The sequence below is a fragment of the Ruditapes philippinarum genome, unplaced genomic scaffold (genome assembly GCF_026571515.1).
Source record: "Ruditapes philippinarum isolate M1 unplaced genomic scaffold, ASM2657151v2 ctg1744_1_1_1_1, whole genome shotgun sequence".
Lineage (NCBI taxonomy): Eukaryota > Metazoa > Mollusca > Bivalvia > Venerida > Veneridae > Ruditapes > Ruditapes philippinarum.
In genome coordinates, this window is record NW_026859489.1 from 1,617 (window position 1) to 73,705 (window position 72,089).

The 72,089-nt window shown below is 33.1% G+C and overlaps 4 protein-coding genes across 7 annotated transcripts; all 4 read right to left on the reverse strand.

The window, feature by feature from the left end:
- Positions 1 to 7,737: 7,737 nt before the first annotated feature.
- LOC132756687 (CD82 antigen-like) lies at positions 7,738 to 30,313 on the reverse strand. 4 transcript variants are annotated; one of them, XM_060747815.1, is made up of 9 exons: positions 30,205 to 30,313; positions 29,539 to 29,847; positions 23,068 to 23,280; positions 20,530 to 20,604; positions 15,709 to 15,792; positions 14,417 to 14,488; positions 12,967 to 13,083; positions 12,397 to 12,480; positions 7,738 to 9,226 (listed from the first exon to the last, which is right to left on the reverse strand). In XM_060747815.1, exons 2-9 carry the CDS (start codon positions 29,602 to 29,604, stop codon positions 9,158 to 9,160), a joined length of 780 nt encoding a protein of 259 aa, XP_060603798.1. In that variant the 5' UTR covers positions 29,605 to 29,847; positions 30,205 to 30,313; the 3' UTR covers positions 7,738 to 9,157. The 4 variants fall into 4 exon arrangements, with proteins under 4 accessions (XP_060603798.1, XP_060603797.1, XP_060603799.1 ...); XM_060747814.1 differs by lacking the exon at positions 30,205 to 30,313 and adding an exon at positions 30,102 to 30,200; XM_060747816.1 differs by lacking the exon at positions 30,205 to 30,313 and adding an exon at positions 30,102 to 30,187 and having other exon boundaries at positions 29,539 to 29,687.
- A 3,368-nt stretch (positions 30,314 to 33,681) lies between these two features.
- On the reverse strand, positions 33,682 to 34,988 carry LOC132756688 (C1q-related factor-like). Its single transcript, XM_060747817.1, has 3 exons — positions 34,804 to 34,988; positions 34,466 to 34,600; positions 33,682 to 34,184 (listed from the first exon to the last, which is right to left on the reverse strand). Exons 1-3 carry the CDS (start codon positions 34,859 to 34,861, stop codon positions 33,769 to 33,771), a joined length of 609 nt encoding a protein of 202 aa, XP_060603800.1. The 5' UTR covers positions 34,862 to 34,988; the 3' UTR covers positions 33,682 to 33,768.
- A 2,881-nt stretch (positions 34,989 to 37,869) lies between these two features.
- Positions 37,870 to 38,412, reverse strand: LOC132756689 (RNA-binding protein 39-like; the record flags this gene model as incomplete). Its single annotated transcript, XM_060747818.1, has 1 exon — positions 37,870 to 38,412. A coding segment is annotated over one exon (258 nt), but the record flags the coding sequence as incomplete, so codon positions are not given.
- A 2,705-nt stretch (positions 38,413 to 41,117) lies between these two features.
- On the reverse strand, positions 41,118 to 43,199 carry LOC132756686 (uncharacterized). The gene has a single exon (XM_060747812.1). It carries the CDS (start codon positions 43,197 to 43,199, stop codon positions 41,118 to 41,120), a length of 2,082 nt encoding a protein of 693 aa, XP_060603795.1.
- Between the last annotated feature and the right edge of the window lie 28,890 nt (positions 43,200 to 72,089).

Genomic DNA, 72,089 nt, shown 5'->3' on the forward strand with positions numbered 1-72,089 from the left:
CGCGTATCCAAACAATCAAATTGGTTTTGATTAGGTAGTTAAAATCAGTTACTAACTCCATATTTCCCTTTACTAAACTTTAAGATCACTCAATAATCCTAAAACGTTACTTTTATAGATGATTATGTCACTAAAGTATATCCAAATTCACAGTTTACACAAAATTACAAGCCAAAATTTACAGAGGACAAAAATACGCGACTGCACTGTCCGCCATCTTACTTTTTACATATTATACGATGTGTACACCATGCACATTGTGTCTCTTTTCTTATATATTACCTGTTTTATTCTCTTTAAGTAAATGACCTGTGTCGCGATAGCTCAGTTGGTTAGACCACTGACTGTCACTCCTGAGGTTCCAGATTTGATCCTGGGTAACACCTTTGGGATTTTTCAGAGACACTTTCAGTGTTTCCCACCTACCTAGAGGTGTACTGGTAAGAAACCCAGGTAATCCTCGCATGTATCAGTGCTATACACTGGGCATGTAAAAGAACCAAGGGATCTATTCAATAAGAGCTAGGGACTGGTTCCCGGACTCCCTTGTATCTCAGAGCTGTCTCTAGAGTCTGCTGAGGTAAGGACCCTACTGGAAATAAGTGTTAGCACTTTCGTAGGTTATCCTTGACCGCCCGGTCTAAAGAAAATCAATCAATCAGACCTGAAAGTATGCTAACAGGAAAATATAGACTGTGGATTAGTTTTAGACTAGTTATCTATATACTTAATCCTTTTCGCAGACGACAGTGTATTGCTGAGCGAAACCCCTGAAGCTCTTCAAACCAATCTTAACCAATTAGAGGCGTATTGTAAAAGATGGCACCTAACAGTTAACATTGAAAAGACTAAATTATGGTATTCTGAAAGGGTGGTCAATTACCAAGAAATCAGACTTGGACATATAACGGCCAGACCATAGACATTGTTGAAAACTTTAATTACCTAGACTTTGTAATGAGCAGTGATGCATTGGCAGATAAAGCTCTTAAATCAATGATTTCTCTCAAAAACATCACTCGATGGATGCAGATACAACTACATATAAACTTTAACCTTTTTGATTCTTATGTAACATCTATAATGTCACATTGTTCTGAACTGTGGGGATTTAGCCAAGCAGAAAGACTAGAGCGACTTCATAGAAAATATCTAAACTGGACATTGGATGTAAAAATGAGTACGAACAGTTATGCACTTTATGGTGAAACGGGACGGTTTCCTTTAATTTTAAACAGAAAAGTAAAAATAATGAAATATTTATTTCAAACTATTAATTTCACATGATAAGAATTGTATTTTATATTCTGTTTATAATTTTCTATTTGAGTCACACGATTTACAAAACAATTGGTTATCAAATGTCAAGACTATGTTGCAAGAGACGGGGTTTAATGATGTCTGGTGTTTTTCTGCATCTGTTGTTAACATAGAGTGCTTTATTACACAGTTTAAGCTTAGGCTAAATACATTTACATGTATATAGGACAGTGGAGAGAGGCAGTTAACATTTCAACGGCATTGACTCTATATAAAGAAATTAAACAAACTTTTGAAATATCTGAATACTTGACAATACTTAATAATAACAAATTCAGAAATGTCTTGGCTAAATTTAGACTTTCTTCGCACTGTTTAGCCATAGAGTAGGGTCGCCATAGAAACCAGATAAGAAGTGAACGAAGGTGTGTTATCTGTACCAAAGACGATATTGAGGACGAATTTCAGTTTGTGTGTATATGTGAGAAGTATAAAGACTTGAGAAAATTATATATTCCGTCCTACTTCAGAAATCGTCCTAGCATGTTTACGTTTATTGAACTGTTAGATAAACAAATCATTATATATTGAGAAAAGCATATTAATATATTTATTTTTTGACATTTGAATTATCTAAAAGAAACTGTGTGTCTTTGTTATACGTACGTAATATAAGTCTCTCTCTTTCATAAATATGTTGAAATTATACAACATGTAATCACCTTTGTTGAAATTTGAAAAGTAAAATATCTTAAGTTATTTACCACACTTCTGTTTTGACATTTGAAATCTTACGGAACGTCGGTGGTTCTACTCAGGTGCCCGTTCGTGCCTGAAATAATGCACGGAAGGGCACCTGAGGTCTTCCTCCACCAGTAAAGCTGGAACGTCGCGATATGACCTATACTGTGTCGATGTGACGTAAAACCCAAAACAAACAAACAAACAAACATTTGAAATAATATGTATTCTCGGCTATATGTACTTATATATAATTTCACACTATTACAATAAGTATGAAATTACGATCTTTATGCTATAAGTACGTTGCGCACATTTAAAATATAAGATTCAAATATGAAACTTTTTGTTGTATAATGAGCAATTGATACTGGAATGAATGTTAATTTGTTAGAACCTGTATCTAACCTAGATATCTTTCGTTTTTTTTTTCGATATGCTTTTTTAGTTTCGCTTTGTTCAGGTTATTATGAAAGGTGTAAACATTTTTTTTGGATCTATTAATCATACTAAATATGCTAACTTAATATATATTTCTTCTCACCAAATTGTAACTACATATATTACTATTATCCCAAGAATGTGATATAGCCGTTTTCCATTATGTATTTGTATATGTTTATGCATGTATACTGTTGATGTTTCCCGCTATTGTGGGACTTGTGCATGTTGTAAATAAATTAAACTTGAATTGAAAGATTGTAATAATCACAAAATATTGTGTAGACTGTCTATAATTATTTCAAGAGCTCTGAAAGTAAGAAACAATCACATTAATCTTTAAGTTTAATAATATCAAATGCTGACTTGTGTGTAATATATATTTGCCAATTTTATTTGATGCTTACTGATTACATTGTTTTTCTTCTTCTATGCAACTAACAACTTGTTTTGCATGCTATTGAATGTACATGTATTATATTTTCATGATTGATGATAAGCTGTATTTGCTTAAGTCAAAATCAATATTCTGTTCTGTTCTTTAAATGAAACATTGCGTTAAAAAAATGCTTTTTTTTTCTTTTTTCCCATTGTGTATTGAAACGGAATTTAGAATTTCTTCGCCTGAAACTTAGATGAGCAATGCATTACTTATATTATTTATTTAATTATTTAAAGCAGCAGACACCTAGAAGATAACAGAAAAACTACCGTCTAACTTATATTTCAAATTCCTTTCTCAAAAACATAATATAATTGAAAGAATTCGAAATGACACTTTAAAAACGAAATAAAGAAAAAAGTATTGCAGAATCTTAAAGTGTCTGTTTTGTTTTAAAGAAAATCAGATAATGACACATTAATTAATCCTTTAGTATATACTCAATGCTTATTTGTATGATAAATTCTTCTTGTCTGATCAGGATCCATGCTGTTCTACTTGTAATAGGGTTTGTAAGCGAACATCATGGATCCTGATCAGACTGCGCGGATGCGCAGGCTTGTCTGGATCCATGCTGGTCGCAAACCCATTATGTTGGTTTTGTCGTGACACGGCTCAAATGCATTTTGTTTAGATTTTATAATGTCTGTTTTAACAAAACTTTCCTGAAGTGTTTTATACTTGTACAGCAAATGATAGATGTCACACATCTTACAAGAAAAAATCATATAAGTCTAAACAATTTCAAAATGTAAAAGTCTACGACACAAAACTTTAAACCTATTGCTGTGATAATAAAAATTCGTCCAAATATCTCGATATTGTTAATTTAAAAATCACTAAAACTTTACTCTTGCTTTTTTGTGACTAAGCTTCAAACCTTCGAGAAACTAAGTTTGATCAAAACATGCAGTAATCAATCCAATACTACATTTTAAAAGATAATATCGTGTAACTAGGTGTTTTTCTAGTAAAAGCTTATGGTAAATATTTCACTATCAAGGAAATCGAAAGTTTTGGATATGTATGGGAAAGTCAATCAGTTACATCAGAAAAATACTTTATAGCACAATTTGTAAATAGGTTAAAAGATATATACAAACAAGAATGGCATTCATCTGTAACTTCTAATGTAAACTTGTCATTATTATGGTACGTTTCAGGAACATTTTACATAATGTAATTAAGATATATATCACGCCCGTTTAACTCACAACGAGTGAAAAATGTCCATCGGTAAAAATGTTGTGAGAAACTTCCGTTCCTCGTTGTGAGCACCCATCTTTGACGTATGACACGATAAACAAGGTGAGTTTTTCATAATTTTTAAAGATTACAGACATTCATGTAAAAGTATCGAAATGCAGTTAGCTAGCGATGTGTTTTCCGAGTATGCACATGTAAAGATATTGCGTGTTGGTGGACAATTTGATGGAAATACCGTGCGACGCAGTCACTCGGGGTAGCAGGAAAACTGGAGACAACTTCTCTTTGGACCTAATTCAACATTTAAAACGTCGATTCTGGTGACGTTTTGTGCATTCTAACCTTAAACAGATGCCCACAAGTCTTCAGCGTAAATTATTATCTGAAAGTCTTCATAGAAACGAGGATATACCCTTTTTTGCTTTAATCCTCGTTGTGAGCACCATAACCTCGTTGTGAGCGAGACAAGCGCAGTGCGTGTATGGTTTTAATATGTAATTCAGATGGTGAAAATATAATTTTCAATCTACCACAGCAATTAAAACGTTTTTGCACAGCAGCATTTCTTTGCAAGACGTTGTGCATACACCAAAGGAAGGCATATTAGTTTTGAACTGTCCGTCTGTCAGTCCGTCAATTTGTCCGAAAACTAAACATTGGCCATAACTTCCGTATTAGTAAACGAATTTGATTCATATTTGAACACAACATCCCGAAGAACAGGACCTTCCTACGGACCTGTTTTTTTCACCTTGGCCCCTGAATGGCCTTTACCTTGAAGGTCAAATTGTCCAAAAACAATTAAGATTTGGCATATTGTTTAGGCACAAACACATCTTTGGACAAGGCCTTTCAGCTATCCTATATTCTTTTGACCTTGACCCTGAATGACCTTCACCTTGAAGGTCAAATTGTCCAAAACTAAAAAATTGGTCAAAACTTCCTTATTAGCATACGGATTCTACTCATATTTTGAAACAACAAACAGACAAGACCTTCAAACTGATCTGTATTTTTTTACTTTGTACCCTGAATGACCTAGAACATCCAAAACTTTAACATTGGTCATACTTCTTTATAAGTAAGTGGAATTAATTCATATTTGGACACAATGCCCCTTTGGACAAGACCTTCCAACTGACCTATATTTATTTCACCTTGACCTTGAATGACCTTCACATTGAAGATCTTATTGTCCAAAATCAAATAATCTATCTGGTCCATAAATCAAAGGACAAAACGCCACTTCGGGGGCATTGTCAACTTACCGTGATAGTTCTTGTTTTTCATAACTTGGTCAGTCTTCAGCTCAGGATAAACATATGTATGTGTGTATCCCACAGATTGTGAAATTGTTGAAATATTCATAAACTCCCTGTGATGTTCACTCGTGCCACACTAGAGTATACGAAATAAAATAGCTAATTTACCTCCACTGATTAGTTCTTCTGTTAATCTGATGACTTGTGAATATGAAAAATATTATTTTCAAAAAAGAAAAAGAAGAACTATTGCAAAGAAAAACTATTGTACAAAAACGTTTTGATTGCTTTTGGTAGATTGAAAATTGTATTCTTGCCATTTGAATTTCATATTAAAACCAGACAAGGACTGCGCTTGTCTTGCTCACAACGAGGTTATGGTGCTCACAACGAGGATTGAAGCAAAACAGGGTATATCCTCGTTTCTATGAAGACTTTCAGATTATAATTTACGCTGAAGACTTGTGGGCATCTGTTTTAGGTTAGAATGCACAAAACGTCACCAGAATCGACGTTTTCAATGTTAAATTAGGTCCAAAGAGAAGTTGCCTCCAGTTTTCCTGCTACCCCGAGTGACTGCGTCGCACGGTATTTCCATCAAATTGTCAACCAACAGGCAATATCTTTACATGTGCATACTCGGAAAACACATCGCTAGCTAACTGCATTTCGATATTTTTACATAAATGTCTGTAATCTTTAAAAATTATGAAAAACTCACCTTGTTTATCGTGTCACACGTCAAAGATGGGTGCTCACAACGAGGAACGGAAGTTTCTCACAACATTTTAACCGATGGACATTTTTCACTCGTTGTGAGTTAAACGGGCGTGTATATACTCTAATTTTAGAATAAGGTCACATCATCTTGAAATTGAGGTTGGTCGACATAAAAAGATATCGAGGGAAAACAGATTATGCACAAAATGTTCTAAGAATGTAATAGAAGATGAGTTTCATTTTTTACTATGTTGTGATTTTTATTCAGAACTAAGAAATTTATATCTACCCATTAAGTACCTAAATGCACCAATCCGAAACAAATTTAATATATTAATGTCTACAAAAATTGATGATATTATAAAGGGTACAGCAACATTTTTGTATTGCGCTTTTGAAAAAAGGAAGTTTAACAATCAATATGTCCTTGATACACAAAGATAATTAAGAAAATCCCAAATTTTTTTTTATGCTTTACAGTCATTTTCAGTTAAATATATATAGTATATGTTTAAACATTGTGCACATGCTATAAATTTTGTGTTTTTTTGTATATATGTTTTTGCATGGGCTAAATAAAGTATTTGTACCTTTGTACCTTAATCAGTATCTTCTTAAATATGCTGCTTGTTTTTACCAGTCAAATAAGAGATTGTATATTTCTAAGATACTAAACGTTATTTCCTTCTCAACTTTTTATATTTTGGTAAAACTATCCAGGTGCGTGTTAATGGGTGTTTTAATATATAATTTGTCAGAAAACCTTGAAATTTAACATTGCCTTATTCTTAACATTCAGTTCAGGAAGTAAAAAAAACAAGTCAACTCGAAATGTCTTGTTTTTTTAAATATTTCATTCCGCATTACTTCATTTCGACACAGTACAATCTTTGCGAGAGAATTAATGCAACATTTAAACAAGCAAAATGGAAATATCTCCTCTCATTTGCTCACCATGCTAAATACACTATATTAATTAAAGATTCCCTCAAATATACATTCAGACCAAGGTACAACACTATGACACAAATATGAAAATCACAACTCTCTTACAATAATATGATATACAACAATACAGCAATATCTTTTTAAATTTCTTTTAAACAATAGTCTTATTTATGCAAAACAAAAGGAAAAAAACCCACATAATACAAATTTTGGTAACATTTGTAACTGCTCCCGATTTCTTACTGGCAAGGCTTAAATATTACGGGGATACTTAAGCCTCATTGCCATACATAGATCCCTGTCAAATTCGAATTATCAGATTAGTAGATACAAGAATTTCACCACAAGATTTTTGCTAACAAAAGAGCACATGTCAATGTTTGTGGTTAAATACATTGTTATTCAAATTAAAGGCCAGAGTAGGCATCTATCAATTGCCTTTGGCCTTTCCATACCTACCATAAGTATAAGATATATGAAAGGCATGTACCAAGATAGCATCGGAGATACAAGACAAGTAATAAAGTTGGAGAATCGGTAAGTTAGTTTGACGGCATGACTGACGAAAGACGAGGAAGGACAAACAAGCAAAATAATGCTGAATAATTCGGGAAGATTATATAACGTAACTGTCAAAAACGTATCCTTATATCATTGTAACTTTACATAATCATCCAGAATTTTAGCATGTGAAGTGAGCTTCTAGAGAATATAATGAAAATAAATCAATAAATTATAGTTGACTGACAAAATCTACATTACAGTATACAATAAATCTCCATATTGTAGCAAACAATACAAACTTAAGGAAATGTAAAGGCGATAAACTATTAACGGTTTTTGAGTTCAGAATATCTCAGGGTGTCCTGTATGCAGCAATATTTATTGTGCCTTCATCTATTTATCAAATGCATGAATGAGACTAATAAGATGTGCTAATGAACGTTTCTAGAGGTTTGTCTTTCATTTAGGCAGTATATACAGCGCTGTATCGTTATATGAGCCGCGTCAAGACAAAACCAACGTAATGGGTTTGCGACCAGCATGGATCCAGACCAGCCTGCGCATCCGTGCAGTCTGATCAGGATCCATGCTGTTCGCTTACCAACCCTATTACAAGTAGAGAAACGGACAGCGAACAGCATGGATCCTGATCAGACTGCGCGGATGCGCAGGCTGGTCTGGATCCATGCTGGTCGCAAACCCATTATGTTGGTTTTGTCGTGACGCGGCTCAATAATGCCCATTTTAAGCAGATTTTAGGGCTGTTTTTTTTTTATCTTCCCATGCACAAAAGGTAAATGATTTTTTTTTGTCTTAAAAAGACTTACGGAAACGAGTATGTTAAATGTTTTATATATCATAAGTAATTTAATCTCATTTATTTATTTAATTACTATTTGAATGATTAGTTACTGAGAGGCAAGAAATAAATGGCACATACATGTAATGTATCCTTATTCTCTTTTAAATGAATTATAAGTGTAAAACAAGTATGTAACATTCGAACAAAATTACTTTCGTTAATTACTTTACAATCTAGTAGACTCGAACCTCTTTTATATTAGTAAAAAATATTAGATAAATGTAAACAGCATAATTGCAATAAAAATAGAAATACAAATATTTTGTTGTTACGGCAACATGAAACAGACGAAAAACTCAAAAAAATTATACTGAATGGACCAACCTTCAATGATAAAAGCTATGATTTGACAATTCTTCTTTCATGTCTATGGATTGATAAAGCTTTGGTCACAATTGATTTCATTCCTATAAGGCACTTAATGTGGACAGAAACGCACATTTTTGCAATGTTAAAACATATTGGTCAAACTCCAATAATTAAAGTCACAATTATAATGAGTGTTTATAATGTAGATGATCTGGTTTGTTTGAGATATATTACATCAAACCGAGTAATCTGTTCATTAACTGCTTTCAGGCAAACATAAATCATTTAAATTTGTCATAAGATGTAATCATTAATCCTGACGAAGATATCAACCTTGCAGTTAAAAATCTATCTCGAAATATACAGAAAATCAATTTTAATGCAACTTTTAAACAAAACCCTCAAAAAGGTGGATATGAATCTTAATCTCTTTCTTTTAAAGAAAAGTAGTTCCTCTATCTTTTAATCGTCATAGTAGTCGTAGTCAGTTCTGTTCCTACATAAAAATACTGCAAACACGATACCAAGTAACTGAAATATAAAAAAAGAAATACTGTAAACACGATACCTAGTAACTGAAATATTAATACAGAAATACTGTAAACACGATACCAAGTAACTGAAACAGAAATACTGTAAACACGATACCAAGTAACTGAAATATAAATACAGAAATACTGCAAACACGATACCAAGTAACTCAAATATAAATACAGAAATACTGTAAACACGATACCTAGTAACTGAAATATAAATACAGAAATACTGTAAACACGATACCAAGTAACTGAAATATAAAAACAGAAATACTGCAAACACGCTACCAAGTAACTTAAAATATAAATATTGAAATACTGTAAACACGATACCAAGTAACTGAAATATAAATATTGAAATACTGCAAACACGATACCAAGTAACTGAAATATTAATACAGAAATACTGTAAACACGATACCAAGTAACTGAAATATAGATATAGAAATACTGTAAACACGATACCAAGTAACTGAAATATTAATACAGAAATACTGTAAACACGATACCAAGTAACTGAAATATTAATACAGAAATACTGTAAACACGATACCAAGTAACCGAAAAATAAATACAGAAATACCGCAAACACGGTACCAAGTTACTGATATATTAATACAGAAATACTGCAAACACGATACCAAGTAACTGAAATATTAATACAGAAATACTGTAAACATGATACCAAGTAACTGAAATATTGATACAGAAATACTGCAAACATGATACCAAGTAACTGAAACATAAATACAGAAATACTGTAAACATGATACCAAGTAACTGAAATATTAATAGAGAAATACTGTTAACACGATACCAAGTAACTGAAATATTAATACAGAAATACTGTAAACACGATACCAAGTAACTGAAATATTAATACAGAAATACTGTAAACACGATACCAAGTAACTGAAATATTAATACAGAAATACTGTAAACACGATACCAAGTAACTGAAACAGAAATACTGTAAACACGATACCAAGTAACTGAAATATAAATATAGAAATACTGTAAACACGGTACCAAGTAACTGAAATATAAATATAGAAATACTGCAAACACGATACCAAGTAACTGAAGTATAAATATAAAAGTACTGCAAACACGATACCAAGTAACTGAAATATAATTATAGAAATACCGCAAACAAGGTACCAATTAAGTAACTGAAATATAAATATAGAAATACTGCAAACACGATACCAAGTAACTGAAATATAATTATAGAAATACCGCAAACAAGGTACCAAGTAACTGAAATATAAATATAGAAATACTGCAAACATGATACCAAGTAACTGAAATATAATTATAGAAATACCACAAACACGGTACCAAGTAACTGAAATATAAATATAGAAATACTGCAAACACGGAACCAAGTAACTGAAACAGAAATACTGTAAACACGATACCAAATAACTGAAATATAAATACAGAAATACTGCAAACACGGTACGAAGTAACTGAAACAAAAATACTGTAAACACGATACCAAGTAACTGAAATATAAATACAGAAATACTGTAAACACGGTACCAAGTAACTGAAATATAAATACAGAAATACTGTAAACACGGTTCCTAGTAACTGAAATATAAATATAGAAATACTGCAAACACGATACCAAGTAACTTAAAATATAAACATAGAAATACTGTAAACACGATACCAAGTAACCTAAATATCTATACTGAAATACCGCAAATACGATACCAAGTAACTGAAACATAAATACTGTAAACACGGTACCCAGTTACTTAAATATTAATATAGAAATACTGTAAACACGAAACCAAGTAACTGAAATATTAATATAGAAATACCGCAAACACGATACCAAGTAACTGAAATATAAATACAGAAATACTGCAAACACGGTACCAAGTAACTGAAATATAAATATAGAAATACTGTAAACACGGTACCAAGTAACTGAAATATAAATATAGAAATACTGCAAACACGATACCAAGAAACTGAAATATAAATACAGAAATACTGTAAACACGATATCATGTAACTGAAATATTGATACAGAAATACTGTAAACACGGTTCCTAGTAACTGAAATATAAATATAGAAATACTGTAAACAGATACCAAGTAACTGAAATATTAATACAGAAATACTGTAAACACGATACCAAGTAACTGAAATATTGATACAGAAATACTGTAAACACGATACTAAGTAACTTAAATATTAATACAGAAATACTGTAAACACGATACCAAGTAACTGAAATATTAATACAGAAATACTGTAAACACGATACCAAGTAACTGAAATATAAATATAAAAATACTGCAAACATGACACCAAGTAATTATTATAAAAATAATGAAACACTGTGAAGAAGCACTGTAAACATCTTCAAAGGTAAATAAAAGATAAATTGTCCGTGAAATATAAATAAAGATATAAAAAATATAAAAACACTACATTATAATTAAAGTGGTTGTAATAAATAATGCATATAATTCACTTACTAACACAAGTAATTGACGTACTGCAAGCATCAGATCAAGAAACAAAGATTTTGAAATGGCAATATAAGAGGCCATTATTGTGTAAATAATAACATGTAAATGGCAAAGAAAGAACTCAGATGTAAATATGGAGATGCACACCAGCACTAGATATATGAAAATGAAAAGTCAATGAAATACATATAAGGATACAGAATAAACTGACAGAACGATACCAAGACAATATAATAAAAAAAAGTCCAAGTAAAAGTTTATATCCCTAGAGAGTGAATTAACATATAAATTATAAATGCCGGAATTTGATAGTCATTGGAGACATGATCGAATATTGAGAATATGAAGTGTCACAAACACAACAAGGATGCCATGGTGAATTATCTTTAACAGGTAGCGTCCATTGCCACGTGGTTAAGACCATTGGCCCCTGTTCGATATGAACTCGAATCACACATGACTTTGGTTTCTTTCAAGTGAGGAAGCGATCCAACTGGCTTACTGAAAAACGTTGATTTTACTCAGGTGTCCGTTTGAGTCTGAAATAATGCACAGAGGGGCACCTGTCGTCTACCTCCACCAGGGAAGCTGGGACGTCGATTTATGACTTGTGTTGTGTGGGAGTGACATAAAAACCCAGTATTATAAATGTGATTATAATAAAACATTTACCTCTATAACTATAATCCCTGCCGTTATACCAATCAGTATAGCACTATTGTCTTCTATCAAACCTTTTATTATATTGAAACATCCCTGAAAATTCAAATATTTGATAAAACGAATTGAATAAATGAGACTGAGAGCATTCAAGTTTTATCGTACGAGATATCTTTAAGAAAAAAACTCATATCATGAACGATATATTGAGATGCAAATTTTGTAAGCAATGAACTTCTTAGTGATAAGACTTAACCCAAATAAAAAAATAAAATTGTTAGAAACAGGGCATTCTTATTTATCAATGTTTTGAATTAATGATCAGTTCCTAATATTTTGATTACCACTCATTTCGTTGTATTGGAATGGTATTTTATGCTTTCTTGCCAAGATTTGCTCCGCGGAATAGCGTCGTATCAATTCTTTTCTACCACATTACCACTACTGCAAGCCTAAAATATTCTAAATTTTGCCGTTTTTAGGCGTTCTTTAGGAATTCGGTTTTATTTTCTTTAATCTATAAAGTTATAAAAATATATGCCGTTTTATTTTGTAAATGGTAGAATATATTTATATATAAACCGTTGTAAACAAGTTGTCATTCGGGAGTCCTGATTTAGCTGCTGATTGGCATGCCTCTCTGTCTACAGGACCTTTGTTACCATCACTCTTACAACAGCTGTCAGGTACGAACGTAGTCTTGAATAAAACAAATGGAAAGCATTACATAGAAATACAAAAGTAATTATTATTTCTCAAAATAGTGTACATAGATTGAGCAATTTGTATATCATAAAATAGGATGTAATACACAACGTGTGATAGAATTTAAGGATAAAATTCGGTCAGTTTGTTAACACAATTCACACAATGTTTAAAATAGTATAGTAATCATTCAAGCCTATCTTTTAGAGTTCCGTTACAAGTTAAACTCTACACACTACTGGGATCCTACATATTACCGGACAAAATATGATGTTGTTTCGCTGTAATTTTTATTTAAAACAATAAAAAAGAATGGAATTTTACCTGAATAATATTGGGTTCTTAATACAAGTAAGCATTACATTAACAAACATGAAATTAAACATTTGACCGTAGAGATGTGTCTTTAAAGTAGGGCATTATAACAGAGAAAAAATCGTATAGACAGCTCAATTTACCGTACATTGCGTTTCAAAATTTTTTGAAGTCGTGAATTGAAATAATCTTTAAGAAATCAGCAAAGAAACGGCGACTATTGAAAGACAAGGTTAAGATATTGGAAAACACTAGTATGTCTCTAAAACTAGACAGCTACGCTTTTTACGAAGAGGCCAATATCTGGGGTGTAATTGAAATTAACACTATTAACTCAATTAACGTATTGATTCTTCATGAATCTTAAACGTATGAAACGATTTGATGTCCAAATGGAATTCTGTTCTTTGTCATACAACAGTTTTCTTTTGGTCATCATGTAGCATGTTACTAAAGCCATAAAATATATTTGATTTATATTTCATGTAGAGTTTCCTCCCATGGGCGTAACCCGTTTCCTTATATGGCTTTTAATTTGTATTTCTTTGTAAACGACAACAACGAGATACCGTTTGGACTAAATTTAAATTTTTTTAGACTAAATTTAAATTTTTTTAATCATAAAAGCATGTTACGATTGTCTCCTGAAATAACAGTGAGAAGAATTAAAAGTAACACCTATCTAAATAACCCATTAAGGGTCTCCATATTCGGGCCTGCGCAGAACAGATTATTCCCCCGCATGACCAGGTCATGTAATAACTTGTAAACAAAAGGGCATGTTTGTAGATAAATAACTGAATCAAAAATATTTACCTGAGAGTGGTTTTGTTGTTATTTGCTTCGACATAGAAAGTGTGTGTACGATTCAGACTGTATGATTTTTGAATCAAAGCAAAAAATAAAAAACTATTAGGCAGGAATAGCTTTTGTCCGGTAATCTGATTGTCCGGTAATATGTAGGACCCCAGTATAAATAAATGTGCAAAAATGTGCACGTGACGTAACTTACCATGCTATCATCACTTGTGAAGTAAATACTATTCCTATAATTCGTGTAGTTGTCAGCTCCACAACATTCAAACTGCAATATATTTATAATTGTCAGAAAAGTCTGAAAAAGTGTGATCCCTCAGAAGCATTAATCACAACACAATTACATGAAAATTGCAGACTCGGCTTGATTGAGTATTACACAATATCAACATTTTGTTTCCATGCTATAAGTTTATAGGATAGTTCTTATGGTATAAGTATAATTAAAACTATCATATTCATTGGATTGTATTTGTCATGAAAACGTTGGATTATTAAAACATATTATAATTTTATTTAAGAAATAATGCAATAATTAAGAAATATTTTCTTGTTCTTTTTTACAATGTCAAGCTTCAGATATCTTAATCTAAGATATACTTAGATTTTCATGTTACTATACTAGTACTGCGTTTAAACATCATATTTATGACTATGTAGGAAGATAAACAGATATGACTTACTATTCTAGTATTGTTATTTAATATCATATCTATGAATATAAAGGAAGATTCACAGATATGCAATTAAATTTGGTGGACCAGAGGGAGTAGAGTATTGTTGTACTAATCTAACATTTCAAACAGCTGATATTATCACCGACACTATCAATGAATTTAAACCTCCAGCAGACATTATCACTAAAGCTGCAGATAAAACGCTCGCGTTCAACCCAAGAATATTTCTTGCGTCATTGAGAACATCGTAAATATCAGGCCCTGTAAGCTTTTACTTATCTTTCTGAATAACAAGTATTACAAATTGGCATTCCAAAGACTGTATCATTTACATCTAATACCTAAATATAATTTATAATACATCTAGACAAATTAGTGTACAGGTTTACGTGATGCTGTAATATGATAAAATTATACAGGTGGCCAATATCGGATGTTTGTGTATTAACTGCTTGAAAGATTCCAAATACATTAGGTTCTTTTCTACGCAAGAGCTCGAGCAGTTTCTGTTTTATCAAAAACGTGATAACGATTTATCTACATGTACTACAATAATATAACGGAAAATATCTTTTTACATATACATAAATACAATAAAATAAAAAGTTAAATCAAATATAGTGTCCAAAAATTATAGAATAAAACACACCATTAAAAGACCGCTCCAAAATAAAATCGAATGTACATAATTATCTACACATTATTAAAAGCCAAATACTTTAAATGTATTGTTTAAAGAATTTTAGTGTAAGATAATTTGTTTCTTCAAACTAGGTTTAACCAAGTGAAAGGTTAAAATTTTAATACTTGCCTTTGCTTGTACAAAATCAAGGTTGGATTTATTGTTATAATTTTCCACATCTGAGAGAAGTTGCTGGCGGATTTTTGTTTCTATCTGAAAATAAACGTTTACATTTTTATAATTTTTGAATTTATCCTGATAGACTTTATTTAATATGCTGTCTTCAAAATGAATAAGTACTTGTAAATATTAAAAGTTTCATGGTAGTTCTTTGATATATCGGTAATTGAAGGGACTCAAATGAGATCCAAATGCCTAAAAAATTGAATCTTGAATAACTTAAATAAATGACCTGCGACACTTAAAACAGAAAGATATACAAAACTGCTTAAGAAATATTCTGGAGAAGCGGAGTGTGCGAATGATCTGAAGTTAAGAACACAAGTTATTTATTTAGACCTACATCAAATGGAACATTAATCCCAAAAAGTTATTTCAAGTACCGCCATGTAAAAAAAACAAACTCAGTGGAGTCCTTTTGAATAATACAATCTATAATGTATTTACTTTCATTGATTGATTTTGTAGCAAACAGCAACTTATAATAACACAAGCAATCCAATCATAAACGAAGAGCAATACTTCGAACTATGATAAAAGCTAATCATAGAGGATATATAAATTGTCTATGATTTCAAGTGATCTATGCAACTTTATTATCACCAGCGTGAAAAGTGTAAATGGTATAACAGCAGTAAAAATCCCCTTAACAAATGTTTACAACATTTGAAGTGTGTAAAATGGGAGTGCATATTCAAAATAATATCTCTTAAAAGTAAGTGTTTTATATCAACATAAGCTGAAGGTGAAAGTAGAGACAAAGAAATAGTGCTACTGAAACGTTTAAAATCGAAAAGGAAAACAGAGAGCAACTTTTCGCTTTAGATAAAACGCATTTCACTTTTTATTTTTTTCAACACATGTTTATTTTCTTTCCAAGCGCAGATTGCTCGACTAAGAAAGTATTTGAAGATGTTTTTTGCACTATTTACATTTTTACATAACATAACATGCTATACTAGAGAAGACAACTCTACAACTAGTACAAATCTAAGGTAAAACTTTAACACAATCAAACCAGTAAAAATATCATTTTTTGACCATTTTATTGTCACACTAGCTTTGGTTGTGTTGCGTTGCGTTCTTAAAATTTCAGTCAATCACGTTTATAACCTATGATCCCCTCTCAAAAGTCTATTTTATTTAGGTCCGCCTCTCGGTTTTTCATTTAGGGCACTTACGATAATCTTTTACACGTGGACTTAAGCCGCTTTTCATTGAATCGTACGAAAGTGCCACTTTGAAGACTTTTTGGTCAGTCATTATAGATGATTTTATATTTGGATAAAAGAGAGAATGTCTTTGTTTAAATGTTGAGTTCTGCTATATTAGCCGATGTTAGCGGGCAATTTGGTAGCTTTTGCATACCAGTGTCATCAATAAACAGGCTCAATCAAACCAACGTTGCATCATTTTTAATTTTGCAACGTTATTCGAACTTAAAAAGTTCCTGCGCCATAATTCAATGCACATTGTAAATATACTTGATGTTATAATATTCTTAACTACTTATGTATACAGTTTATTACAAATTCTGTCAGCAAATATTGACATTCCACAAAAATGAAACCACGAAATTGTAAAACTAAACCTAATTCAAATACATGGACGAAATTACAATAATTAGATCCTGAACCAACATAATGGGTTTGCGACCAGCATGGATCGAGACCAGCCTGTGCTTCCGCGCAGTCTAATCAGGATCCATGCTGTTCGTTTACCAACCATATTGCAAGTAGAGAAACTAATAGCGACCAGCATGGATCCTGATCAGACTGCGCGGATGCGCAGGCTGGTTGGATCCATGCTGGTCGCAAACCCATTATGTCGGTTTTGTCATGACACGGCTCAATTTTCATTTTACTATAAACACAATGCATGTAAATGAATAGGATTTCTTTTTACATTACGTTTATTTCCAAATATTTACGACAGCGCGTGCCTGTGTGCCAAGAAATAGTACTACTTAATAAATCTTCAGCACAGTTTTTGCAGATCTTAATGAATACCGTATGTTTCTTGTGAAAATGATGCAGTTAGGTCTAGGAAAAATTATACGTTATGTACTTGTTCTAAATAATTGTCGACAATACGGATCCATTTTCTAAGGTTATGTATGAAAATATTATGTTTGTTTTGTTTGTTTGTTTGTTTCATTTACGCCTTTTCCCAACAGTATTTCAGTCATATAGGCGGGTAGTTTCCTAACCATCGTTCCTGGAGAGTTACACCAATACTAGACTACCTTCCTCCGTGCTAAACTACCAAAGCATCTCCCGGGGATCGAACCCACGCCAGAGAGGTAACTGGATTAGAAGTCATCGACTCTAACCCCTCGACCACGGAGGCGGTAAAATAATATGCAATAAATATTATGTAATAAATATGATTATTGAACGAAATTTAAGTCGTCTGAAAATCCATTAGCATTCACTTCAGTTAGCGCCCATAACCGTAATTATTAGACCAGTTGATCGAATGAAGTTTTCATCAATATTTGTTTCGTTTTCAATTATGTTAATTATGCTATGTTTTTGTACGAAACATATTAATCCCTTATTTGCTGAATTTCTTAAATGGACTTCACCAGCTTTGGTTATCAAGATAAAAATGTAGTCATTTAGCCAAAAGTATAATGGAAAAAAATGAACTTTTAATTACTATTCTAATTAAACATGTTTTACAATACAAAACTCGGTATTTACTTTTTCCCAACGAAATATCGAGGTTGTATCGATGCAGTGCAATATTTAATACATTATGCTAAAACATTAAACTTGATATGATTAACTACGTGATTACAGAACAGAAAAGAACAATAGTAATAAATAAATCTTATTTTTTATCGAATCTTTGAAAGATTTCGCTATGCATTTTAACATTGACAAACAACAACAACAAAAAAAAAACACATACAAAAACAACAAACAAACAAACAAAAACAAATAAAATCATTGGAGCAAAATGTTCTTCACGTCAAAGAAAAGGATATTTTTTTCATTTCATTAAATAATTGTATTATTTTATTTAACTAGCAAATTATGTCATGTTTAAACTGAAAGGCAGGCATATTTTAAATAGACGCACTAGAGTGTATGTTAATGATCGATTTAACCATGCTTTTTATTCCATACATGGTATGTGATTAAAACTTATTCTTCAATAAATAAGAAATATTAAAGTGTCATTTCAGAAAATAAAAGGTAAAGCGGCAGGAAACATAAGAAACCTTTTACATCTTTATTCCTCATTTACCCTTAATTAATGGTTCGTTAGCTTTACAAACTGTTTATGAAACGAACATACAATTTGCCCAGAATAGACTGGATAAAATTATATTGATTACCAAACTCATGTTTGTTTCTTTAAATATAGTATGACCTTTATTTAATAACATTAACTGATTAAGAAACTTGATGCAAAAACACCGGTTATCTTCCTTTTAATGTATAGTGCCAAGTTATAGTATTATCCATGCTTGACGGTGACACAATTTTTACCTGTATTTATAACAAACACGTTACTTTCCTGGATCTAACCAGTGCAGGTGACAAATGAGAAACAAGTTACCCAGGATGATTCAAGGTTTAACGGCATAAGACCACCATTAAACTATAACTTTTCAGATTTCAGTACACTTAGAAAGTGACGAATATAATGTTTCTACAGAATTAAATACGCTTAGAAAGTGACGCATGTAATGTTTCTACAGATTCTAGTAGAAATGCCTGTTTCGCATAGGACGTCTTCTTTGTAATTAGAATCCTGCAGGTTGATATTACAAATAATAACATTGTAGGCAATTTAAAATTCATAATTTTCCACTTGTAAAAGAATTACGTAAACAAATTTATTTCCAAGTGAAAGCTCTCATAAACAAAAAAAGTTACGTTCGTAAAACTTCCCGTTTTAATATAGAAAAAGATATTCAAAACTGTAGGTACACTGCGCAAATTACTTTCAAAATATTTTACTTTCAGTATGTAGTTGGCAAACCACGTGACTCGGGGACAAAGTGAACGTCTTTCTTTGATAATCCATGCAGTGTAAAATAATTATTATAAAAACAAAAAATCAATGAATTGACTAAAAGAATATTCCGCCGTGCACACTGTTCCGAAGTTACGCAGGTTCGCCACCCTGAAAATTCTTTAAAACAATTTCAACTTAATGATATGAAAAGGGAAATACAAGTACGACCATATCTGCAGTATTCGATTTATATGTCTGGTATAAATATGATAATAGACAACCACTTTTTCACGTGTGAAGAAGCTACTACTGTTTCATTTAACTTTTATCAATAGGTGCTGTCAATTCTGCCAGATTGTCTGACGTAATTCACGGTAATATCATGTTATTAATACAAACAGTATAAAGGTAAGATTACTGCAATTTATAACGTTTTTGTTATCCAGATATATACACAATTGACCTTTCTGTAGTACTCACTGATACAGAGACGAAACCGTCCGTAAATTCTGCTTCAAACATTTATATCATAACACGCCCAAAGACGTAGTTTGTGCGCATCTTTAAGCGCAACATGATTGTAAATATATAAATGCACAACCTATCACTGTTAGCTAAGCTAAAAAAGCTTAAGTTTATTCAACATCTTCCTATTTACTAAATTGAGAGCAAGTACATTCGACTTGTCCTTTTTTCTAAGCTGGGTACAAGTATGTTCATAAATTATAATCTCAACTGATACAAAAATGTCAACTTAAATTGAAAGATAATGCAGACGATATATATTATTTTACTTACAGAAGATTTTTCTAAGGCTGTATATACCGTTGCAGCAAGTTCTCCACAGAGTAAGACAACCATAAAAATGATGTACTGCAATAAAAAACATACAAGACGTCACGAGACGATTATAATATACCTGATTAATAATACAATAAACAATATAGTTATAGAATATTATATACAAGAAAAAATATCTTTTCATTCCAATATGCTTATAAAAGGAATCAACGGAAATTGTTGCTTAATTAAGCAGAAATAATTTAATTTACCTCACTTCAATTCGGTTTATTGACGTCATATTTAACGTCAAACGATATGTTATTTTTTAAAGACCAATTCATATTTCTGTTTAAATATTCACGCTCTTGACAGCATAATGACATAAATAGAGGATATTGAATGAGTGTTGTTTAATACTAAATTTATTGAACGAGTTGAATAAAGTCATATTATGCGAGCCTATGGCGAGCATAATATTGTTTTATTCAACGAGTTCAATAAATTTAGTATTGAATCTAAAAGAATATAATATTCTATTTATCACATAATATAAAATAAGAACAATAAACTGTAAAAATAAATAATTTTTCAACGACGCGCCTATAGTGTAACGCTAACATTAGCGCGCTTTGACGCTGTGTTTCTATATAGCGCAAATGACGTCACGTCAAAGTGTTATACACTAGTGTAATATCGATTTTATTAAATGGCTTTATTATATACTTATAAATTAAATATTGAGAAATATTGTTGAAATAAAATGCGTATTTTCATTTTCCGTATTTTCACTGTAAAAATTTATTTTTCACTGCAGTGAAACGTATTTTCGTATTTTCACTGGTGTCTTGCCGGACTACTTTCTTTTAAATTCTGCCAGTACACAAAACTTAAGGGAAAGTCTTTCAAATTTAAATGTCAAAAAAGAGAAAAATGTATATAATAAATAGAAAATTCAAGTTTTTTCTATAAATACATGATTTATTTTCATCTTGTGGCATGAAAATTACCATATTTCACTCGTGACTGCCGTCACTCATGAAATATTTATTTTCATACCACTCGATGAAAATAAATCGTGTATTTAAATATCCTCTATTTATTACACTCCTGCGCCGCGGTTTATGTGATAATGTGAACTATGGTTAAATACAATTTCAATTGTCAATATGGTAAACAATATTAAATTAAATGTTGTGATATAGTTGATACAGTATGTAACATAGAAGTGATTTATTTTGTTACTTTACTGGAGATTGTTTCTCAACAACATGTACCATTTGAGATTCATGTGTCGCAACAAAAGTTAGATTAAATAGTTATAAAGTATCTTATGTTTTCGTGTTGAACTTATTACAGATGAGTTAAATGGATAAAGAAGGCTGTACCGAGTGTTTTCGTGTAGTTTCGATGGCAGTGTGTTTTCATGATGGATTACCTTGTAGTTTCTGTGACAACATGTAATTGTGATGAAATGTCGTGTAGTTTATCTGGAAGTGTCTTATTGTGATAATATGTCATGTAGATTCTGTGACAGTGTGTAATTGTGATGATATGTCGTGTCGTTTATTTGGAAGTGTCTTATTGTGATAATATGTCATGTAGATTCTGTGACAGTGTGTAATTGTGATGATATGTCGTGTAGTTTATGTGACAATGTATAATTGTGATGATATGTCGTGTAGTTTCTGTAACAGTGTGTAATTGTGATGATATGTCTTGTAGTTTATGTGACAATGTAAAATTGTGATGATATGTCGTGTAGTTTCTGTGACAGTGTGTAATTGTGATGATATGTCGTGTAGTTTATGTGACAATGTATAATTGTGATGGTATGTCGTGTTGTTTATTTGACAATGCGTTTTTATGATGGTATACCGTGTAGTTTCGGTGACAATATCTTATTGTGATTAAATGTCGTGTAGTTTACGTGGAAGTGCCTTATTGTGGTAAAATGTCATGTAGATTTTGTGACAGTGTGTAATTGTGATTATATGTCGTATAGTTGATGTGACAATGTATCATTGTGTTGGTATGTCGTGTTGTCTATGTGACAATGTGTTATTGTGAAGTCATGTCGTGTTGGTTGTGTGACAATGTGTTATTGTGATGGTATGTCGTGCTGTTTATGTGGCAATGTGTTATTGTGATGGAAAGTCGTGTTGTTTGTGTGGCAATAAGTTCTTGTGATGATATGTCGTGTTGTTTATGTGACAATGTGTTATTGTGATGATATGTTGTGTAGTTTCTGTGCTACAATGCGATTAATACGTAAAGGAAATGCATAGTCGCTTATTTGCTTAGTTCAAAAACTTCACTAGTGTATTATAGTTTTTATGAAATTGTTTTTCTAAACCCCGCGCCGTGGTTTATGTGATAAACACTTTACACTTCATATATACATATTTAAATACATAGACAAACGTAGTATGATGCAGTTGTACTTATGTTGCTTAAAACAAAGTTGTATTTAATACAATTAAAACCTTCAAACACATGTTTTGTTCATTTTATCAACATATAAATGACTTTATTTTAATATGAAAATGTACCAACCACTCCAATCATGATGGCACTTTCCCGGATAGCTCCACAACATCCACAGAATCCAACAAGGAACATAAATGAACCCACACCAATGATAGCATAACCTATAGATAACAGTGTCCCTACATTTACGGTCAGGTGGAATTTTTCCTTGACAGTGTCCATTGCCTTGTCGCTAGCTACAATCCAGATACCCATTCCTAGAAGAAGAATACCTGTTATCTGTAATAAAGGGAAAACAAATATATCACATGTTAACTAAAGATAGAGGGAAAACAAATACGCCACATATAAATAACTAAAGATTAATCGTTAAATAACACATTTAGCAAAAATTATTGTTTGGATTTAAAAAAAGAATACGTCCAAAAGGCATGTATAAAATAAAAATGGTAATGAATTGTTTGAAAGCGTGTGGTGCATGCACAAAGTCATTACTAATCGAAAATAAACTACTAAAAATATAAAAATAACATCATGTTCCGGAACATTTTATTCTGCTTATGTAAAATATTCACATGTGTTAAATAACAGAGACATTTTATGTTAGTACTTTTTCGGGAATCAACCATATAATAATTGAACAAATATATTTTTACGGTTGATAAATCTTATAAAAATATTTCATAAGATATGATGGAATTATACCCTTTAAGTGTCGTGTTTTTTTTATCCCTTATATTTTTATATAGTCTAAGAGTAGGATATAAGGGTATAAGATTTATTGGACTATCTGTACTTTATTCGTTATAAAGATTTTGACAAGTTATATTGCCCTATATAAACGGCTGTTTCTATATATAACCCGAACCACAAGGCGGGAGTTATATTGCCAACAAATTTAACGTTTATTTACGATTATATGAAATGTGAAGAATCTTTAAAAAAATGTAATACATCAAACTTCCGGTTTCAGAGAACAAAGAACTATTTTAGTCGTGTATATAAAACTTTACGATACTGCACGTTTGTAAGGTCGCTTTTCATTGGATAATCTTGACGTTTATATAGTTTTATATACACGGCTGCTGTCGATTAATAAAGAAATCTCTCTTTATTCCACTAAAAATGATGCTCGCTGTATTATAAATTTGTTTTAAATATTTCTGACAGGTTATATGGTCTAGCGGCTGTGGTTATATTTACAAACAGGCGTTTATATAGGGCCATATAACCTGTCAAAAATCTTTATAACTAATAATTTAACCAATACATAGCATTAATATAGCATATAAATTCGACTAACAATACACGAAGACTTCTCGCTTTTTTTTTCACTCATGATCGACAAAATAATACACATTGTTTTGTTTAATACATGTTCTATATACTAAATTTCAATATCACGTTGTTGCTAAGTACAACGATTATTAATAATTAATTATGAAGTATATAAATGTTAATTTGAAATGTTAACCTTGCACGGGGATAGGTAATTATAGTATAAAGCGTAAGTTATTTCTCAGTAAGCCGTAGGATTTATAGTTAATGTATCGTGTAAGTGGTTTATAATGAACATTTATAACAGCTGCTGCCAGACTGCACATCGTAGAGCGCTTGGTTACACAAAATGCGCACCATGAAATAATGAAATTAATATAGGAATTGTTCGTGAACGAATTGATATTGTTATACACGAATAATTATCAAAGATCAATGTTTTCCCATATTTCTTAAGAAAATGATACCTCCTCATCAAACAGAAGTCCTTAGTTAAACGACTTAGTACTAATAAAATACGCAAGTGTGGTGACAGTTGAAAAAGTTCATCAATAAAAGAGAAAATACAATTTTGGTTGAACATATAAAACACAAAAATTAAAGATTTAAATCGCGTTAATACTTAATAAGACATAATAAAACATTCGAAATGTTTTTGCTATCTTAATAATATGTTATTTAAAAAGAAAATCTGCATTTAAATATTTATATAAAAAAGATAAAAAAAATCTTAAACAATTTGATTGTGTGATATGCTGCCTTAAATTTTTATAGGGTGGTTCTTATGAGCACGGAATTACCGTGCATTTTTGTCTACCGCAGATAAGACATTTTCATGACTCATTCATTGCTACGGGAACACAGACATAATTTCATAACCTGCTTTACTATAGAGCAATTCTGTAATAAACATAATGGCATAGTAAAACATTACAGAATTTTAATTGGATGGATCTACTCGTGTGCACGAAGCAATGAAATAAAACAAAGTCAATGAAAATAAGAAACTTGTTTTTGTTGTGTTTTTTTCCCCATTATAGATCAGGCTCCTACTTCTGGTTATTTTTTTAACACTTTTTATAAAACTCAAATATATAATTTTTTAAACTTATAAATCGATACGAATGACTTTAAAATGCGAAATGAATTTGTTATACATGTATCCGTATAATAGCGAAGCACGCCAAAACGCCACATTGTCGTGCGGCGCGTTGTCGCCCTGTCGCTTGCCTTATAGTTGTACAAATAGCCAATCCTTCGATTTGATTCAAGCCACAATGTGACATCGTGACGACAACGCGCCGTTTGGTGTGCATCGTTAGCGATAGGACGACAAGGCGAAAGTCCGACAACGCGTCGTTTGGCGCGTTTCGCAAGCGACAGAACGATAAGACGAAAAGGCGATTACAATATAGGTTGTGGTGTCGCTATTAACAACTAGACGCGCAAAGTGAACATATCAGCCTTATTAACCTCAATATTTTTTTATGGAAATCAATGTCATTTCAAGTGTTCCAAATCAGCCTCTATTGGTAAACCATTTAAAATATAGAAGCGTATGCAAAAATAAATCTTAAATGTATTTGTGATTTAGTTAGGAATATTCAACCATCAGGTACCCGCCCAAGTGTGGCAACTCGGCAGTGTTCTCGGGACAAATATTCCGTTCCGAACTGCAACACATGACAGAAATTATTAGAGTAATACGGACACGAACATATTAGAAATCAAAATACAGAACAACAGTCATAAAAATCTTAATACAAAAGAGGAACTGATTCAGTTAACAACTTAGCTCTAAATCTGGGGAGAAAAGCAAGGATATAAATAAATGTATTGTGAGAGTAAATGTAACGATTGCCTGGAATCTGAAGTACATCCTCGCGCGTCCGCAAATCATATGGTGACATTTACAGTGTTTGGCAAGCTGCCAAATTCTCCCATTATGCTCAATAAATTCAGGAGTTAATTCTGATGAAATCAACTTGCGTTAAATACTAGATAGCAGCATAAAAAGTTACGACACAGCTAGGTGTTTAGGCATAACATTTTACAGATTTTCTTCTTGATATAAATTGATATCTACCAATGCATTACGTAAGCTTCGTTTTTTTTTCTTCTGCATACTTGCATCATTGGGAAACATTTGCACGAAATTCACATGCTAAATGCCACACTGTTTTTGAAACATTTTAAAATTGTCTTTAAAATAATAATGCAAAGTACTGTCTACTGTAGGCTGAAAATCAATTAAGCGGCATTTTTGTAGTATATTTTTGACACAGAACTTTGAATATATTAGTCTTTTTGTGCTGAATACATATATATTTCATATATAATCATGAATTTCTAATCTGAGTATATGTACATTACACATATACGTTTTTCGTGAAGGAAGTTACAGTGCTGATTATTTTAATTTGGTAACGTTTACACTATATTGTAGTAACATTTAAGATATCAGGGTAGCATGTTCTATACAGTGGTAATGTTCAGGTTATCTTTGTTATATGTGTAGAATTAGTATTTGTTGTGTATTTTTTTTTATTGATTATGAGAATTTTCGTATCACATATGTAGATCCATATTCTATGTATATTGTATAATTGTACATCGCTGTATTCATGCAGCAATGTTTTATTTGAAAGATTATGTTTTCATTTGACAAAGTTTTTATTTCCGCATTAACGTCAAGTTCCGTTTAGCGTATAGTTAAACGGATGTTGCGTCATTTGTTATTTTATAAAAGTCATTTTCTGAAGAAGACAAAACATTGGAAGCTTATTTTTATTGAACTGATTATATCATTTAATATTGTGGTAACTTGAACGTGATTGTGTTTAATTTGTACTATATTGTGCAACACTTACTCTATAAATACAATATTACAGTAACGAGTATAGTTTTAGTTTTCTTTCTTGCACGACTAAAACTTTAGAGTTAATATCCAACAAATATTTAATAAAAAATTAATAAATCATGAGATTCAAGTTATTTGACTTTAATTCTTGATTAACAAATTTTACAGAATATTTACCAAGTATGTTCATGACTTATGTTCATCATTAAAAAACCTTTCATGTTTTTCTAAATTCAAATTTAAAAATGTTATGAATAATTAGTTATGAGTAGAGAAATGAAATTCTAGTTACATTATAGTAAACAGATTATCTATCCGAAATGTGGGTCTAAGAAATACACATATACATGTATGTAGGAATAGTTCAGCTTGTAAGTAGTTTTAGACTGGTTGGTTCAGATGATTTATGAATACAGGTTAATACATTCACCAGTCTTTACTCCTAGTATAACGAGTTGGTACATATAACCTCAGGTAAAATGTATCATATAAACTTGAATGTATTGTTGAAGTATAAAGGAGCAGATTAAAGCCTCACAGACGAGATCAACTAATGCTGCAACCTTCCAGATGTGAGAACAAAACTTTAAAAAAAAATCGAAAATTTTTTGAAAGAAATATACAAATATTCATAATGTATATAACGCTTTGCATGTAATACATATAGAAGATATTGAATGAGTGTAAGTTTAATACTGAATATATTGAAGGAGTTGAATAAATTTATATTATGCGAGCCTCTGGCGAGCGTAATATTATTTTATTCAACGAGTTCAATAAATATAATATAAAACACGAATTTAATATTCTATTTATCACATACCAAAACTAAAGACCGCTGGAAGTGAAAAATACCCATTTTTTCATTGACGCGTCTACAGTATAGTATAACGCTTTCATTTAATTAATTAACGCTTCTTAACGCTATGTTGATATAACGAAAATGACGTCACGTCAAAATATATGAACGGCCGTGCAATACCATTTTTTACGGAGTCGTTAAAGCTGCACGGGTATGTAATAAATAGAGGATATTGAATGAGTGTAAGTTCAATACTGAATTTATTGCACGAGTTGAATAATATTATTTTATTCAACGAGTGCAATAAGTTCAGTAATGAACTTACACGAGTTTAATATTCTATTTATCACATACCCAAATTAAAGACTGTTTAAAGTGAAATAATTCATTTTTCATTGACGCACCTATAGTATAACGCTAACATTTAGCGCGTCTTTGCACTATGTTTGTATAACGCTAATGACCTTACGTCAAAATATATGCACGGCCGTGCAATACCTTTTTTACGGAGTCGCAAAGTCGGCATGGGTATGTGATAAAACTGTATATAACCTTTTACATGTTATATATAAAGCTGGGTTGAATATCATTTCTGTAATCCGTTACTAGCGGGTAAATAGCAGTAAATGTAGTTAGGAACTTGACAAGATATTCTGTCACACAGATCCTGTAAATACCATAATGCGATTTTCCAGTTTTACTTGTGGATGAGGACCTCATTTGCCCCTCCATGCATTATCTAAGGTGCGAGCGAGTATTTGAGTAGAACCATCGGTGTCCCGTAAGTTATTTGGATACTTCTTACATAAAAGTTACTTCTTACATAAAAGAATCCGAAGCCCATATGGCGGGATTCGAAACCATACTGGTGAGATGCAAATTATTTGAAGTAAGAAAGTGTCTTTTTGCTCCTTAATTTACATACTTGTTAAATTAACTTTATAGTGCGTTTTAATATGTAACAGAAACATAACATGGTGCTGGCCATGCATTGTTTTGAGGTTCAAGTAGTGTTTTTATTAATATATCGATTGCCTTTAAACTGAATAAAAATATAAAAAATATACCACGAAAGCTGTAGTTTCAATCATTATCATTTCTAAAACTTAACAAAGCACTGTTGAAGTTAATATAACACGATTAGAAAACTTGTCTTTGTAAGAATTCTGACCGTCTTGATTTCATAGTGCTAAGCAGTGCAAATTAAAGAGGACTGAATCCAAATTTTCATTACTTAGTATAAACAACAAGCTTAAGACAAACGAGGTTTAAAGCATTTTTCGGACAATAAAACAGGAAATTTTACGTATTGTTTGGAATATGGCAAACTTAAGCTTAAACTATAAAGTGATGGAAGCATCTAAAACTTGTTCAAGTAAAATGATTATTGTGTATTTTTTATGATAATTAATACATATCTTAAACATACGGAATAAATAAAGTCAACATATTTTCTCTGTTTTTGAAAATTCTATAAAGCGGATATGATTAAATTATTTACTTTTGAAAAAAAAAAAAAAAAAAAAACAAAAAAGAAAAACAAGGAACAAAATTAGGAAATTAAATGGGTGTTTTTAATGAATGTTTTCAAACTTACCAGAAATATCAAATTAAGAATAATCAATATATATCTTGAACAGGAGGCAACCTTTCCTTCCGCCATTTTGAAAATAGTTCCAAATGAATCGTTTGACACAATTTGTTAATTACATATATCCAGTTTTTGACACGGCCCTACTCCTGACTCTTTCAAAAAAAAGAAGAGAACAATTACACTTAGAGCATAGCTATATACATATACACGGCAATAATAAATATATCCTAGAACGAAGAGCTCATATCTACGTCATTTCACGTGAAACATCTGGGAAAATGATGAGACAGATTTTACCCGAAAAAACAAACCCTGAAAAAGAAAACATTCGTGATGTTCCATGAACGTATTCCTTCACTGCTTAAACTATTATGTTTAAAACATTTCTCATACAATTTGCATTTGCATAGGCATCAGATAAAAGCTCTCCCGTCTTAGTTTTTTTGCACGAAATAAAAATGGTAGTTTGAAATGATTTTTTTTATATACTTAATCTTCTTGTGAAAATATGTACTGCACTTATTCCGAAGGCATGTGAACAATAATCCAATGTTAAAGAGTCTCACCTGGCAAATACACCTATGTTTCTATAGAGAACTGGAGTGTATTGTCCAATGCTTTCGAGCAATTATAGAACATACAGATCTAATTATAAATGATTCGGCTTACCTTCTGCTAAATGCATAACAAAAATGATTTGTTTCCGCTTCGTTATAATGTATAAAAATAAACATTATACAGTACGGATGCGATAAAGGTAGCTAGAAATAAATCCCGGAATGTGGTTTTGGAAAACAATATGTAATTATGAATTAGTCGTGGTACTGAGTTAAATGCTATCTGTATTCTACAAGGCTACTCGTCAAACACCAGGTTTCATTAGTGAAATATAACTATGTATTACACCGTGCAAATACTATAAAAATTGTGAATTGGTTTAAGCAAAAATTATTTTTTAATAAGTCGATATTTTGAAAATAAAATCAGATATTTCAAACACCTGAAATGAAACAATTATTTTATAACGCTTCTTTGTATCATAGTTTTGGGACGTTTCTGTTGAAAATGTGTCCGAGTTAAATCGTATATACATGCACAGTGCCTTAACCGGAGAGCAGTTATTAGTTACCCGCACTCCAGATCATGCGCATTGATTGGCTAATTTTTGCTGAGGTTTTTATTGTGACAGCAGAGAAAGGGAAAGTGATAGAAATATCATATTAAGATGCTCGTTCATTGGTTACTTTTGATGGGGTTTCATATTGTGCAACAGGGAATGTGTTTTTTTATGTTTGACTATGATACAAAAGAGATTGTATCATAGTTTGGGGACGTTTCTGTTGAAAATGTGTCAGAGTTAAATTATATACGCATATACATGCACAGTGTGTTAACTGGAGTGCAGGTATCAGTTACTCACACCCCACAGAATGCGCATTGATTGGCTCATTTTTTCCGGGGTTTACTTATTGTGACGGCAGAGAAGGGGAAAGCGACAGAAATATCATATTCAGATGCTCATTAATTGGTTACTCTTTTTCCGGGGTTTCGAATTGTGACAACAGGAAACGTAACTATGTTTGAATATGATACAAAAGAGAAAGAGCATCAAAACACTTGGCAATTTGATTTATACTCGGGGTCTACACCCCTCGTTCAAATTAGTTAGCCTCGTGTTTCGATGCTTTTTCTATTACAACGTCCCTACTTTTGATCATGGGTGTATTATATGGTCCTAAATCTTAAGTTACAAATCAGACGTATATAGAATAACAAAATTACAAAAAAGACCGCCAGAATCTTTTTAAATAAACCCGTGAAAACCAATTCTCTTGAAATGTTTCAAAATCTGAAATGGTTATGAAGCGATGAATAAATTCCAGCATAAATTTCTGATCTAATTTTGTCATCGCAGAATAAAACGTACTTACAAAGATTGATATATTGGGGCTTTGTAACACCGCACTTTGGGGTCCAATGCACTTTGGGGTCAAAAATCGAGAAATTGAGCCCAAAGTGCGTTATTATACTACATATTAACGCACTTTGGGTTCCAGAGTTCTGAAGGTGTCAACTGAGTTCTGCTTAAAAACTGAATTGACAAATAAACACCAGCATATATTTCTGATCTAATTCCGTTATCGCAGAATAAAACGTAGTTACTAAGATTAGTTTATTGGGGCTTTGTTACACCGCTCTTTGGGGTCCAATGCACTTTGGGGTCAAAATCGAGAAATTGACCCCAAAGTGCGTTAAAATACTTTCTAAAGAACTATAAATATACTCTTTTGCACTGTTCGGGTGAAATATCAAGTTTCTCGAGATAAAAATACAAACAAACAACTAGGTTTTTTTGTAAGCTCCATAACAGCCGTCCACCAGATGCTTTTTAGGGAAAACTTATTACAGAGGGTGTTCGCCTTGATTTTTCGGTGGGGTGGGGTGTTACAACTTAAATAGTTAATGATTTCTTTTAGTACTGCATGTACTGACTACTGACCTAGTCAAGTTTTTTTACATGTCACATTTAAATAAGCTATAAAGAAATGGTCCTTTCAACATGTACGAGCGTATTCAGGCGAAATGTCTTATTAAGATTGCTCAGAATTTATACCTTTGTCTATGCTAAGACTATCATGTTTTTATAAAATGTGTGAATAAAAAAGCGGGAAAGTAATGCAATTAGCTAAAAGCAATAGAGTTAATGGAAGGTTTACATTCTTTACAAATAAAATGTAATAGGAAAATGCGAGAAAAAATATATTTCGAGGTTATTTATTCATACAAATTCTTTATTTATTGAAAGTTCTTCACTAACATATCAAGATCATTTCAAATCCCTATTGATTCTACTATAATTCAGGGCACATGTTTGCGTCTATTTAATACCTTGTTTTTTGTTTACCATTGGCTTTTACTCTAAGATATTACTTTAAAACATCATGAAAATTATCTTTATTGATTGAATTTTTATGACCCCCAAAGCACGTCGTTTGTCTGATGTTCAAAATACACATGTACCTGTGTAACGCACTTTAGGGTCAAAATTTGTCAAATCGAGTCTACAACAGTGTCAATTTTGCCGTGTTGAACTTTCTTTGATGATTCTGTTTTTCTCTGTTTTCAGCGGTAAGTAATTAATTTCTATTTCCTCTCATTTCCCATTAAATAAACCCACTCCCTAATTTTCCATTCACCCCATCCTTGTCCCTTTAACTCCCAAATGATGTAGTTCACTTAATCACCATCTTTTCAGAAAAAAACATTTCTCAGTCAGAACTATATGTAGCTGTCTGAAACTACACATTTGCCCACTTTATAATGGAATAAGAGAAAGTTTCATGAAAATCTTATCAAGCTACTGTACTATAACGCTGCACAGACTACTATATGGCGACTGTAACATGAGTGATAATACTAACTGTAATATTTTTCTTACTGTTCAAGAATATATCAGCAAAAGCAAGATATTTACTTAAGATATCATTCTTTAATCAATGCCATACTGTTAGTGCCGTCTTGAAATATCTTCTTTTCTCTGCTATCTTATTTCTTCTTTTCCTCTCTTTTTAAAATAGTTGTTATTTTACAAAACATATTTTTTAAAACATTCTTATTACCAACTACGAACACTCATATGATTTGTATATAACATAAAATTCATTCTAATTAAACAATTACTCATTGTATTTTCAAGCATATCCATGTACATACATATACAAACGGCCAATATTTAGAAAATACAAACTAGATTAAAAATTGAGTCTATTATTTCCAGTCTAAATGTTTAAAAAAACTTCAAACATTTCTTTCTGACAAAAGTTTGTTTTACTTCCACGGACAGGGATATTTTGTCAAGCCTTTTGACGTCTTATCTGTGATGTGCAGGATTCATAACCTCTGACCCCTTTCAAAATTATTTAATAGCATATTTGAAACTCAAAAGGTCGCCCAAATAGAAAGATAAAGTACATAATTTATACCATATATCATAAGTAGGTACACTTATTTTATGATATAATTGCTCAAACTTTGCATAAAAAAGCTGGAGTATACTAAACAATCGGATAATGATTCTTTTAAGTAGACATACACTATAAAATATGACACAAAATGAAGCATTTAAAATGTTTATATCAGTATTGATTTTACTTGTCCAAGATGAACATGTCCAAACATAAAACATTTAATGAATAGCAAACATACGAAATCTAGTACGGCTCGAATTATTTATCAATTATATAGCTTCCATCCAGAGAAAGATGTCCTGCGTTGTCCTCCAAGCTTGCCATTATGCCAAGTTCCACAACGTATCCAAACCTGATCACCAGATTTCAGATCCGTAACAACAACATTGGAAGCTACAGCATAATCATTATGATTGCCAGCATCCGAAAAAGCTTGACTGCGTTCTTCGCCATTTACCACAAGTTCAGAGTCCATATAAGTACCATCTTTATTAGTAACGACCCAATAAAAGACGTATACTCCAGGTGATCGACATGTAAATATACCAGACTTCCCATTGTAAGAATTTCCAATATTTGTTTGGACCTCATCAAAAATAATGATACGGTAATTTGTAACTGATGCCATATCGTTCGTTAGGTAAGCAGAAAACGCAACCTTATTCTCAACACTGCATCGTCCTTAAATGATTAAAATTAATGTTTGATTTTAAACAAACAGTTTACTAAATATATGTGTTTTGAAACATCTGTGTATATAAAAAGGTACGATCGTTTAAAAGTTTTGAATTATTTACTAGCTTATCACATATTTAGATAAATATAATATTTTACTTGTATTGAGACTAATTTGAACTGCTTTGACAAAACTCATTAAAAATTGATAATCATTCGATATAAAAATAATTAATTGCACATGTATACAATGAAAGCAAATTAATGTAAGTCACTGTTAAACATACCGTCACCACCCTTTGCAAGTTTATGCACGGATTTCTTTTGTTCTGCTAGCTCACTCTCAAGTTCTGCCAATTTCTTGACAACTTTGAACTCGTAGTCAAACCTTGAGAGACACTGCGGCTCATCTTCTAGAGATTCTTGAAATAAAATAGTTCTGAGTATTTCTTATAAATTCAATTTGCAAAATTATGTATCAATCTTCATAGTTTTTAAATATAATAATAAAAGAATATCAGCACATGCTTTTCCATTTTAAAAAATAGTAATTGAAAATTAATAACTGTTTTTTTTAAAAAGCATTTATATTGTTAATAAATAAATAAATAAATAAATAATATACCTTTTCCACAAATAACCAGTGCCATTAGAGCAAAGGGTATAAGAAAGTATAGGTCCATTTAAAATTGTTTGATGAATTACGCAATATAATACCAAATTTTATATTGAACTTCAGAAGTGAATGCTGATCAAATCTCTTCTGTGTTCGCATTCAAAACTTTGATATTAATTTACAAGTTTGATAATTGCATGATCACATTTGTAAATAAACCTTCGTTAGATGTTTCAAAACTCCCCATTATGTGAAGCCAAGGTCATCGTTAAAAGGTTAGAAACGTTTTCGTGAGTATTCATAATTCTTCAAAATAAAACAGAACTTGATATACAAAATCACAGATAGTATTTTACAAATACACAATACAACGTTTAATAACTTTGATTACAACACACCGAATAACTTACATTATTTATAGTCAATGTCATTAATAGTATTACAAATTTTACAATATATATCATGCTGCAATTTATTGATATTTTAATTAACGTCTAATAACAAATTTGGATGATATGGGAAACAGTAAATCATAAGTACAATTATGCACTTCAAGGGCGAAGTAATGACAACAAGCAATTATCATAGTATTGCAAGCAATCCATAAGTCCCCTACCGGTTAGAACCCCAGCAACATTCTGAAGGGCCATTGGCCATTCAATTTTACCATGGAATGAATGACATAAATGAACTTAAATCTTTTGAGTTCTAAGTTTGTCTATATCATAGTAATGTGTTAAGTTTTCCTGCCTAGTAAGGAAATTATGTTTATACAACATATAATCAAAAGGTCCAATTTTCTCAGGATATATAAGTATAACTAATGTTTCAACTTTTCTCTATTTTAAGTAAATTTGTTAGAAAAAATCTTTAAAAATGATCTCAGGAAACAGGTTTTATGAACAGACAGACAGACAGACAGACAGACAGACTGACTGAAGGCGACTCTAAAGTTATTTTTTTAAACATCCCTGTTACCAAAATATAACATATTTCAATACAAAATTCTTAAAGAGCTGATAACTCTTGAAATAACGATGCTAGATTTATGAACATTGATGTGAGTTTTACTTTAAGTTTAAAGATTCCATTTATAGTCACAAAGAAGATAAGTAAAAAAAATAACAATTTTCAAATATAACATTAACAAAAATGTATAGTAAGTAACAAAGATGAAAATTTAAAACAAAAATATAATGTAGGTGTTGATAACGAATGCTGATTTTGAATTTGAAGAAAATCCATGAAGAAATAAGAAAGTTAAAGAATGAATAAGAAAAATTCAAAGTTTAAGGAGGAGATAATTCTGGAAATATGGATCGAGATAATTCTGGAAATATAGATTTATAAACCTTATCATATTATAATTATGTGGGATTTTAAAGTAAATACTATAAGGAATGAAGAAGAAAAAATATAGCAATTTCTCGAAAAAAATCTAAGTTCAAGGGGGATATAATTCTAGAAATAGTCTTGCTACAGTATTTAACCTTCTCACAAATGTTGAGTGATAATAAGAAAAATATATATGAAGTTTGAAGTAGATGCATTAAGAAATAAAGAAGTTATTTAAAAAAAGACAACATTTCAAGGGAGGTAATTCTGATAATTTTTGTGCTAGAATTGAAAACCTTGTCACATATGATGTGGTTGATGACCAGAAACTTATATTTAAAGTTTGAAGTAAACACCTTAAGAAATAAAGAACTTATAGTGAAAAAGCGTAAAAAAGCGTAAAAATTCAAATCAGAAATCTTGAAATTCAGTCTATTTGTTGCAATAGCAACCAGAATTTTCAACAAAGGAAGAAAAGAAAAAGATGTGCATAATTTCTAGACTGTCATCTGCCCATATTTCAAGTTTCATAAAAATATTTTCAGTACTTTTTGAGATATCACTGGATTCAGTTTATGTGTAAAATTTGCCATATTTTCAGTCTATTTGTTTCCATAGCAACCAGAACTTTCAACATAGGAAGAAAAGAAAAAGACGTGCATTATCTCCAAACTGCAATTCATCCATATATCAAGTTTCATAAAAAAATATTTTTTGTACTTTTTGTGTTATCGCGGGATCCAGTTTTGTGGACGGACGGACTGACAGACAGACAGACAGAAAAACAGATAGACAGACAGACAGATGGACAGACGGACGGAGGGTAAACTTAAATTCCCCTCCGGTTAAACCGGTAGGGGACTAATAAAAATGACTAAATGACAGAAAATATGCACAAAAGCGAATACGTGTTGGACGATATCATACTTTGGTTTCATCCTTTGTGAAGTGTTCGTGTTGTTTTTTGTGAGAGAGATATAATCAAGGAAAATATAACTTAAAAAGGATCTTAATGCTGATAAAAGAGACACGAAAGACGCGCCAATAATTTTAGACCCATCATTACTAAAAGAAAGACATATTTTTATTTTTATAATAGATAACAATTCTCCTCTTACAGATTTTGTTTATTTACTTGTGCCTTTCATATTTATTATGTTGATACTTTGAGTGTTCCTTTTACTTTTTTGAAGGAATGGGACAGTCTGATACTAAGGTCAAGGTCATCTTTGGGTAGAGTTATTAATTCTGGTGTCCAGGTCACTTGTGGCATATTTACACAAACAGATTTTTTAATTTACTAATGTGCATTGGATACATTGACACATATGCAGCTTCAAAAATCACTAATCGACTTAAGCAATATTCTTGTTTACTGATTTTAAACCCATGAATAAAAGAACTTGTTTTGGCCGTTAATTATTTCTACAGATGAGACCACAAAGAAAGCCGCGACATATAGGGAACATAATGTTCAATCGCCCCTCAAAACATTGTATTGTTTGTCAATATTCTTTGAGAAAGCAGATAAATCTAAGTTCATATTAAATGTCTTTAATATACTATAAAACGGTATATTCATATAGTGGTTAAGACGATTGAAAGAGATATTAGCAAGGAGACTTGTAATATGTTTTATTACGTGTTTCCAGATGTTCACGCCAACAACCTGTCAAAGTGACAGAATTATACAGTATAATGAACAGTATGAACTAAATACTGAGAGAGCCGTCAATGTCAAGTTTTGGTTTCACTTATGAGATTTTTATCGATATTCTGAGCGGTATTCGTGATTATAAGTTAAGAATCGCTGTACTCCTGGACTTGCTGCAGTATTGGACTTGCTGAAGTATTGGACTTGCTGCGCTTCTTGGACTTGCTGCGCTTCTTGGACTTGCTGCACTACTGGACTTGCTGCACTATTGGACTTGCTGCACTATTGGACTTGCTGCACTATTGGACTAGCTACGCTTCTTAGACTTGCTGCAGTATTGGACTTGCTGCACTATTGGACTTGCTGCAGTATTAGACTTGCTGCACTATTAGACTTGCTGCACTTCTTGGACTTGCTTCACTATTAGTCTTGCTGCGCTTCTTGGACTTGCTTCGCTTCTTGGACTTGCTGCTCTTCTTGGACTTGCTGCGCTTCTTAGACTTGCTGCGCTTCTTAGACTTGCTGCGCTTCTTTGACTTGCTGCGCTTCTTAGACTTGCTGCGCTCCTTGGACTTGCTGCGCTTCTTGGACTTGCTGCGCTTCTTGGACTTGCTTCTTTTCTGGGAAGCGGACCGTTCTTAGACTTGCTTCTTTACTGGGAAGCGGACCGTTCTTAGACTTGCTTCTTTACTGGGAAGCGGACCGTTGCTAAGGCTCAACTCTTCACTAGAAAGCCGACCGTTTTCTAGACTTGCTGCTTTATTCGGTTCCCTCACTGGACCTGCTCACCAACAAGGAGACTTGCTGAAAATTAAGCTTTCTGACAATATATATAAAGCTTCTTTCGAAATCAATTTTTTTTTCTTCTTTTTTTTATTTCCAATTTCATTTCATATAAATACACAACGCGCGAACCGGATAGAACGCCACAATTGTGACGTCACGTCAAAACAATAAATAATACAAAATGGCGGACATTTGTGTTTCTTTTCATAAATAAAATGGCTATTTTGACAACAGCCCTCTTCAAAAGGAAATATTAAATATTTCCATCAAATGTCAAAATAACATTCTTTTTTATTCATCTGTTTCTTGATACTGTCTGCTTAGGTAGTCTGCAAAGATATTGTCGGATCCTTTGATGGCTTCAATACGGAACTGGTATGATTGAAGAAATAAGGCCCACCTCACTAATCGACCGTTGTCTGGTGTACTTTTCTGGATGTACGACAATGAACTGTGGTCCGTTTGTATGATGAACTCTTTCCCATACAAGTATTTTTGGAACTTCTTTATTCCATATACTATTGCTAGACACTCTCTTTCTCCTACAGAATAGTTCCTTTCACGATCAAGTAGCTTCTTGCTTGCAAAGGCAATAGGAAACAACTCTCCCTCATATCTCTGAAGCAATGCTGAACCTATCCCAGCATTCGAGGCATCACACTGTAAAATGAATTCTTTCGAAAAATCAGGCAGTCGAAGAATTGGACTCTTGGTTAGTTGCTCCTTTAAAGTATTAAAAGCTCTTTCTTGCTCATCTCCCCATCGTACATTGTTTGGTAGGCCTTTCTTCGTTAAGTCTGTAAGAGGTGCCGCAATCTCAGCAAACGATGGTATAAATCTCCTGTAATATCCGGCAAGTCCTAAGAACGCTCTAACTTGTCTTTTAGTCTTTGGCACTTCTGCTTCTTTGATTCTTGTCAGTTTTTCCCCTTCCATTTGAACTATGCCATTTCCAACCATATGTCCTGTAAAACCAATGTTGTTATATCCTATATAACACTTCGATGGCTTTATGGTAAGCTCTGCTTCTGCCAATCTTTGGAGGAGCTCCCTCAGCATTGTCATATGTTCTGTCCAGGTTGTTGTATGCCCTATCATATCGTCAACATAGTTATCAACAAAATCACACCCTGCCAATAACTTCCGCATCATCCTGTTGAATGTGGCTCCAGAGTTAACCATACCGAAAGGCATTTTCTTGAATTGATAACTCCCTCTATCCGTTGCAAATGCTGTAAATCTGCGGCAATTTTCAGCAACTGGGATTTGCCAATAACCTTTGCATAAGTCGATCTTGGTAAAATACTTAGCATCTTTCAGCTTTGCCATTATATCATCTACGCTTGCCATTGGTTCGGTGTCAAATTTGGTGACGGCATTCAGTCTTCTAAAATCAATACAAAATCGATTACTCCCATCTTTCTTCTTGACAATGACTATCGGTGCGTTGTATTCCGACACAGATGGTTCAATCACATCAGCCTTTATCATATCTTGTATTTCATTTTCAACAGCTTGTCTCTTGGCATATGGTATGGGGTACTGTTTCACTCTCACAGGATTCTTGTCTGTTAATTCAACATGGTGCTTGATAAGTAGAGTTGTTCCTTGTCGCCCTGAAAACACTTCGCTAAACTCTTGAAGTATGGCAAGGACTTGCTTCCTCTGTTCAGGAGTAAGTCCCTCACTGATATTGACATCTTGGTATGTCTCCCCACTTGTGTAGTTAGGATAATCCAGGAGACTTTCGTCGTCCACCGCTCCATCTGAATTATCATCAACGTCTTCTATGATCGCTACACTTGCTGCAATCTTATCTTGGCGTTCTTCATATTTCTTCAGCAAATTAATGTGGAACGTCTTCAGCTTGTCTCCAATCTTGATTCTGTAATCAAATTTATTAATTACTTCGACAACTTGAAAAGGTCCTTTCCATTGAAGCATCATCTTATTATTGTCTGTGGGTAAAAGCAGTAAGACTTTATCTCCAACACGCAAAACTCTGTTTCGAGCTCTCTTGTCATAGTGATGCTTATAGGTATTCTTGGCTTTCATCAGACTTTCTCTGGCTATCTTGCATGTCTCCTCTAAGCGCTGCTTCAGATTGAGCACATACAGGTATGTATTCTGTATCTCTGGATCTTCTCTTTGAGTCCACATGTCCCTTAGTATTTGCATGGGCCCTTTAACTGTTCTTCCATACAGCAACTCAAACGGGAAAAATCCTGTACTCGCCTGTGGTACCTCTCTATATGCAAATAATACAGCCGGTAAGTATCTATCCCAGTCCTCGGGTCTTTCCTGGCACATCTTCCGCAGCATACATTTTAGCACTCCATTCATCCGCTCAAACAAGCCGTTGCACTTTGGGTTGTAAGGTGTTGTGAAGTGCTTTAAAGATATAAGTCGACATATCCCTTTCATGAGGTCTGCTGTTAATTGACTTCCTCTGTCACTTACAACATCTGAAGGAAATCCTACCCTCGAATATATTTCAAGTAGTGCTTCAGCAATGCTCTCGGTGTCTATTTTCGCCAATGGCACGGCTTCAGGGTAACGTGTGGCAAAATCCACCACCGTCAAGATATATCTGTTGCCCTTTTTCCGACACTGGTATAATCGGTCCTATCAAGTCTATTGCTACTCGATGAAATGGTTCCTCAATCACCGGCATGTCTCCTAGGGGGACTTTCTTCACTCGCCCTTTTGGGATGGTCTTCTGGCACACGTCACACGATCTGCAAAAACGTCCCACATCTCCCGTTATTCCTGGCCAATGGAAGCTTGTCAGGATTCTGTCCTCTGTCTTCTTAGATGACAAATGTCCACCAACAATGGATTCATGGGCAAGTTCCATCACTCTCTTCCTAAAGTCTGTCGGAACAACAATCTGCTTGGAGTCATCACCATTTTTCTGAAAGTAGGCTCTAAAAAGCACACCGTTTTCCACCACGTATTTAAACTTGGCCCCACCTTTGGTTTGCAGCTCTTCTGCCTTCTCTGCTAAGTCCCAAACTTTCTTTAATGAAGAGTCACCTTTCTGGGATTCCTTCAATTTCTCTATGTCAACTTCAGCTTCGCAGGAAGGTTTTGGAACAGTCAACGCTCTAGTTGGACGGTCTGCTCTCTGATGCTGTGCTCTTGTCATGACTGCTGCAACAGCCGATGGTTCTTCTGTCTCCTTCCATTCAGGATCAGGCTTATCAAGTACTCCGGCAACGTTACCAATCACTAAATCGCATATTAATGACTTAAGCACCATTGCCTCTAACTCCCCAACATAGTATGGCGTATCTACCCATATTTTCGCCAAAGGTACTACTTTGGCATCTCCATCAATTGTTATCATAACAATTTCTTTACCCGTGAGTTGTTCTTCTTTCACAAACTTCTTCTTTACCGACGCTAACTCACATCCAGTATCTCTCAGCACTCTAACTGCATCTGCTCCAACAAAGCCCTCCTTCAACTCCAGGTTTCTTTCTTCTTCCAATAAATCAATGGTACAAGCTCCCGCGAGGATCGGCACGGTCTCTCCACTGGCTAACTTCAATTTTCCATCTTCAGTGTTCTTCTCTAGTGGATTAAGGTCTGCTTTGGCACATACGGCTGCTACTTTGCGGTCACTTCTTACACCTTCTGATTTTGTCTGCCTACAATCTTTTGCAATATGCCCCGTCTTGTTGCAAATAAAGCACACCTTTGGTGCTTGGCTTCTGTTATTCTGTCGGCAGTCTCTGGCTAAATGGCCCGCCTTATTACAAATAAAGCATGTCTTCACTGGCGAATTTCTATTCTCTGTCACTCTGCTTGATGTCTCTGGAATGGATCTCTTGCCCATCTGCCCTTGTTTTGGAACTGGAGTACCTCTGCCAAAAACAGAAGACGCCCCTTTATGCGCTTCTATGTACTGCTCTGCAAGGCGTGTTAACTCTTCTATTGATGTCGGCACTCTTTCTTTCAGGAAGACGGCCAAATCTGTGGAACACCCCTCGATGAACTGTTCCTTGATTAAGAGCTCGCTTATTCCATGAAAGGTCTGCTCTACTCCAGCCATATCTGTCCACCTTGTGAAATATCGTCTCAACCTCTCAATGAACTGAAAGACAGACTCACCAGGTAGTGGTCTGCTCTGCCTGAACTTCACCCTGAAACCCTCTTCAGTCAACTGGTATCGTTTTAAGATAGCCCTCTTCAAGGTGTCATACTTGTTGGCTTCTTCAATCGGCAAACTTGTAAATACTTCCAGACCTTGCCCTGAAAGTAATGAGCTTAAGCTCATGGCCCAAGTGTCTCTCTCCCAGTCTTGCCTGATTGCAAATCTTTCAAATCTCTCAAGAAATGAATCTATATTATCATTTGCTTCATCGAACTTAGGTATTCTTGGTCTGAGGGACTTGCTTCCCTCACTGGTGGTTACTTTGCAGGATTTGATCCGCTCAATCTCGAGATCTTTTTCCTTCATCTGGAGCTCAAAGTTTATTTCCATCTGTCTTCTTTCTTCTTCACGCCTTCGGGCCCTTTCCTCTCTGGCTAGGCATTCTTCTTCCTTCTCTTGAAGAAACAATAATAAATCGCTGCCGGATAACCCTAGCTTTTCTCCTATTCTTAACCATTCGTCGTAATACATATTGCTCATTTTATCAAAATCTCTTTTAAGTGATCCCGGACGAGCCCCCAATTGTCAAGTTTTGGTTTCACTTATGAGATTTTTATCGATATTCTGAGCGGTATTTGTGATTATAAGTTAAGAATCGCTGTACTCCTGGACTTGCTGCAGTATTGGACTTGCTGCAGTATTGGACTCGCTGCGCTTCTTGGACTTGCTGCGCTTCTTGGACTTGCTGCACTACTGGACTTGCTGCACTATTGGACTTGCTGCACTATTGGACTTGCTGCACTATTGGACTTGCTGCACTATTGGACTAGCTACGCTTCTTAGACTTGCTGCAGTATTGGACTTGCTGCACTATTGGACTTGCTGCAGTATTGGACTTGCTGCACTATTAGACTTGCTGCACTTCTTGGACTTGCTTCACTATTAGTCTTGCTGCGCTTCTTGGACTTGCTGCGCTTCTTGGACTTGCTGCGCTTCTTAGACTTGCTGCGCTTCTTGGACTTGCTGCGCTTCTTTGGACTTGCTGCGCTTCTTAGACTTGCTGCGCTCCTTGGACTTGCTGCGCTTCTTAGACTTGCTGCGCTCCTTGGACTTGCTTCTTTTCTGGGAAGCGGACCGTTCTTAGACTTGCTTCTTTACTGGGAAGCGGACCGTTCTTAGACTTGCTTCTTTACTGGGAAGCGGACCGTTGCTAAGGCTCAACTCTTCACTAGAAAGCCGACCGTTTTCTAGACTTGCTGCTTTATTCGGTTCCCTCACTGGACCTGCTCACCAACAAGGACACTTGCTGAAAATTAAGCTTTCTGACAATATATGTAAAGCTTCTTTCGAAATCAATTTTTTTTCTCCTTTTTTTATTTCCAATTTCATTTCATATAAATACACAACGCGCGAACCGGATAGAACGCCACAATTGTGACGTCACGTCAAAACAATAAATAATACAAAATGGCGGACATTTGTGTTTCTTTTCATAAATAAAATGGCTATTATGACAGTCAATTCACATTGCATTACACGAAAACCTTATTTTACTATGAGAAAGGTGTATTCATACTTATATTTGTTGAATAACACGACCAAGGAATTATAAAAAAATATTTCTCGAAGTTGTAAAAAGCAATCTTTACAGATTGTTTAGTTTGGTTTCGTGTCATTTTATATCCGTTCTGTACTCATAAAAATGTTCAAGTTTTATAATTGAGTAATGTCTAAAACCATTTGTTAGGTATAAAATTCACGGTTACGGACGAGATGATTAGTTTCAAAGTCATTGTAGATGTGCATTATGCATTGGAAGTTTTAGTTCAATAATTCCAGCACACGTGGTAACAACACTTCTTAACTACGACACCCATATTAATAGAAAACGTTATTTGTGAAATTATCAATATTAACAAAAACAAATGTTTATGGTAGAGTGACTCTGACCTGAAAAGTCTGATAAAAAATAGGGTAGGTGGGACAGTCATTGCAGCAAGCAATGTTATATACCAAAATGTTCGTTAAAGTTTGTAGTTTTATGAAACCACCGGCATAAATTGCATTAATAATGGCATTCAGACAAATCCAAGATGGCCACGAAGATGACCGCTTTTGATACTGAAATTCACCTCCTTACTTTACATGGCTAAATTTTTGCATATAATCGGATATATTTTTAATATTTATCACATATTCAAGTCACTGTAAGGACTGTACAAAGATAAAAATATCATTTAAAACAAATTTTCATGCATGATTTTACTTTCTTATAAAATTTGTTGATAAAAAAGAAGTTTCGCAAGCAGTGTGTTAACAATAAATTTTCTGCAGGAATTTCATGTAATCCTACCAATTGAAGATTTTTGGATATAAATTGAAGCTCACCTTTGATATTTATTGCTATAATCGACTTTTAACGTTGTTTTTCTTTCGTAGAACATGATAGAATATAAAAAAAACGCACGTTGGTACATGGCAAATATTTTATTCCAGTTAAATAAAGAAAAGTTTATTTAATTTTCAAAGATATGAATTCTTTTGGATCCTTTTAGAATGCATAATTCATGAAAAGAAATGTTAAATTTATCAACTCTTTTCTATCTTGACCTCTTTTCTATATTTTAGCAGTTTTATTGCATGTGTACCCGTGCCCCCCCCCCCAAATAAAATGGAGCATAGGCTAATCACGGGTACACTAAACGTTTGATATAGTCTTTTATATGTTAAAAAGAACCTATCATTTCATTACGGGTAACCAAGTAATTATTATTAGCAAATTTGGGAAACAACATTTTTGTCAAGTTCTGAATAAATTGTTTATGTAAAATGTAGTTTAATCACTGTCTTAGATTACTTGTCACGGGTTTCCTTTCCAATTTAACATGCATGGGTTATGGCAAGCAAATCAGTATGCAACATCACTACTTTTCCCTTTCTTGTTTTCTTCCGTTAGAACAATATATTTAAGATTCAGGCCTATTTTCTGTAAGAGAATTACAGATTTACAGTTGAGTTAAGAAGGCAAGTTTGTTGTTAAACTAAGTACTGGGTGTTTGTATTCTGTATAGTTGGACTATATCCTTGAAGTCAGGAAAATAAAGCACTGGAATCCTCTGGAGGCATTATAGGTCTAACCCATAATGACTGTGCTCTCTCTCACTGGTTTCTTGCAAGGCCATTAATTGCTAAGTATGCCATGGCTTACACGTCTGACAATAATTCTTGCTCAAACAAACATCACACAGATACACCTTTCCATACACAGTCAAAAAGATGTTGAGTGTATTCGAAAGTGACACCTTTATCGATCCATTTTCTTTATCTTTATCCACCTTCTCAACTTTTAAACATTGCAAATGGTGTTGAACTTCCATTAGATGTTGAAAGGAACCTACTAAATTGTCTAAAAACAGGCCAACAAAATATTGTTAGTTTTTGTGTGAGACAGTTTTGTTGCACAGAAACTTTGGGTGTTGAGCTCAAAATGCGTTAAAATTGAAACAAATTGTAAAGTTGTCAATCCTAGCGCATATTCTTGCCATATGTATCAATAAAACGTAATTAAAGCAATTTTGAAAAAATATCATATTTCAACGTCTATAATTATAGACGTTTAAATATGAATTTTGTTCAAAACAGCTTTAGATTTATAGATACATATGACAAGTATATGACAATGTGCTAGGATTGACAATTATATTTTTTTTATTTTAACGCTTTTTGAGCTCCACACCCAAAGTGTGGTTTGTTGTAGATAATTGTAAACCTCCCACAAAGAGATTCTTTGATCCTATGCCAAAATTTTAAGTCCTTTAAAGGAGGTCAGTAAAGTCCAAAGGCAGGTTTAGATTGAACACTGTCCCTATTGATGGTGAAGAGATGTATTTAAGACTTGTCGCAATAAATTCATTTAAGAAAGTGCCTTTTTAATTTTGACAGGGTTCTATCCTTTGGAAATGCCCCCGTTCCTTTGAGTTTGTTCACAGATGATGTCAACACAGAAATCTGATTTCCTTGAAAAAACTTGAAAATCTAATAACATTTAACAATGATGATTTAAATGCACATGCTTCGAGTATAGCTGACTTGTTTTATTTTTGATGCTACTGCAGTATGGCCGTTGTTCAGATGCTGCAGCCTCAGTCTAGGAAAAAGACAACATACCAGATGTAGGCTTTATCGTTCTGGCAAATTTTAGACATTTTGTCACGTAGTCAAGGTGCACTGCACATAACTGAGTTATTGACAGGTATATTTTAGATAGCCTTAAAACCAAACACGCAGGTGAAAATATTTCCGCTTTCCAACCAGCTATAATTCAGCCAAATATCCAGTACAAAAAGTAACAAGAATTTAAAAATCTATCATTTTAAGCTTTGACCAAGTGTGACCTTGACCTTGGAGGTAGGGATGCAGGTGTTGTGCATGACATATCGTCTTATTATTTTAACTATTTGTGCCAAGTATTTTCAAAATCCCTTCAACTATGAAGAATATATAGATCGGACACAAAATGTACACTATAACAGACTATGTTAATCTTTGACCTCTAAGTGTGACCCGGGAGGTAGGGACCCATGTTTTGACACAGGTGTTACGCATGACATATCATCTTATCATTGTGACTATTTGTGCCAAGTATTTTTAAAATTTAAGTGCTTGCATGGGTTTTTGCGCATGACACATCGCCTCATGATTGTGAACAATTGTGGCAAGTTTTGACAAAATCCCTTCAAAGATAAGAAAGTTATGGACCGGACACGACATATACCTTCAAAAAGACAATGTTGACCTTGAATGAGCAAGTGCGACCTTGACCCTGGAGGAAGGGGTCTGGTTGTTGGGCATGACACATCGTCTTATCATAAAAATCATTTGTGCCAAGATATTTCAAATTCCTTTGATAAATGAAAAATGTGTCAGAGTTAAATCGTAAACATATACATGCACAGTGCAGGTATCAGTTACCCGCACTCCAGGGCATGCACATTGATTGGCTCATTTTGCTGGGGTTTACTTATTGTGACGGCAGAGAAGGGGAAAGCGACAGAAATATCATATTCAGATGCTCATTCATTTGTTACTCTTTTTCTTGGGTTTCATATTGTGACAACAGGAAACGTGTTTTTATGTTTGAATATGATACAAAAGAGAAAGAGCATCAAAACACTCGGCAATTTGATTTATACTCGGGGTCTACACCCCTCGTACAAATCAGTTAGCCTCTCGTGTTTCGATGCTTTTTCTATTACATAACCGCTACTTTTGATCATGGGTGTATTATATGGTCTTAAACTTTAAGTGACAAATTAAACGTATATAGAATAACGAAATTACAAAAAAGAACCGCCAGAATTATTTTAAACAAACCCGTGAAAACCAATTCTCTTGAAATGTTTCAAAATCTGAAATGGTTATCTTTTCCATCTATATGTAATTACTTTTCTATGAAGCGATGAATAAATACCAGCATATACTTCTGATCTAATTGTGTTATCGCAGAATAAAACGTACTTACTAAATTGATATATTGGGGCTTTGTAACACCGCACTTTTGGATCCAATGCACTTTGGGGTCAAAAATCGAGAAATTGACCCCAAAGTGCGTTAATATACTACATATCAACGCACTTTGGGTTCCAGAGTTCTGAAGGTGTCAACTGAGTTCTGTTCTGACTTATTTTCGATCTGCGATATTGAAATATTAAAGATGGAGTTAAAAATGGCGGTCGATACTTATATACACCAACCTTACTAAGTGCCATTAAAAGTCTGATGTAATAAAAATGTGTTTGGTGCTTAAGTGATAAGTATTTTATTACTTTTACCACTTGAAATATCTAAATATCATGTCCATAAACAAAGTACTATAGTACATAAATTGTGAATGTTTTCCTTACAATAAAAGATGCTTCGAAAAGTATATTCTGGCAGCCATTTACTTGATAACGTTTGGTGTCATATTGAACCCCATTTTAAATATGATGGGAATGTAATAAAATGCAGTGAATATTTCTTTCCAAAAAAAAAAAAAATACTATAAATATACTCTATTGCAATGTAACTAAAACTAGTAAATGACATTTTTGACTACTGCATGCACTGACTACTGCCGCATCTACACCTAGTCAAGTTTCTTACATGTAACATTTAGATAAGCTAAATAAATGGCCCTTTAAACATATGCGAGCGTAATAAGTCTTATTAAGATTGTCCAGAACTTATACCTTGTCTATGCTAAGAGTATCATGTTTCTATACAATGTGTGAATAAAAAAAGTTGGAAAATGATGCAATTAGCTAAAACAATAGAGTTAATGAAAGGTGTACATTCTTTACAAATAATAGGAAAATGCGAGAAAATATACATTTGAGCTTATTAATTGATAAAAAATCTTTATTTATAGAAAGTTCTTCACTTACTGATCAAGATCATTTCAAATCCATATTGATTCTACTATAATTCAGGGCATATATTTGCGTCTATTTAATACCTTGATGTTTGTGTACAATTGGCTTTTACTACAATATATTACTTTAAAATATCATGAAAATTATTTTTATTGATTGAATTTTTATGACCCCGATGTGCGGCCGTATGTCTGATGTTAGAAAATGCATATGTACATGTGTAACGCACTTTGGGGTCAAAATTGGTCAAACCGAGTCTGCATCGTTGTCAATTTTGCCGTGTTGAACTTTATTTGAGGATTCGGTTTTTCTCTAGTTTCCGGGGTAAGTAATTAATCTTATTTCCTCTTATTTTCCCATTAAATAAACCTTCTCCCTAATTTTCTTTACACCCATCCTTGTCCCTTTACTCCCATATCAGCCCGTTTGGTTCTTATTCATTGTTGATTGTTACATTGATTGGAATAGCATGACCCTCCTCTCATTTCTCATCACTTGTGGTTTCGATATCTTCTGGGTGCCCTGCGTGTGTGATTGGGCTGTGAACGTGGCATTGCATTGTGGATCTTTCTTTCATTCTTTTACCGGTCTTGTAAATATAGTCATGTTAGCAACAAGATCAGCAAGGAAGGGCGGCGTTCAATGACTCAAGTCGTCCAGTAACTTATAAACCCTTATGTTTGACGGATAAAGATGAAAGGGTTTGTTAAGGTTTGAATAAGACTTAAGGCAAAGTAAGCAGTAATAGATAAATTAGTCACAGTTGTACAGAGTATGATTTGCCTCCGTTGAAGAAAGGAAGTTACTACAGAAAGCAAACATAAACTTGCATAAGTTGGCAGAATCCGCTTCTCTAAACAACTATCGAGCATGCATGAGATAAAAAAAAATCAAAGAAGTGTGAGTAAGCCAAGTATAAAGAAACGTTTCAGAAAACAAGATTCACATGCCAAAGCTTTAAAATATGATATAGATTCATGTCAAAAGGCATTTAGTTTGACTGAGAATTGAGAAACCGCCGTAAAAGAGTTCTTCAAATTAGGAAGAACATTTAAACACGAAAATGGTGAAATTTTGAATTTACAAACATCCGCAGATGTGTTCATACGGCGGTTTTTATGGAACAACTTTAAATGTGACACTAGAGTGCCATTCCATGAAAAGCGGCGTAAGTTTCCAAAGTTAAAGAACGAGAAGAAAATTGTCGATACTAAAGAAAATGGAATTTTGACAAGCTGTCAAAAGACAAACATATTCTAAGGACGATTTAACAGAATAGAACAGAACAGAAATTTTATTAAGACTTGTACAAAGTACTATATCTACAAGACATTATATTCACATATATTTTAGCTGCATGAAAATTTACAAACAAAATCTGGATATCACATTTTACGTATTCAATAGTTTCATGATAATAAATAAGTAGATAAACACATAAACAAAGAAACAACAATCATATAGCTATGAAAAAAGATATGCATTTACTCTATATTTTTTTAAGTAAACACGACAAATTATGAATATTGTTGGAATGGAAACAAAACATTTGGAGAATGAACATTGATTCAATTTCACACATTATTAGTTAAAAGTGTATACCTAATGGATAGAGCTTCTTTAACAAATTTTGATAAACGTATAAGCTCATTTTTATTTTTTGAGTTTAACAGTTGAGTATACTGATGGATTTCTGTGATAGTAAGTTTTTAAGTGTTGTTTTCTTATATAGCATTTACATATACAAATAAAATGGTATTCCTCTTCAATATCTAAATTATTGCAACACAAACAATATCTTTCTTTGCGAGGAATCCTATTTCTACTAAATCTACCAGTTTGAATTCTAAGCGGAAGACCATTCATTCTTAATCTAAAAAAAAAAATCTAAAACACCTAGTAGGTAGTATATTTAGACACCATTCATATTCAAAACAAGATTTAACATTTTTATATATACATAAAACAGGACTTTTTTTCAAGGTCTCTGAACCATTCTTGTTTGAAGGAATCACTAAGACGACATTCAAATTCTGATAAAAAACATAACCTGGTCTAAATTGTTACAATTACCAAAAATGTATGAAAATCAATAATTGTTTAAAATATTTTTATCATTAGAAACATAATTGGTCTGCCCTTAATGCTATCTTCAAGTGCTTGAGTGTAAACTGTTTTTAACATTGTATTGTCTATATTTAACATGATTTAACATTTTTCAAGCGCTGAATACTAGAACCACCCGGCTAGGAAAAGTCAAATAGAATTAACAAAAAACTACAAAAAATGCACAAACATAAACAAATAAACTTATCAGTTTATATGGGACAGCTGTTAAAATGTAAAAGAAATAATAATTAACATGAAAGTTTTGTGGCGGAAAACTTACCGCTATATATGCCGCAAGCAATACACAAACATAATTACGTCATTATAATAACTTTGCAACAATATATAATTAATGATCAACTGGAAAATATCGACTTTTGAAGTGGAATACATTGTGATTTATAAAGTAATGTCACAAGTATAAACAAATTGAAGTACCAATCTGATAAAAATCAGCTCCTAATTAACCATCTGATGGGCACCAATAGGAGGTCACATTCTCGTGATTTTCACTAGCCAATTATTGGCGAACTTTCACAATTTTGAAAGCGAAGAAGTTTCTTATTTTAATCGCTAGAATACCCATTCCAAGAAGGTAATTTTAACGACTTCGAGAACAAGCATTGCCTTGTCCATATAGCCGACAGGTAAACACACTATCTCTTTAAAAATTTCCAGTTTAAATGTTTCAAATTACTTCAAACATTTTTTTCTGACAAAAGTTTGTTTTACTTCCACGGACAGGGATATTTTGTCAAGCCTTTTGACGTCTTATCTGTGATATGCAGGCTTCATAACCTCTTGTCCCCTCTAAAAATTATTGAACAGCATATTTGAAACTCAAAAGCTCCCCATATATATGAAAAGATAGAGTACATAATTTTTACCATATCTCATAAAATGTGTACACTTCTTTTATGATATAATTGCTCAAACTTTGCATAAAAAAGCTGGAGTATACTAAACAATAGATATTGATTCTTTTAAGTAGACATACACTATAAAATATGACACAAAAGGAAGCATTCAAAATATGTTTCATTCTTAATCTTAATAAAAAGTCCGAGGAACAGCAAGCCATTCCCATTGGTTTGTGAAAAAAACATGTAATAACACTAAAAATAAACTTGACATACAATACATTAAAAAAACACAGATAGTATTTTACAAATACACAATAACACACCATATATATTTAATTATTTATCGTCAATATCAATATCATTAATAGTATTACAAACTTCATATATCATGGTGCAATTTATTGATATTTTGATTAACATCCAATAACAAATTTGAATGACATGGGAAACAGTAAATCGTAAGTACAATTATGCACCTCAAGGGCGTAGTAAAGGACTAAATGACAGAAAATATGCACAAAAGCGAATGCGTGTTGGAAAATATCATGTTTTGTTTCCTCCTTTGTGACGTTTTTCGTGTTGTGTTTATGTGAGAGAGATATAATCAAGGAAAATATAACTTAAAAAGGATCATAATGCTGATAAAAGAGACACGATAGCTTAAATATTTTTGTGTTAAAAAAACTAACAGTATCCACGCTTAAAATCGCGTGATCATTTTGGTCCCATAAACAAATGTTTTTGAATAAGAAATTTCAATATTTAAGAATAAATGTAATAAAGTGTATGTAATTGTCGTCCTAAGTGTTGAAATTTTCAGCACATATATCTGAGTTATTATTCAATTTTTAAATAGGTTAGGTACATCAAATCGTACTCTTGTAAAATATCTTTCCTATCATTACTATTTAGTCGATATTTATGATCGTTGAAAAAGTGACATACCTTTAAGCATTTCATTGTTGGCAGATGTACCGAGTTTATTGAAAAATAAATGTACAGAAAACGTTATTTAAGTGTAATATTTGATAAAAACAGAATTTAATTAGATAAATGAAGAAATAATGTCAGCAATTAATGTTGGGTACGGTAAATACGGGCAATGACTTGCTGTGATCCGAGACATTGTTATTTCTTTAGGATTGCCTATAAACTGGTTGTTTAAAAGAACTTGGAAGCAGATGTGACGAAACTGAAAGCCGCCCTTCAATGTTCATCATTGTTTTCATGTTTCGCATTGTATACTTCCCTACTGGTTGCCATAAGAAAATAGAAATATGCTGGACGTTTGATTGGCGTCATGTTTTGACAAAATTAAAAAGAATTTTTAAAAAATCAATAAATAAAAAAACAGTTAAACGAAAGAGAAAAAACACCAATTCCCGCTAACTAACATTATCTGTGCACAATAAGTTATACCTCCCATTTCTTCTCGTGATACTGTACGTGTGTGTCAAAAATACTTACTTTTACTATTATTATAAAACAGTTTTAAGTGACACGACTGTCATAACCATAGCTAAAGTATACTTGCATTGTACCGTTAATTATCTTAAAATGACCAACAAAAATGTTTATGCTCATATCTGTTCAACTTTGTTTTATGCATTTGACATTTACTAGTAATGCCCTTGTTTTTTATGTAGATGTCGATTTAAATGTTCTATTGTTTAACTTACATGCGAAATAAAAATTACATATACTTTTGAAGTATTTATATTTATTTCCAAACTTGGCTCAAAAATTGACCCCTACAAGGCTATGTGCAGTACAAAAGGATTCGCTGTACCGGCTCAAGGCCAAGATCACATTGAAAGTATAATGTCAAATATCAGACAATAACATGTTCGCTCTATAAGTTCTTTACCCATTGAATTATTTCCTCCAAACTTGATTAAAGTTTTCCCCTGCAAAACCAAAGCCGCTTTTGTGCAGACTGGATGTCAAGGTCACCGTTGAAGATGAAATATATCAGACAATTTTGTGTCTGGTTTATAAATCTTATAACCCTTGAAACATTCTTCACACTGGACTCAAATCTTCCCTACAGAAAACAATTGCAAAACATATGTTGCCATTGTGCAGGTTCAAGGTCGAAGTTATATTGAGGGTCAAATGTCAGGCAATGAGGGACTTTAGTGAATAACCTCCCCTGAGTATTCCCTATAAATAGGTAGGTCCTAAGCTATTGGATTACTCGGACTTTATCGCCTATTACTTGTAGTCAACTTAATTAATTAGTGCTAATTATGATCATTTGTAATATTCAGATTAAATTTTGCGATAAGATGTAGAATCTGTTGACATAAATGAAACATTTTTTTCTTAAGGTTTACATATTTGTTGATGCGTGTGGAAATAATTGATTAAGACATATCAACCTGTCTTATATAAAACTCAACGATAAAATCAAAGGTTTCCAAATATTTGACCTACTTACATTTTGGTTAACCTCGGTTTTTATCAAAGGAAAATAATCCACTAAAGTCCCTCATTCTGTGTCAAACTGACAAATCCTATACCCCTTCAAAGAATTGTTCTAATAGTCACCTTAACATGGTAGTATGCAAACCCCATACAGCTGATGAAATCCCAAACCAATTGAAGTATTTTCTTGAAATTTGGCTTCACTGTTTACCTCATTTGATTAAAGAGAAGAAAATTTCAAATCAGAGAACATGTTTTAAAAACATTAAATATAGATAAAAACAAAATCGTGATTAGTCAACAGTCGCAATTACTCAAGAGTTTACTCATACAATATAAAGATATATTTCCAAACCACAAAGATATTTGAATTAGTAATTTTATAAAGCATTGTTAATAATACAAATATTAAATAACGCCGCAGACGTTTAGGCCCATCTATGTTCAACATATTAAAACATTTCTTGCAGGTGGCATTATAAGACATAAAAAACCACCATGGATTTCAAATGCTGTCAGGATAAAACCTAGACATTTTCATACGTGTACGAATCTACGCGTGGTAAGTGCCATGTCGGCGTTCCAGTTTCGGTTCCCAAATTTTAACGTTGATTATAACTTTTAGTTCTTGGTGTGTTGTCTTCATACTTGGCCACAACAACCTATATTGTTTGTTAAATTGTCATTATTTTGTTATTTAAGTACAGATTTGATTTATTCATGGACAAAACAAAACTTTCTACCAAACAAGCTTATTGAATATTTCAGATATGATTTTGATCTTTTATTGACCTTCACCGTCTAGGTCAAATTAATGTTATTCTGTAATTGTAGTCGGAGTAATTGCCTTTAAATGATTTTCACTTTTACAGTTTATCTAGTTCTTTATCCTACTAATGCAATTTGAAATAAATGTTACAAGAATGATTGACACCTTAAAAAATGCATTTTGGACCAATAATCACATAGTCTGCTACATGGTAAAAAGTAGCCACAACATATTCATAACTATTCCGTCGTCTGCCTGTATATCTGCACGTCTGTCTGTCTGTCAGTTACAAACATTGTCAAGACTGCTCCCAAAAAATCTACTTGTTAAATGTCAAAAAATAGATAAATACAGAATCCCTAAAGAAAGCCCAACACGGCAAAATTGAAAATGTTGCAGGCTCGGTTTGATTGAGCCTGTTCATGGACGGTACTGGAAAGTGCAAGTTACTGCTCCCAAAACATCTACTTGTTAAATGTTGTCCAAACTTTATAAGAACAATCAATACCAAGTCTAGTTGTACATATAACTAGCATTTTTCAGTTTAATCATTTTCGTCCGAGATATGTCATTTTAATGATTTTATCCGGAGTTGTTCTCTAATACTTCTAACGTCATTTGAATGAAATGTTCAGGATTGGTCGTAATAATCTGTATGTGGTTTATATGCTTAGCGTCCATCCGTTCTTTCAGGCACTGAGATTACGGATCCCAAGCATGCCATTATTCATGTCCAAAATGGGTACTATATGCCAGAGGGTGAACTAAATTCAGTAATTCAATGAATGATAGTAATATGTATGCAAGTCGATTTTTGTGATATTTATGTTTTTGATGCACGAGAGGCCAATGAGACCATTATATGCATCATTGAAAAATTAAAGGTTGCCGCCAAAATAAACCATCATATATTTTTGCTTTTCATTTAGAGTATTTTACTCATATGGATGTTGGACTCTTTCTTTATCATTTTTAGAGATAAATTGAGGTTAGCTCATATGGCTGTAATTGCTAAGTTTGTGCCAAAAATCGTCCATAGTCTTAAGAATATGTCTTTTACGGGGTTGTTATGAAGAAAGACCGTATTTATTTGATTTTAGTTGGCTCATACGAGACATTGCTTTATTTAACTTGGTCTATATGCATACTTTAAGGTTTTAAAGTATAAACCGGTTGTTTCGGTATATAAAATGTATTGTTTTCTTTTTTCAAATAGATTTATATAAAGTATGTTTTTATACTTATTTAGGTTGGACTGATATGCTTCAAACAGTAATCAAAGTGTGTAAGATAGAAAAAAATAGTTATTAAACAATGAAAAAGAACGAACGAGAACCAGAAAAGAATTAAGTTCCTGATTATGAAATGTTAGTTTTCTTTTATATTAACTACTTGATAAGGTTCATAATTTCGTTTGATTAAATACAAACGTGTTTCATTCCAAAGTATTAGGAAATGTTGTGTCACAGACTAATATGTTCTGTTCTGTTCACATATTTCACATACATTTTCTGTTTGCATTGTATCTAAGAACCAATTTCATAAAACATCATTATTTTATTATTATACGACACATTTTATAAGGAAACATTTTAATCATATAATTACAATAAAACAAATTGATAATAATTACATGCGACATTAAGAAATTAGTGTCACCTAATAACACTGCCAAAATTATATCTTCAATGTCCACGAAGATATAAAAAGAGAACAAAGATCAACTGAGCAAGACGATCTACAAAACACTGGCACCCTAGCTGGGTACCAAACATGCACCTGTTCAAAAACAGGAGATGAGACGAGGGAGGAGAAAGGAGGGGAAGGACGCGCCAATAATTTAAGTCCCGTCTTTACTGAAAGAAAAATAATAATAATAATAATAATTTTATTCGGTAAAAGTGTACATGACATGGCAATGACATAATGATGCATAATGATACAATACATATAACAATAATCAAAATATTAAAGAGACTAAAAATATCACATGACATAAGTATACGACAAAATATAAATATATGAGCCATGTACCAGGGATAACACAAAAAAGAGGAAAGGATTCCTCTTATTTCCATTGTGGTCCCTGACATTGGAGGCATTACACAGAAAGTCATGTTAACTTGTATGAAATTGAAATAAATTCTTTTACTATAAAGGCATAAATTGCAATAATTTAGTTGAGATCACAATATATCACAGTCCAAGTTTGTATCACATTAAAATCACAGTTAGTTCAAGTTTGTATCACATCAATAAATCATGAAATAGTGCATCACAGAAATTGTCAGTCAAACTGTAAAAATTTAATAAAAATATTATAAAACGTTAAATGTGCAAGCTAAAAATGGGTAAATTACTGAAGGACACAACATATGTGTGTTGTGCTTAAACTTAAGAATAAGTAAAATCTGGGACTCTATTAAGACTATTAAAAGATTCAAATACTATTGAAAAATAAACTAAAATTAACTGGCCATTAAATGGGCTTTGATGGCATGCTTGAAGGTGTGGGAAGATTGAATATTTCTAAGATTTTGAGGAAGCCGTTCCATAGTGAAATACCATTAAAAGCAAAAGATTTTCTACCAAAGCTTCCTACCTTTGGTAAAGAAAATCGTCCTGTGTCACTAAAAGAATAGCTTACACAGGAATCTGATGATGAAAGTGCAGACACTCTGGACCTGGTACAGCGGTCATGGACATGATTAAGGGGTATAAAATGCTTCTTAAGGTATTTTGGGGCTGTGTCAGACTTTATTTTATGGACATGGCAAAGAGTTATCTGATCAACTCTTTTGAAGACCGGTAACCAGTTAAGAACCTTAAATTGCTCTGGCCCAACATGTGACCTGCTGTCCTTATTCAAAACAAAACGAACCAATTTATTCTGGGTTGTTTGGAGCCTTTTCTTCCAATACTGAGTCAAACTTGGGTACAAAAAAGAACAAACATAATCAAAATGGCATTGAATTAAGGACATGACCAAGAGTTTCCTAGTGTGGAGATCCAAGAATTGACTTTTCCTATACAAGTATTTCAGCCGGGCATTTGCTTTCGTAACCACTGACCGTGCAATTTCTTCACAGGAAAGGTTCTGGTCCAAAGTTGCACCGAGATATTGAACTGAGCTGGTAGCCTGGATATTTATACCATTACATGAAATATTTAAATTGCCTTTTGACCTTAACCTTGGTTTTGAACCAAACAGAATAGATTCTGTTTTGCCAAGATGAGGTGAAAGCTTGTTATCGACAAGCCATTCACTAACATACTCCATCTCAAGTGATAAAAGAGATTCAATGTCGGAAGTACTTTTACCACACACAAGAATCCCAGAGTCGTCGGCATACAATAAAAGTTTGTTTCTGACAACAGCCGACAGATCATTAACATAAATTAAAAATAGAAGGGGGCCCAATATTGATCCTTGGGGTACCCCACAAGTGACGGGAGCCTGGCTGGAATAAACACCAGATACCTGAACTAACTGTTGCCTATCTGAAAGATAAGATTGAAACAATCGGACAGCATCAGAACTGAGGCCAATTGCATTCAGTTTCATTAATAAAATACTATGATTGACCGTGTCGAACGCTTTCTGCAAATCAAGGAGAACCATTCCCACCATGTTACCTTTATCCATTTGAAATCTTACAAAATCAGATAAATGGATAAGACACGTGTCTGTAGAAAAACCGCGTCTAAAACCGGACTGAAAACTGTATAAAATCTTGTTCTTACTCAAATACGCTTCCATTTCATCATATATGGCCCTTTCAAAATTTTTCGAAAAAAAAAACAAAATAGACACTGGCCGATAATTACCGACTTCAGTTTTATCACTTTTCTTATAAAGAGGGATATTCCGTGCGTTCTTAAGATCATCGGGAACAGAACCCTGAATAATGGAGAGATTGACTATATGAGTCAAAGGACATGCTATAACTGTTGCACTGTCCCTTAAGAACCTACTGGGGATACCATCTAACCCAGTGGCCTTATTAGCACTGAGTCTATTAAGGTAATTTAGAATTTTTTCTCTGAAACAATTGAAAATGAAAAGCTATCTGGCAAAATACCTTTAGATACATAAAATTTTCTTACAAAATATTTATCATATTTAAAACAACTTCATGGTCACTCACAGAAATATCAACAACTCCACAATCTGAAATTTTATCTTTGTCTGAAACAAGAATAAGATCAATTGTTGTAGATGAAGAGTTTGAGATTCTTGTAGGATCTTTGATCAACTGTGTAAAATTGAAAAGTTCACAGAAAGATGTTAAACTGTTAAGAAGTGGGCATTTATCACCACAAAAGTTGGTATTGAAGTCACCGAAAATTAAAGATTCTCGCGTAAGAAAATCATCACACGAATGACAAAGTGATTCTAAAACATTGTAAAAGTTCAGCTGTTTTGGCGGTCTATAGACGACTCCGCAAAGTATAGGTTTCGTTTTGGGCAGAAGGATATCGACCCAAGTAGTCTCCAGATCCGGGTGGTCCAGGTCATGCCGGGGGTTAAACGCTATGTCATTACGGATATACGCACAAACACCGCCTCCCCGTCCATGATCCTTCCTATCTTTTCGTTGAACAATATAATTAGGAATATGAATTTCAGAGTCTGGCACAGATGAATCTAGCCAAGTTTCAGATAAAAAAATGCCAGCTGGGTTATGTTTCCTGGCAAGTAAACAAATTTCTTCCAATTTCGGTATCAGACTACGAGTGTTCAAATGAATAAAGTGTAAGCCACGCTTTACTTGAAAATTGTGACTGGTACTTGTAGAAGATTGATAACTATTGTCACTGTGAACGGGGCCTGGGCATGGATGTACATCACCACAGAGCAAAAGCAACACCTGGGCAGTGGACCTGGTTTTATTTATACCTGAAATGTGTGTAGTCTTCTTAGAAACACTTGTATATGAAGTCACAAGTCTGATAATAAACAAGTTGTCCAAATGAAATCGAAAGTTCCGATGCCTTCGTAAAAAAGTGGGTGGGGTACAGTTCAATGTCGAAATTTTCACTTAAAACAATGTCACTAGTTCTTATGGTGACCAAGATGATGAATAAAGTTAATGTCATGAATTCCATCTTCAGATCAGCACTGATGTAAAGTTATAAAATTGAAAGTAAAACTGTAAAAGTTAGAATTTTAAAATATTTTTCAATGAAAACAAAGAACATGACTTTAGGTATCACACCACCAAAACACAAGGCATGTAAGTACCCTAAAGGGTAATGCGAAAGTCAAAAGATTAAAAATATATAAGAAAATATACAAGGAAATCAGAAAAGTCAAATTTCTTTAATTTTCCGGAACGAAACGTACTTGAGAGTTAGATAATTAATATAGATTTCCCACATAGCAGATAAATCTACGTTCATATTAAATGTCTTTGATTAACTGAAAAACGGAATAATCATATACCGGTAGTGGTTAAGACGATTGACAGAGATAATAGCAAGGAAACATGTAATAGTTTTTAGTATTTGTTTCCAGATGTTCACGCCAACAACCTGTCAAAGTGACAGAATTATACACTATAATGAACAGTATGAACTAAATACTGGGAGTGCGGCCAATTCACATTGCATTACACAAAAAAACTTGTTTTACTATGATAAAGGTGTATTCATATTTATACGACCAAAGAGTAATAAAAAAATATTTCTCGAAGTTGTAAAAAGCAATTTTTACAGATTGTTTTGTTCGGTTTCGTGTCATTTTCCATCCGTACTGTACTCATAAAAATGTTCAAGTTTTGTAAGCTGTGTAATGTATAAAACCATTTGTTACGTATAAAATTCACGGTGAAGGACGAATGATTAATTTCAAACACATTATAGATGTGCCTTATGCATTGCAAGTTTTAGGTACACGTGGTAACAACACTCAACTATGACACCAATATTAATAGAAAACGTTATTCGTGTACAGAAAACAAATATTTAGGGCTTATTAATTTCTTTAATTTCTTTTTCGGTTACTATTATTTTCTAGTTTGTATTATCATTAAAGTAATCATCCCGTCCGTGTTTGCCTTGTGCCCTGTCCTGTTTTTGTTTGGTATCCTGCTTGGCTCCTTGCTGGCGGTACTCTGTTGCTGGGTCGTGTGTGGGTGCGTTCTTTGAACGCCGCCCCTTCATTCTTGAGCTTTCCTTTCATATTTTACTGTGCATTGACCGTTAATTATTTTTTGATATGTACAGGCCCGTCTGTATTTCCTATATGAAATATCATGAGGTGAAATACATGTATATCAATAAATACATTCTAAATTGTCTTCGTAAACAATCATTTTATAAGGGACTTACTGTTCTGAATTTTGTCCGGAGTGTATTCATTCAGATGAACTATACTGAGATTTTTTTATATGTTAATAAATAAGTGATTTGATATTGGCCCTGTTATTTGTCCGAGGGCAGTCGTAGTGGCCCAAGGCCGAAGGCCGAGGGCCAATACGACTGACCCGAGGACAAATAACAAGGCCAATATCAACTCATTTATTTATTGACAATTTTATTAAATAACTACATGTACTTAAAATATTTCACATTTAATCCTCGGATATTTGTTCTTATTTAAATTCTAACATATTTTAATTATAACGAAGAACAACTGTAAAAATAACTACATTTTATCAGTTTGTATGGAAAACCTACATTTTTAACTTATAATGTACATGTACAGCAAAATGTCAGACTGTGAATGTTTAGAAACTGAGAATATTTTGTTTCATTTATGCAACACATAGACCGAGTTAAAACAAAATGGCTGCCATTTCCCAGTTTCTTGCAGAATTCTATATCATATTTTTGGCCCTGCTTTATTAGCCAATCAAATTACTTCAAATGCGGCTTTATATCTATATCACTTTTCGGCCCGGGGCCGAAAAAGTAATATAGATATTGGCCCTGTTTTAAGACAGGCCATCGTGTTTTTGAACGTGGCAGGTACTTTTTTTATAGGACTAATAACGTATAGTTATTTAATAACGTTGTTTACAAACCTTGTCAATTATATCGTTTTAAAACATATTGATTGTTTTGTTAAAGGATTCTTTAAGCCTTGAATGGACGCACAAAAGAATAATTCATATAATTGAGCCTGTTCATGGACGGTACTGGGAAGTGCAATTTTCCCGGGCACATTCAATATTTAAACATAGAAGTGGTGAAAGTTTGAATTTAGAAACATCCGCAGATATGTTCATACGGCGGTAAAACTGCACTTCATTTTGTCAGCATAAAGAGATTTCTGTTTGCTGCTTACTATTAAAAATAATTAGAAAAATAAAGAATAGTGATAAAACGATACTAAACATATTGATATGATTTGCTCAGCCTTATATATTGTTGTAACGTGCAAACATGATTAAAGTCATTGGAGACCAGCGACTGTTGAATTGATGAATATAAAATACAGGGCATGTATGAACTATAATTTTATTTGAGTTTTTTTAGACATTTCATTTGAATGCTTCTATCATCACTGCATTCTTACTGACTAACAAGAAAACTTATTATTAACAATAATACAAGCTTGATTTTATTTTAAAACTTTCATGTTAATCAGTCGAAAGCTTGTCTTATTCATATTTTAGTTAATGAACCACAAAATGTACGTTCTACTTGTTATATAAACGCAAGGTCTATACGCGTAGGCTATGAGCAGCGTGGAGTTTTCTTTCACATTTAAGTTTTATATTCAAGATCAAGAATAAGAAAGTAATAATTTAGGGATCCGATCAATACAGCTTAAACGTATAAGAAAGATTTTATTTTAAATCTTGATATATTTGGTGACCTATAGATTGTAGAATCTTTACAACACTTGCAAAATATGTCGTAGATTTCTTTCTGTTCCTCGACTTTTAGTAGACAAACGATTGATAAAATGTAGAGTTAAACCATGGACGCGACAGGCCACTGAAGCCAAAATGTTCCTTGCTGTTTCCAACAACTTTATAAAATATCGAGATTTATACGTTCCCCGCGATATTTAATTATGGCAGAAAATTTCGCAGGTTTGTAAGTTCCCGCGACATTTTATGATTAAAACGATAAAATTTCCGTGAATATGAAATGGCCGCAACCGGCCACCATACTCGTTTGTCTTTTAAAAGTCGTGAAAACAAAAGATAGAAATCCGCGACATTTTTTCAATGGTTGTAAAAATTCTACAAAATGTCAAGGGAAAAATTTATATTCCGCGACATTTTGTTTCTCAATAACGAATTTTCATAAAATTCGCGTGTAAAAAATCCGCGACTTTTTGGTCGCGACATTTTTAGCCACAACATTTTGCGCAGAGGCATTTACTGGCACTTAATACTCAATACGACTGTTTATAGATATGCATCAAAACAAAATTTCGCAGATTAAACTGACCGCAATTGGCTACCTTAAGTACGCATATGTTTGCTGTCTACATATAAAACTAAGCAGCAACGCAAATATATTCCTACTTTAGGTAGCCGATTGCGGCCATTAAAACACACGATGTTTTGTTTTGATGCATGCCTAGTAAAAAGTCTAATTTGAGCATTTAGCCTCGACTTTTTATGGCGGGAAATGTCCTTGCGCTAAAAGTTCCGTCTGAAAATTGCTATTACTTGCCGCGATATGAGACCGTTAATGACTTACAAAATGTTATAATTTTTCCCTCCCACCTTTTGTAGAATTTCTACAGCACTTGTAAAAAATGTCGCGGATATCTATCCGTCCGTCGACTTTTTCAGAAAACGGGGAATAAAATGAATTCAAACAACAAACGCTACCGGCCACTTGAGTCAGTGTTCCTTGCTGTTTCAAACATATGTTCAAGTTGTATACGTTCTCCGCGACATTTTGTAATATTTAGGCAGAATACCTTACGGATTTGTAAGTTTCCGGATGAAACGATTCAATTGCTCGTGGGTTTGAAATGGCCTCAATCGGCCAGCATAAAATATATATAGTTTTAATATTACATAGATATTTGAAACCTTAAAATTTCAAACCGGGGTTGGTTGCAAAAGAAAAACTTAAATTCCCTTATCAACTTGGGTTTTGGCCCGGGCCCGATATAAAAGGCACTTCCCCCCCCAATCTGTCTTTCCGCCCGTTTTGGTCAAAAAAACTTGTTGGACTTCTCCTAAAAAACTACGGGTCCAATTTCTCCCAAACTTTACAAAATAAATTTTCCAGTAAAAAAAATCTTTGGGTTGTTGCTTGCCCCAAAAAGGCCTTTTTCCTTTCGGTTAAAATTTTTGGAAATTTTTCCCGAGTTATGGCCCATAATTTTTTACTTTAAAAGTTTTGAAACGGGCTTCCCTCTTTTTCCCAAATATTTGAAATTTTTCAAATTGAATTTTTACAGTTTTGTTTTGGGTAGCTCAGAAACTTGCCCATTTTTTAACACATGTTTTCCCGTTTTTGAAAAATTTTTTGGCCCGATTTTTACAAACCCTTTGGTTAGTAAAGTTTTTATTAAAATTTGTACTTCTCAAATGCAATTTTAATGAACTTCTACAGGAAACCCGGTTTCCTGTAAAAAAAAGGACTTTCGTTTATTAAAAAATGTTTTCTAAATTTAAAAATGTTTTTTGGGTCGAGACATTACCCTTGAATTCAAAAGGTGTTTTATGTGTAGACACTTGCCAGCTATACAAAAGCATGTCTTGATTACTGGTGCAATTACATCCAAACTTTACAGGAATGATCAATACAAAGGCTAGTTATGCTTTTGATAGGCATTTGCCGGTTCAATGTTTTTTGTCAGATTTTCTGCCCCTTTTAAAATAAATTTTTTAAAAAAATTGCCCCGACTATTTAAACCCACAAAATGAAAATTTTAAACAAAAATTTTTTGCAAAAAATTTATCGATAGTTCCTAGTGCGGACGTTTTAGCCATTAAATTAAAAACGCTTTTGGGGTCCTATTGTGTTTGATTAAACTTTTAGTTTGTAACTTTGCAATTTTGGCTCTATGAGACGACCCCATGTAGTCACTGTTTCCGCTCAAATTTTTTGTTGATTTTTTTTTTTCCAACTTTTGTATAGAAAGGGCTCGGGGGGTACTAAATTCGGATATTGACATTTAAAAAAGGTTTTAATGGATTTTTTTGGGCAAAAATGGTAATTTAAATATGAAAAACCAAAAAAGCATTAAAAAGTTTATTTCAGTGTAAGGGTTTTACTCGCTCAAGATGATCATCAACAACATGGTCGAACATTAAGAATTTAATTAAAGAGCTAAGATTCTCGTATGGCTCAAATTATTTTCATCAGTTTATATAGCTTCCATCCAAGAGAAAGGAATGTCCCTGCGTTGTCCTCGCAGCTTGGGCCAAACTATGCCATTTTCCACTACGATCTACAAACCTGATCACCAGATTTCAGCTCCGTAACAACTTCATTTTGGGGAAGCTACAGCATAATCAGTATGATCTTGCAGGCATTCCCGAGATAAGCCTTGCTGCGGTTTGTAGGAGCACATTTGTCTCGCAGCAACATTGTGTCTTATCGTAAGACCAATGCGGTCCGCATTTGGTCCGCACATGGAAAGACAAATGGGACCGTCAAATGTCTCCCCAAAAAAACCCATTTGTTGTGACCCAAATGTGCTTCCGATCAAGTTTTTTAAGGGACAAGAAAGCACATTTGTCTCATGTGTTTTTTAAAGGGAACAAGAAAGCACATTTGTCTCATGTCATTTTTTATGAATTATTTGTCACATTATTCCCACGGCAGAAATTCTTTTTTAGAATCGAGGTTCGCCGTTTTTACGTCATGTCAAGTGTAATCATCATATGGTTTGCTTATGCTTTCTTTATGAAAAACCTAAAGACAACTATTAATCATAATATCTCTAATTCAAGTAATTGATTGGCTTAACCTGAAAGCGTACACTGAAAACAAACTAAATCCCGTTCACGATGGTACAATCATATTTATGGTGACAGCGCGCGGTGGCACACGATTGTAACGTTTGATGAAAAACGCGATGGTGCGATGGTGAAACATACTGGTACGAACGCGAAACAACGACTGTACGATGGTGAAACAACGATTGTACGATGGTGAAACAACGAGGGTTCGATGATGAAAACGTGATGATACTATGGTGAAAGACGCTGTTACGATGGCGAAAATACGATGGTACGATATGATGAAACTGCGATGGCATTATGATGAAAACGCGATATTATTTTCTCTATCGTGTCATCGCATCATCGTGATTTCACCATCGTGTCATCGTGTTTAATCATCGTACCATCTCAATTTCACCTTTGTACTATTGTGCATAGCTGTTCAGGGAGTCAAAAATGTTACTTTTGTCCAAACGGAACACCGTAATCGGTTGATATTGAATGATACAATATCGTGACTCGTTTCGCATCTCGCCGAAATCTCGCGTCTCGCTTCGCATCTCATTCGTCGACGCGAGACAAGAAGTTGATTCCAGGTCATATACCGCTAAGTAGTATTCCCTTTATAGTCTACATAGAATCACTTAAAGGCCCATTATGCCTGCTTTTTTTGCAGTTTGTACTGTTGAAGTGATTTAGAATTTTGTATTGAAGTCAAAGTAGTACATTGTTTACATTTTGCTACTTTTATGACGCATTATTTCACATTTATCGCGAATTTCTTTAGATTACAAGCATCTAACTTCCTCAGAAATCATTATTTAAATATCAATCAATTCATACTTGCTCTATCTAAAGAAGAAAAATTTTATTCATTTTTTAAAAATCTCGTGGTACGGGATACTTCGACATTGAGAGATCTCGTGTTACAATATCGTGCCTCGCTTCGTGTCTCATCGGAATGTCGCGTCTCGCACAATTCTGAGTGGTCCGATATTCCATAATTATGGCATTACCCGGATTATTTTAGGAACTCGTACATGTTGTAAGTGCTTTTTCAATAGCGGGTCTGAAAGCCGCAATTCTTGGAAAATGACGATTTTTACATACATATATTTCTGATGAAAACAAATTACGTGTGTAATGGTCTTCTTATTTTTTTCCATAGATCATTTAAGGGCCTCGCGCTAATTGATTTAAAAACAACCACTTGTCCCTAACCGCTGTAGGTTCGACATATTCACGGGGCATCGAACTATTCATCGAACTTTGCGAGGATCCCGGTCAGTGTCCAAATGCGGAATACATTTTCGCGTGCGCACGTCATAGCTATCGCGTGCGCACGTAATAGTATCGCGTGGCCACGTAAAAGCTATCGTGTACGCACGTAATAAATAAGAAAATTGTATGCCACCTTTATGCCACCGTAGATACTACCTTGTTTTTGCTAAGAATATTTCTAGTGCCATAAATCATTTATAAAACTTTAAGCATTGAAAATAAACGCATCACAATTGATAACGATAACAATAGACTTGCTGCATATGTGTTTAGGTTCTGGATGCTGCACTTGTCGAAATTTTCATTTGTGACATGCAGAAACAGGGATATTCTTTAATTTAATTTATGACTCCTATGCAGGATGGGCAGGAAGTTTTTGACTGACCGGAAGTGACCTTAAAAACGGTTTTATAAATACAGAAAACACAGAACAATGGCTGGTTGCCGGTAAACGGACGGGCATAATTATTACCTTTTAAGAATTTTATGGAAAAATGTGAGACAAATGTGCTTCGAGTGTCCTTTCTTTTGTGTGTCGAACACATCTGTCTCATTTCCAATTTGTCGCAAATATGAATGTTTACGAACACAGCGTTCACACTTCGTGAGACAAATGTGCTCCGAGACAAATGTGCTCCTACACTGCGTTCTTCGCCATTAACCACAAGTTCAGAGTCCATGTAAGTACGGTCTTTATTAGTAACGACCCAATAAAAGACGTATACTCCAGGTGATCGACATGCGAATATACCAGACTTCCCATTGTAAGCATTTCCAATATTTGTTTGGACCTCATCAAAAATAATGATACGGTAATTTGTAACTGATGCCATATCATTCGTTAGGTAAGCAGAAAATGCGACCTTGTTCTCAACACTGCATCGTCCTTAAATGGATAAATTTACATTTTAATTTAAAACAAACCTTTTGAAAACATTTATGTGTATCTTAAAAGAATAACTGTTTGAAATCTTTAGCAATATACAAGTATATCATATATTTCATTTGATGTTATATTTAACATGTGCCGAATTTGATTATTAAAATGTCACAGAAACTTCGATTAAAGATCGATTAAATTATATTAATTTCTTGTATGCAATAAAAATAAATTATGTGTCATCTAAACATACCGTCACAGTCATTTGCAAGTTTCTGTACTGCTTTCTTTTGTTCTGCTAGTTCACTTTCAAGGTCTGCCAATTTTTTGACAACTTTGAATTCGTAGTCAAATCTTGATAGACACTGCGGTTCATCTTCAAGTGATCCTTTAAATAGAATAAATCTAAATAATTCTCATTGCATAATCATATGTTAATAGTAATTATAATAATTATAAGAATATCAGCATATTTTTACAGAAATTACCATTTCAAAAATGAAATTTTTACAATTAGAACTTTTTATGTTTACTTTGATAAGTAGATTAAATTAGTACAAGTAAAAGTAAAGTAAATTAAGGTAAAAATATAGATAAATAAATAAATAAATAAATAAATAAATAAGATAAAATAAAATAAAATAAAATGAAAATAAATAAATAAATAAATAAATTAATAAGTGTACCATTTCCACAGATTAACACTGCCATTAGAATAAAGACAATAAGTACATGAACGTCCATTTTAGTTGTTTAGTAAACTGTCGTACCAAATCAAATACTGATCTTTAGCGAAACTACTGTGTTCGTTTTTTAAGATTTTCATTTTTATACATGTTAACGTACGTCATAGTTATTGATTTTAAATATTTGGCAATAAAAAACAACCAACCAGAAACCCTTCGCGATAGATCCCAACACTACCCTTTAGGTCATAGTTTACATAAAAAGTTAAATAGTATTGTTGAGATTTGCAAAATCTGTCATTTTCAATCTTGATAACAAAGGCTAAGGAAAACCTAGTCATTCCGGTCGTTTTGTATAATCTTTTTTTAAATTTTTTAAGATAAAAGCCCAAAATGAAACTATTCTTTCCCCGATATCTACAGACAATGGCAAGCATCACGTTTCAGCGTAAACTAAATAACTGGCCGTCGCACGTTTAAGTTTAAGGATGTGTTTTAAAATTTGAGATGTACGCGTTCAATAACGTCAAGATAACCGTATCCCCAAATTTTAGAACCATAAAATAATATTGGTTTAACAGTGTTATTAAAAAATTCAATTTGTAAGTCAATTTGTAAATTTAATCTATTTGAATTTCTTATCAGGCTGTACATCGATCTTGTAGCTTGTTCTGCAATATGTGTCTTAGTTTTAGCAAAATAACCACGTCTTTTAAAAATATGCCGAGGTATTCATATTCATATACTGTTTCGATTGGTTCATTTTTATATTAAAAGTAAAGAAATGTCGAACAGAAATAGTGAAATTTACGATCATGGACGGTTATTAAAGATATAGTTGGACCTGCTAATCTTTGGCCATATAGTATAAGACGTTACTTCTGGACATTGAATTTTTAAGGCATTTTCAAAGAATATTAATGTTTGCCTTCGTTCATGTTAACGGGTTAAATGCTGTTATATTTCTTGACTAGGTTCATTTGATAGTTAATGCAAGTGACCGTGCTGCTCACAGGCATTTTGAATATTTATACTTTTTGAAGGCAATCGTCTACATGACCCAGATCACACCTAAACGGATACTTCCCCCAGGGGGCGTTAACCGGATATTGCCAAATACGGCATAGGTTAGACTTTCAGAATTTGTACACATGTTCAAACCAGGACCAGGATGCATTTGATGATGCACATTACATTCAAGCAAAAACACACAAACTTTTTATTGAAAACAATTTGAACGATCCATTATATAAGCAAAGCGAAGTTTTGAATAGTAATATAATGTATTACTATTGATGAAATAACTAGCACCATTATGCATGCGAAATCAAAATCTGCCACCGGATATGACGAAATTCCCTACAGTGTACCTAAATTCCCCCCTGTAATAAGAGTTTTACAACAACTTTTTCAATTAGTGTTTGATACCAGCATAATACCGTCTAGCTGGCGAAAAGCTGTCATTTGCCCAATATTATAAAAATAGTTCGTCAGATAAACGTTTACCAATAAATTACAGAGGTATTAGCCTGTTGTCATGTGTCAGTAAGCTGTACATCTCATTTATGAATAAACGCTTAACGAAATTTTTAGAACAGAATGACTATGTAACCCTTAAGGACAATTTTATCACAGAAAAATATGTACAGTTATTTTAAAGTTATCTTTTCCCGAACAGTTTAAGATAGAAATTCTATTGTAAATTTGATACAATATAGATATGTACATTGTTTTGTATATGTACATTATTATGTGACATACACGAATATTTATCTCGCAATATTGATGATGTGTACAGTAGAACTATTCATAATGTATATATGTTTCAGGTGACTTATTGGTCCAATGGGCCGGGTGTTATGTTAAATTATTTAATTTCGTGAAGGAAAAATCCAAACAAACAAACAAACTTACTTACTTACTTACTTGGGGCGTCCGTGGCCGAGTGTTTAAGGTCGTTGACTTCAAATCACTTGCCCTTCACCGCTGTGGGTTCGAATCCCGACAGGGAGATATTATCAAGGAAAATATCATTTTAAATAGGACCTTTATGTTGATGAAACAGACACAAAAGCTTAAATTCCTAAGTGTCAAAATAAGTAACAATATCCACGCCAAAATTTAGCATTGTGTGATCATTTAGGTCCCTGTAACAATCTTTTTTTGCACTGTTTCAACTTTCAGCCGATACCGCTGTATTGTCTCATTACATTGATTAATGTCTATAAGCATATAAATGATACTGTTTTATACGAAAGCCCGGTAGGGACATTTCAACTTCATGAATTCACGATTTCAACTTCACGAATTCACGATTTCAACTTCATGAAATTAAATTGATTTCGTGAAGTTGAAATCGTGAATTCAAGAAGCTGAAATCGGGAATTCGTGAATTCAGTATGTTGTAAACGGGAATTCAGGAAGTTAAAATTGTGAATTCGTTTAGATGAAATCGAGAATTGATGAAGTTGAAATGGCCCTACCGGTCTTTCGTAGTTTTAACATGTCTGCGTTCTGTTAACGTTGCTTTGTCTTGTTGATCTTATTCTCATTTTTTTATTCTCATTTTTTTTTATTTTCAATTTTTTTATTCTCAATTCTTATTTTTTTAACAACCAATAATATAAAATATTTTCAAACGACGGTGAAAAAGGGACATACCACATTAAATACGCAAGTAACTTCTTTTGAAATTTGATAAAATGAAACAATACCCAAACGGTCCTAAAGTGATATATTTTGTAAATATGCTATCATGCTGTACTTACGTAAGATTATATAAGTTGAGCACGAAAGATGCGGGCAATGGATTTGCTGTGCGGATCCGATGCGTAATACGGTAGCGCTGTTTATCATATTACCAATTTAGACTACTCATCCTGTGCAGGTTTAACAGATGTTTTTTTTTTACATGACGTGAAAGGGCCTGGTTTAATAATAGCTAAACTAAGTGGGATGACGACTTTAAAAGGTTCAAGCCAGTGAAATGGATGCAAACTTGACAAAATGGTTACGGAGTCATGAATATTAGTAACTCCCGCATATATTTTCTCCAGGTAAGTGGGTATGTAAGTTATTTTAAAATTCGTCAATTTAATTTCCAATTGCATACTGTATACCGT

Coding starts and splice junctions, on each gene's coding strand:
- LOC132756687 (XM_060747815.1), bottom strand. CDS start 29,604: ATGGCGGAAGGAAAGGTTGCCTCCTGTTCAAGATATATATTGATTATT. Junction 15,793..20,529: donor CAGCCTTAGAAAAATCTTCT/GTAAGTAAAATA, acceptor GTTTATTTTCAG/ATAGAAACAAAAATCCGCCA. Junction 12,481..12,966: donor ATGACAACTTGTTTACAACG/GTTTATATATAA, acceptor TTGAATTTTCAG/GGATGTTTCAATATAATAAA.
- LOC132756688 (XM_060747817.1), bottom strand. CDS start 34,861: ATGGACCTATACTTTCTTATACCCTTTGCTCTAATGGCACTGGTTATT. Junction 34,601..34,803: donor ACTGGTTATTTGTGGAAAAG/GTATATTATTTA, acceptor TTTTATTTCAAG/AATCTCTAGAAGATGAGCCG. Junction 34,185..34,465: donor ACTTGCAAAGGGTGGTGACG/GTATGTTTAACA, acceptor TAATCATTTAAG/GACGATGCAGTGTTGAGAAT.
- LOC132756686 (XM_060747812.1), bottom strand. CDS start 43,199: ATGTATTACGACGAATGGTTAAGAATAGGAGAAAAGCTAGGGTTATCC.